At 43.9% G+C, this 72,089-nt stretch overlaps 1 long non-coding RNA gene across 2 annotated transcripts; it reads right to left on the minus strand.

The window, feature by feature from the left end:
* Window positions 1–2,142: 2,142 nt before the first annotated feature.
* On the minus strand, window positions 2,143–60,331 carry LOC127907978 (uncharacterized). 2 transcript variants are annotated; one of them, XR_008065789.1, is made up of 4 exons: window positions 60,199–60,331; window positions 57,476–57,644; window positions 2,587–2,688; window positions 2,143–2,223 (listed from the first exon to the last, which is right to left on the minus strand). It is a non-coding gene; the product is annotated as an uncharacterized LOC127907978 (long non-coding RNA). The 2 variants fall into 2 exon arrangements; XR_008065788.1 differs by lacking the exons at window positions 2,143–2,223; window positions 2,587–2,688 and adding an exon at window positions 17,527–17,716.
* Window positions 60,332–72,089: the final 11,758 nt, after the last annotated feature.

Genomic DNA, 72,089 nt, shown 5'->3' on the forward strand with positions numbered 1-72,089 from the left:
ATCCAGACAGACAGTACTGGTTGATAAAGACACCTCTACAAACTGGCCCACAGTAGAACCCTCCTATCCAGACAGACAGTACTGGTTGATAAAGACACCTCTACAAACTGGCCCACAGTAGAACCCTCCTATCCAGACAGACAGTACTGGTTGATAAAGACACCTCTACCAACTGGCCCACAGTAGAACCCTCCTATCCAGACAGACAGTACTGGTTGATAAAGACACCTCTACCAACTGACCCACAGTAGAACCCTCCTATCCAGACAGACAGTACTGGTTGATAAAGACACCTCTACCAACTGGCCCACAGTAGAACCCTCCTATCCAGACATACAGTACTGGTTGATAAAGACACCTCTACCAACTGGCCCACAGTAGAACCCTCCTATCCAGACAGACAGTACTAGTTGATAAAGATGAAAAGGCTGGTGGAACGTTGAGCTCAGAGTTGAACTTCAACGAGACATACTTGATTTATGAATGATGGGCATTTGGATTTGACTTTGACACTTCTAAAGGATTCATTCTTATTGCGTTCCACTAACTCATTGTGATTTTCATTGCATTATTTCACACAAAATGACTTAAGTGAAAACTAATTAAGCACAGGATTATATCCAGTGTTCAGGTCTGTATAAACATTTGTGTTTTTGATTGATCAACATATTTTATTTCTGTCAAATTGGACAACCAGGCTCTACTGGAGAATGTGAAAGAAATTACTGGGAATCATAGCAATATCCTTCTATTTTCAGTCAGTAAAACTCTTGTCTGTCTATAATACTTACATAATATCCTTTAAATCTTTAGTGCCAATGCAGGTTTGATTTCAGAGAACCTAGTCGTGCTATTGTAGATTTAAAGGCCCCTGGTCTTCACACAGAACCATTCAGTGTTAATCACACGTCTGGCCTCGCTATATTTTATCTGCAGATACAGTATCTACCTTGATCTCTGATCCATAGCTGATGCTGTGATTCAGCGAGCAGGAGAGCAGATCCATTACTTCTCATCACTCCTGCTCTCCACCGTAATGATATCTAACATTATATCACGCACACAATAAGGGGTGAAACGTTACTGCCGAGACGTTGCCTTTCGGTTGTATTTTTCAGGGGCTTCATCATCCCATCTTTCAGTTGCGGATTTTTTCCCAGATTTGCTTTCATAGAGGATTCTGTTCGGTGTTGTCTCTCCAGTCTATATCCTGTCAGAGAGTCATCACGGCGGTGCCGTCGGCCTTGGCCCCAGCTCCAACAGACAGAGAGCCCCACCACACCGTGGCCCTTCCAGGCCCCGGTCCACACTGTCAGACACTCATTTATTTACCTGGCTGAAAAATTCAACCAAGAGAGGAGTCCCACAACAAAGGAGAGGAGAAGGGAGTGAGAGAGCGCGATAGAGAGGTGAGTAGCAGGGTGGTGGTAGGGAGAGGACCAAACAACAAAAATCTATAGCCCAACTAAGTTTGGTTTTATTCTCTCTCTCTCCCCGTTTTTTTCTTTATCTCGTAAGCTGCCAAATATCACCAGTGAAACTTGCATCGAGGCAGCCGTTGCCAGAGGGTGAATCATAGCAATATTGATTTGATTATGTAAAAGCTCAGAGGAACCTCAAGCCAGATGCAGAAATAACTCCTCACCTAAGTCCACCGGGGTGACAGCACACTGGTTAGGAGAAGAAGAGAGGAGAGAGTGAGAGTTAAAAAAATATATATATATATATATATTGTCCCGGATAAAAGCATCATTACTTCCCTCACAGCAAAATACTGTGGAGACTTTTATTCATCTCTTTCTCTCTCTCCTGCCTTTCTCAGAGCGGGACTTACTTGGACGTAATTAACACTCTTATACTGTATTGAGGAGAGGGGGTTTGACCTGCAGGGAAGGCCTTTATGAGCTTTGGTTGAGGCTGGGGTAGGTACCCTGGCTGGCGCACTCCCTGGCTGGCGCAGCTGGCTGGCGCAGCTGGGCTGGGGTAGGTACCCACTCCTGGCTGGCGCAGCTGGGCTGGGGCTGGGGCCGGTGGGTGGAGGGTTCTGGGTGGGTTTCCAGAGAAGAGGAGGATGATGAACAGAACCAGGAAGAGGAAGGGAGGAAAGAAGGAAGGGTAAGAGGAACGCTGCGGTGTGCTCACATTTTGATCAGTGGCACCCTCTTCTGGTCCTCTTCTCTCTCTCTCACACAGCTGCTGCTGTTCCTCCAGCTAGACTCCTGCCTGACAACAAAGACCAGCACAGGAGCCGTATAATGAGACACAGAGAGGTCGTCTTTAACACAATGATACCGCAGGGCAAATGTGTAAGAAACAGGCTCCATAAAGATTTGATCTTATGATTGGGGAGCTAGAAAGGAAAATGAAATAGGAGAGATTTCGCTAAAAAGAAAAGCCATATCTTAGCTGAATTAGCCCAGGTAGGGATTTGGGCCGCTAATCACCCGTTGGAGCGAGTAAAGCCGGGTCGGACTTAACCGCTCGTGGGCAGGCACTAATTGGGCCACCTTTATAGCCGAGCATTATGGGAGAGCCAAGGAGTCGCTGCTACTCATCCAGGGTTCTGTCTTAACTGCCCATAATTACCATTCCATCTCACTGAGCCCCGTCAAATGACTGGAACATTCCGCCAGGCCCTGCTGCTCTCCTCTCTCCACTCAGACTCATGGTTAGATGGGGCGTGGTTATCTAATGTAAAAAAAAACTAAATCAGATCATAGGAATGATTGGCGGAGATAGCTAGACTCTTCAACAGGGCAGATAGAGGGTTTCAGTTGCTCTGACCGTGTGATTAGCTAGCCTGGCTGCGTAAACGGGGTGGAATAACAGATCTTGTAAAGGGGGAATGCTACTGCTTAGCTTCTTATTCCCTTCATGCCCATTTCCCTCTTCTGGACTTCCTGTGAATCTTAAGTGGGCGCTCTGCGTTTGTTGGTACTGTAATGCAAAGCAGATAGGCTTCCAATAACATAGCTAGGCTCTCTCTTCTTGTCTCACTGTAGCAGTATTATGAGGCTATATGATAGATAGATATTCTCCAACCCCGTTAAATGTTTCTTTCATTTTCCTTTGTCTGTTATATTTTATTAATTTTGGTTACATTTCAGATTGCAGTAATGGCACTTCTGTATAGTTAGTCGACAATATTGATTTGCTTCCCCTAAAATACAAACACAAATCTGATATGCCTAAATATTGGAAAACATGAATCTATGACATGGAACATACCCCTCTATAGAGGAATCTATGACATGGAACATAACCCTCTATAGAGGAATCTATGACATGGAACATAACCCTCTATAGAGGAATCTATGACATGGAACATAACCCTCTATAGAGGAATCTATGACATGGAACATAACCCTCTATAGAGGAATCTATGACATGGAACATAACCCTCTATAGAGGCATCTATGACATGGAACATAACCCTCTATAGAGGAATCTATGACATGGAACATAACCCTCTATAGAGGAATCTATGACATGGAACATAACATAACCCTCTATAGAGGAATCTATGACATGGAACATAACCCTCTATAGAGGAATCTATGACATGGAACATAACCCTCTATAGAGGAATCTATGACATGGAACATACCCCTCTATAGAGGAATCTATGACATGGAACATAACCCTATAGAGGAATCTATAGAGGAATCTATGACATGGAACATAACCCTCTATAGAGGAATCTATGACATGGAACATAACCCTCTATAGAGGAATCTATGACATGGAACATAACCCTCTATAGAGGAATCTATGACATGGAACATAACCCTCTATAGACATGGGAATCTATGACATGGAACATGAACATAACCTCTATAGAGGAATCTATGACATGGAACATAACCCTCTATAGAGGAATCTATGACATGGAACATAACCTATAGAGGAATCTATGACATGGAACATCTATAGAGGAATCTATGACATGGAACATAACCCTCTATAGAGGAATCTATGACATGGAACATAACCCTCTATAGAGGAATCTATGACATAGAGGAATCTATGACATAACCCTCTATAGAGGAATCTATGACATGGAACATGACCCTCTATAGAGGAATCTATGACATGGAACATAACCCTCTATAGAGGAATCTATGACATGGAACATGGAATATAACCCTCTATAGAGGAATCTATGACATGGAACATAACCCTCTATAGAGGAATCTAACCCTCTATAGAGGAATCTATGACATGGAACATAACCCTCTATAGAGGAATCTATGACATGGAACATAACCCTCTATAGAGGAATCTATGACATGGAACATAACCCTCTATAGAGGAATCTATGACATGGAACATAACCCTCTATAGAGGAATCTATGACATGGAAATGACATAACCCTCTATAGAGGAATCTATGACATGGAACATAGAGGAATCTATGACCTCTATAGAGGAATCTATGACATGGAACATAACCCTCTATAGAGGAATCTATGACATAGAGGAATCTATGACATGGAACCTCTATAGAGGAATCTATGACATGGAACATAACCCTCTATAGAGGAATCTATGACATGGAACATAACCCTCTATAGAGGAATCTATGACATGGAACATAACCCATAGAGGAATCTATGACATGGAACATAACCCTCTATAGAGGAATCTATGACATGGAACATAACCCTCTATAGAGGAATCTATGACATGGAACATAACCCTATAGAGGAATCTATAGAACATAACCCTCTATAGAGGAATCTATGACATGGAACATAACCCTCTAGAGGAATAGAGGAATCTATGACATGGAACATAACCCTCTATAGAGGAATCTATGACTATGGAACATGAACCCTCTATAGAGGAATCTATGACATGGAACATAACCCTCTATAGAGGAATCTATGACATGGAACATAACCCTCTATAGAGGAATCTATGACATGGAACATAACCCTATCTATAGAGGAATCTATGACATGGAACATAACCTCTATAGAGGAATCTATGACATGGAACATAACATAGAGGAACCTATGACATGGAACATAACCTCTATAGAGGAATATAGAGGAATCTATGACATGGAACATAACCCTCTATAGAGGAATCTATGACATGGAACATAACCTCTATAGAGGAATCTATGACATGACAGGAATCTATGTGTCCTTTGTATTTTGAATTGTGATTTCTGAACAATTAAAGGTGGGTATAGATTTAATGCCATCATTTTAAAAACAAAATATAATATGATATCAAACTAATACAAACTAAAATAAGGAAACTGTATTTTTCATTTTGTAAAGTACACAACGTTACCTATAACACCTTGTAATATCTCATTTTGTGCCTTAATAATTGTCACACACGTCTCTTAAATTGAAGCATAACTGCAGACATTTAGCCCCATATAAAATATCTGATTACAACAATTTTTTTTAAAAGTTTGTCACTAATAAAAATATCTTTCATCCTGCATTACTAGACTTTAATGTGATTTAGTGTGAAAGAATGCATGGTTTCATTTCTAAATTGAATCGACGACTTTGAGAGTAAACGTCAATTCCAGATGCAGATAATTATATTACTGGGACTAATGCAAATTGATCCCAAACCAAGTCAAACGGAAAAAAAGGTGACTTCCTGAACAAAAAGTATATGACCCTGGTAGCTAAGCAACAGCACACAGAATCTTGTACAAAAGATTGGTGGATAAAATGGATTGTTAAAAAAAGACAAATACACACTTGAGATATTTTGTCGAATATCAAAGGCCTACATTTGAGCAAACACACCCATCTCATTGTTCTTACTCTGTGTCTAAAAAAGACATTCTCCCCCATGTCAGACAACAGTTCTTCCCTAAGTTTCCTAATGACATTGAAGGTCTTAATTAGCTGCTCTTTCTCCCCTCGCCCCTCGCCTCTATAAGCCCTCTGTCTGAATAAAGATAATTCCTATTCATTCTAAGAATCTCTTAATGATCACTCCCACCACTGACTGGCTATAGAACCTTCCAGAATAATAGGCTCACACCCTTCTATATCAGCATATTCCGCAATCAATTCCGGAATGGATTTCCTTTGCGGCTGATTACTTTAATAACTTCCAACATATCAATGAGCAAAATGTGTGTGTGTGAATCTTTGAGATGATTATCATTTAAGTATGGAGATGGTAATTAAATTACGGGCCAAATATTGCTTTCCTCAATTATGGCCTTTGCAATACACGCCTCAATTTTATTATCTTAATGGTTATCCTTGGTTATTTTCATAGAGTTTAAATACTGCGCGGTTTGAAAATAAATCAGGGAAAGGAAATGAGTTGAATCCCGATGTCGCTTGAACTTCTTCTTTATAATGACTGTATTAGGCGTAGTCGTGTTTTCTCTGAGTGGATTATTTAATATGTCTGACACTAACTCCCTACAGAGGTAGCAGCCAGACGAAAGAGTGAAAGATTAAAAGTACTATCGCCCTCCCTCTCTCCAAAAGGTTGCCGGATCGAATCCCCGAGCTGACAAGGTAAACATCTGTCGTTCTGCCCCTGAGCAAGTCAGTTAACCCACTGTCCCCCTCTCTGATTCAGAGGGGTTGGGTTAAATGTGGAAGACACACCTCTCTGATTCAGAGGGGTTGGGTTAAATGTGGAAGACACACCTCTCTGATTCAGAGGGGTTGGGTTAAATGTGGAAGACACACCTCTGATTCAGAGGGTTGGGTTAAATTCACCTCTCTGATACAGAGGGGTTGGAAGTTTCAATGTGGAAGACACACCTCTCTGATTCAGAGGGGTTGGGTTAAATGTGGAAGACACACCTCTCTGATTCAGAGGGGTTGGGTTAAATGTGGAAGACACACCTCTCTGATTCAGAGGGGTTGGGTTAAATGTGGAAGACACACCTCTCTGATACAGAGGGGTTGGGTTAAATGTGGAAGACACACCTCTCTGATTCAGAGGGGTTGGGTTAAATGTGGAAGACACACCTCTCTGATACAGAGGGGTTGGGTTAAATGCGGAAAACACATTTCAGTTGAATGCATTCAGTTGTAGAACTGACTAGGTATCCCCTTTCAAATCTACACTCTTTCTCTTAATTGAAGCTCCTCTGATTCAGAGGGGTTGGGTTATATGTAGATGTACAACTGCTTATTATTGTTAGAATTACCAGTGCAACCTCTGATCATCTGAAAACGTGCATAAATGCAGACTTTTAGAAGTTCTGCTATTTGTTATAGTCTGATTCACTCAAGGGAACCACATGAAACGTTAAGTCTGCTAGCAATTAATGCAATTGCCTGCTTTTGGAAGCACACAAACGTGTTTTTATTCAACTCCTGTAGTATGATATTAGACACGGATACTACCACACAACTTTGAAGCTGAGTGATTTTTGCAAGAGTCATTGTTATGGTTGGTTACTAAACACATCCAACTGGCATAAAATCACTCCCTCACACACGCACAAGGTTCATTGTTCGTCATTCTCGATTCCGATAGAAGCAACAAGTGTCATAAAACTGCATTTGTCATGACACATTCTGATTTGTCAAGAGGCCATCATTCAGAGTTTCTCTCCCCCTCTCCCTCTCCGTCTCAATTCAATTCAAGGGGATTTATCGGCATGGGAAACATGAAGCCAGTGAAGTAGATAAACAAAAGTGAACTAAACAAAGCTAACAGTAAATATTACATTCACACAAGTTCCAAAAGAATAAAGACATATCAAATGTCATATTATTACATCTCACTCTTCTACTGTTACTGCTACTAATGTTACTACTACTACTGTTACTGCTACTACTACTACTACTGTTACTAATGCTACTACTGTTACTACCACTAATAATAACAGTAACAGTAGTAGTAGTAGCTTTTAACACGTAGTTTTAGTAACAGTAACATTAGTACGGATACTACTACTACTACTACTACTACTGTTACTACCACTAATAATAACAGTAACGGTAACAGTAGTAGTAGTAGTGTTACTGTTACTACTACTACTACTGTTACTACCACTAATAATAACAGTAACAGTAGTAGTAGAAACATGAAGCCAGTGAAGTAGTAACAGTGAACATTAGTACAAACTACTACTACTGTTACTACCACTAATAATAACAGTAAAATGTATATTATTACAACAGTTAGCTACTAATGTACTAATGTTACTGTTACTACTACTACTGTTACTACTACTGTTACTACCACTAATAATAAACAGTAGTAGTAGTAGTAGTAACAGTAGTAGTAGTAACAGTAACATTAGTACAACTACTACTACTGTTACTACCACTAATAATAACAGTAACAGTAGTAGTAGTAGTAACAGTAGTTGTACTAATGTTACTGTTATTAGTGGTAGTAACAGTAGTAGTAGTAGTAGTAACAGTAACATTAGTACAACTACTACTACTGTTACTACCACTAATAATAACAGTAACAGTAGTAGTAGTAGTAACAGTAGTTGTACTAATGTTACTGTTATTAGTGGTAGTAACAGTAGTAGTTGTAGTAACAGTAGCATTAGTACAACTACTGTTACTACTACTACTACTACTGTTACTACCACTAATAATAACAGTAACAGTAGTAGTAACAGTAGTTGTACTAATGTTACTGTTACTACTACTACCACTACTACTACTGTTAATACTACTGTTACTACTCCTACTGTTACTACTCCTACTGTTACTACTCCTACTGTTACTACTCCTACTGTTACTACTACTACTCCTACTGTTACTACTACTACTCCTACTGTTACTACTACTACTACTACTCCTACTGTTACTACTGCTACTACCAATACTACTACTGTTACTGTTACTACTACTGTTACTACTACTGTTCCTACTGTTACTACTACTGTTACTACCACTACTGTTACTACTACTGTTACTACTACTGTTACTACTACTACTACTCCTACTGTTACTACTCCTACTGTTACTACTACTACTACTGTTACTGTTACTACTACTACTGTTACTGTTACTACTACTACTGTTACTGTTACTACTACTACCGTTACTACTACTACTCCTACTGTTACTACTACTACTCCTACTGTTACTACTACTACTACTACTCCTACTATTACTACTGCTACTACCAATACTACTACTGTTACTGTTACTACTACTGTTCCTACTGTTACTACTACTGTTACTACCACTAATGTTACTACTACTGTTACTATTACTGTTACTACTACTACTACTGTTACTACTCCTACTGTTACTACTACTACTACTGTTACTACTCCTACTGTTACTACTACTACTACTGTTACTGTTACTACTACTACTGTTACTGTTACTACTACTACCGTTACTACTCCTACTACTACTCCTACTGTTACTACTCCTACTGTTACTACTACTACTCCTACTGTTACTACTACTACTACTCCTACTGTTACTCCTACTACTACTACTCCTACTACTACTACTGTTACTACTACTCCTACTGTTACTACTACTACTGTTACTACTACTACTACTACTACTGTTACTGTTACTACTACTACTACTACTACTACTACTGTTACTACTACTACTACTACTACTGTTACTACTACTGTTCCTACTGTTACTACTGTTACTACTACTGTTACTACCACTACTGTTACTACTACTGTTACTACCACTACTGTTACTACTACTACTACTCCTACTGTTACTATTACTACTACTACTACTGTTACTACTACTACTACTCCTACTGTTACTACTACTACTACTCCTACTGTTACTACTACTACTGTTACTACTACTACTGTTACTACTACTACTGTTACTGTTACTACTACTACTGTTACTGCTACTACTGTTACTGTTACTACTACTACTGTTACTACTACTACTGTTACTGTTAATTAAGTGTAGCCATCTGTTACTACTTCTACTACTGTTACTACTTCTACTACTGCTAATACTGTTACTGCTTACTGCTGCTACTACTAGTTACTGCTACTACTACTACTAGTAGTTACTACTGCTACTACTAGTTACTGCTGCTACTACTGCTACTACTACTACTACTGATACTACTAATGTTACTGTGACTACTACTTCTACTGTGACTACTACTTATGTTACTGTGACTACTACTTCTACTGTGACTACTACTTATGTTACTGCTGCTACTACTACTGTTACTGCTGCTACTACTGCTACTACTGTTGCTACTACTGTTACTACTACTGTTGCTACTACTACTACTGTTACACCTGCTACTACTACTACTGTTACTGCTGCTAACTACTGTTACTGCCACTACTACTACTGTTACTGCTGCTACTACTACTAACTGCTACTACTATTAGTTACTGCTTACAACTAGTGCTGCTACTACTACTACTACTACTACTACTAACTGTTGCTACTACTACTGTTACTAGTTACTGCTGCTACTACTACTACTACTACTACTACTGTTACTGCTGCTACTACTACTATTGTTACTGCTGCTACTACTACTACTGTCACTGCTGCTACTACTACTACTGTTACTAACTGCTACTACTGCTACTACTACTACTACTGTTGCTACTACTGTTACTACTACTACTACTACTACTACACCTACTACTACTACTACTGTTACTAACACTACTACTGTTACTACTACTACCGTTACTGCTGCTACTACTGTTACTACTACTACTGTTACTGCTGCTACTACTACTACTGTTACTGCTGCTGCTACTACTACTACTACGTTACTGCTGCTACTACTACTACTGTTACTGCTGCTACTACTACTACTACTACTGTTACTGCTGCTACTACTACTACTACTAATGTTACTGCTACTACTACTACTACTACTACTACTACTGTTACTAACTGCTACTACACTTACTACTAACTGCTGCTGTTACTACTACTGTTAACTGCTGCTACTACTAACTGCTGCTGCTACTACTAACTGCTGCTACTACTACTACTAACTGCTGCTACTACTACTGTTGCTGCTACTACTACTACTGTTGCTCACTACTACTACTACTACTACTACTACTGCTGGTTCACTACTACAGTTACAACTACTACTGTTATGCTACTACTACTGATGCTACTACTACTACCGTTACTACTGCCACTTACCACCGCTGCCACTACTACTACTATTACTACTACTGTTATTTCATGCTTTATTTAACCAGGTTTAACACTGCTACTACTACTATAAGTTACTACTACTACTACTAACTGCTGCTACCTGTTACTACAACCACTACTACTACAAAGCAGTTACTACTACTACTACTAACAACTACTACAGAGTTACTACTATGGAGTAAAACAAACATACAGTCAATAATACAGTATAAACAAGTGCTGCTATAACTGCTGCTGCTGCTACTACTACTAACTACTGTTACTACTTACTGCTGCAACTACTGTTACTGCTACTGTTACTACTACTGCTAACTAACTTACTACTACTACTACTACTACTGTTACTACTACTAACTACTACTAACTCGATGTTACTACTACTAACTGCTGCTGCTACTACTAACTACTAACTGCTACTACTACTACTACTACTACTACTGCTCAACTACCGCTGCTGCTACTACTACACTAACTGCTGCTACTACTACTACTACTACTACTACTACTACTACTACTACTACTACTACTACTACTACTACTACTACTAACTGCTGCTACTACTAACTGCTGCTACTACTATTACTAACTGCTGCTACTAATTACTACTACTACTAACTGCTGCTACTACTACTAACTGCTGCTACTACACTAACTGCTGCTGCTACTACTACTAACTGCTACTACTACTACTACTAACTGCTGCTGCTACTAACTACTAACTGCTGCTGCTACTACTAACTAATACTACTAACTGCTGCTGTTACTACTACTAACTGCCGCTAATACCGCGGCCGCTACTACTACTACTACTACTACTACTACTACTGCTTTTTCTACTACTACAGTTACAACTACTACTGTTACTACTACTACTGATGCTACTACTACTACTACTACTGTTACCACTACTGTACTACTACTACTATTACTTTTGATTTATTTCACCTTTATTTAACCAGGTTTGCAAGTTGAGAACAAGTTCTCATTTACAATTGCGACCTGGCCAAGATAAAGCAAAGCAGTTCGACACATACAACAACACAGAGTTACACATGGAGTAAAACAAACATACAGTCAATAATACAGTATAAACAAGTCTATATACGATGTTACTGTTACTACTACTACTACTGTTACTACTACTAACTACTGTTACATTTAGCTGACGCTACTACTACAGTCATGTTGCATACTACTACTACTGGTTACTACTACTACTACAGCGCCATGCTCTACCAACTGAGCCACAGAAGGACCACTACTACTGTTACTACTACTACTGTTATTACTACTACTACTACTACTGTTACTACTACTAATTATACTGATGTTACTACTACTGCTGCTGCTACTACTGCTGCATTACACTAGATACCCTCCATCTCCACTAATCAGCACCTTGGTCCAGAGAGAGGGCCTGTATTAGTCAGGTTATGGTCTCTCCAGTCCAGCTACTGGATTAACAAGTCCTCTTAGTGGGGCTTACCATATACACAACAAGGGGAGACCTAACCAATACAGTACAGTATGTACCAGTACAGTATGTACCAATACAGTACAGTATGTGTGTCTCTCAAATGGCACCCTATTCCATTTATAGTGCACTACTTTTGACCAGGGCCTATAGGGCTCTGTTAAAAGTAGTGCACTACATAGGCAAAATGGCGCCAGATGGGACATAGCCTGTGTCTTTTGTAAATCGAGTGGGCTTTTCTGGTGGGGTTCTTGCGCATAGATTTTTCCTATATCTGACCTGTGGTCTATGGTCTCAATGTGTTCCTAAATCTTGGACAGATGTAATTGTTGTAACGCTATTGAGCGTGGCCTGTTCTTGTACAGTATATGAGATGTGTCATATAACTGTACCACAGACCACCAGATACACAGTCATGTCTCTGAATCAAATGATTTGTTATTGTTAGCCAGCCATATTACTTCAGATCCTAAAACAAAATAGCTCATGAGATTAATGTCACTGATGCGATTCATCTTATCTGTGGCCATTGTTGAGAAATAAACATGCATTTTGAGGGGTTCCAAGGATGAAATACATTGACTGAAACTATGAATTTGTAGGACGAGAACACTCTCTTTTCTGTTACAGGTTTCTTTTTTAATACAAATGAGCCCCTTGTAAAGGCTCCAGACCTCGGGGAGAAAAGATTCAGAACTATCATTGGCAGCCAACACTAGTAATGAGCAGTGAATTTGAAAGGATTTTCCAAAAGTCTGATATTATTTGTCCTAAGACTGTTAGGAGAAAAACCCCATGGGGGAACTTTCGAGACTGGACCTGCGTTGATCTGTTGGAGAAAACTGTGAGGGTCAACCAAGGTATTGGGAACCGACCAGTTTTCCCCTTGACGCATACAAGCATTTTGAGAAATTAAGGCACTAAAAAGGGAAAACAAGTAATGTGTTTAAAAGCCAGTCCTATAAAGAAAATAAAAGCACTGTACGAAGAGTAGTAAACCTGAGATAATGACTGGGGATGCCAAAGCAATATTTTACCCCTTTAATTGTGCTTGTATTCGCCTCACCGTTGCCATGTTATAGCCGAAAGTTTTAAACTTTTCACAGCTGTGTGTGGAAGGGGACAGTGTCCTGAGGCAGCTGCAGGCCCCGGCTAAGGAGTCACCGTGCCAGCACCGAGGACTTGGATTCATTGCTGCTTTAGCAGTGCAAACATTACCTTAAATGGCGAGGCCATGTTCTGGCAAGGACTCTCTCACGCCTGTTTCAATTAAATGGGAATCAAACATTGCAGGGTATGCTATGTGCAGAGTGTCTTTATTGAAAGGGGGATGAGGGAGGATGGAAGGGGGGCGGGTGCAGAGCACTTGTGTTCCCCTCCCTTGAGAAAAAGCTAGGTTTGTTTCATTTATGCCGTTGTAAAAACAAAAGAAAGTGGCATTCTGGCAACCAGTTTTCATGTACAGTAATAATCCGGGTTTCTGTTTTTCAGAGCTGTGCTAACTACCAGATGCCTTGTTTTATGGAGGGTTCCTGACTTTGATTTTATGTGGCATGTCAGACTTCAGAAACAGTCTGAAGAGATTAGGGCTGTATTACATATGTCAGTCCCTGCCATGTATGTGTTTCATTATGGGACCAGGCCTGGTCCTGGTAGATCAGCCTCAGACATTCCTGGTTGTATGGTTCACAGCTCTAGTATCAGTGACTGTCTTCAGGTAGTGCCAAACACAAGGCTCTGTATCTTAGTAACACTGCATCTACAGAAGTAGGGTCTTAATTTGATCACTCTTTTCTTGCTGAGAAACTTGTAGTGTATTTAAGTTTTAAAAAGGTTTCTAAAGTTTGATACTTTGAAAAGTATCAACCTCTACAATCATTTCCATTTATTATAATTCACATAATAACCACAGTTCCTGTTAATGACAGGATTATTTCCATGCTGTAGAAAAACTGGCCCAAATTAAGATCCAACATCTGTATACCACTACAAATAAACAACCACACTGTGCCTACAGGCACTATCAGGAGGCAAGAAATATAACAAGTAGATGCTGATTGAAAAGGGGACTCTAATGACTCTAAAATGGCGGCAGGAGTAGATCCCTGTAATATATGAATAAATGCATTGACAGATATTCAGTCACAGTGGGACTATAATAACACAGCGTTGGTCCTCTTCCTACCTGCACTAGTGCCACTATCTTGCGTAATCACCAGAGCGGCGCGCTTCAGCCGATTCACCCCTGCACAGTCATCTCCCACTCTAACTAATACTCCACGACTGTGTTCATTTTATGTCGGTAAAGTGCAGCTTTGACACGGTGATGTAAAAGTTTATAGAGTGTCCCGTCAGCTTTTTAGCCACATCACTTATACCCGCCCTGCCTCGGCCGCCATCCCAACCAGGCATCCAAAATCAATACAATATTTTTCTCCCGATAAATAATGTAAAAAGGTCTAAATGAACGCGTCGACAGTTGGCTGCAATTAGTGGTGCAGCCGCGCGGGAGTTAGTGGTGACAGATGACAGTCCTCTCTCCTCCCTTACAGATCAGCACAAAATGAAGATGTGGAGGAGAGCACTTTGTCACCGCTAAGGGGTTGCAACCTGGTAATGGCTTATAATGGAAAAAGGGTTTTTCACACACACACTATCTGCTGCTTCAAGCACTTTCTCTGGGCCGAAGGGCGAGTCCGAATGGGTTCTCTATTTTCTTTATCTAAGCCTTTTAATATCCTCCTGGGCAGCGGACAGCGACCGCGCCGTGCTGAGGTCAGGCCGGCTGAACAGGCAGACAGACGGGGCTGCAGCAGAGAGAGATTGGGAGGCAGCAGAACATTCTATTGATCCTGGCCCCCATTTGGTGGAAGTGATAAAGGTAGTGTTGTGATCGCTAAACTACAGACAGATGGAAGGAGGGGAGAATTAAATAGAAAAACGGGGAATACTGATAGTAACTGTTGCCCCACAGGGGAGACTGTGTATTCTGGGTTTTCCAGACATTTTATCTGGCTCCTGTGGCTCCCAAACATATTGCCCATGAGGGATTTTTAAAACTCACCATTCAATGGCATTGGGAGATATTTGAGGAGGGAGATAAAAGTTATACCGAGCAGTCCCAGATTACGAGTGAGGAGGACTTGTAGCCCCATTCACGCAGCCAGCTGAATTCTAAAACAGTAGTATGACGACAGAGCTTAGTAAACAAGCTCTCTAACAGAGTTGGTGGGAACAGAGAAAGACGGTGGAATAGTGCCCCCTGTGAGTGTGTCACTGCAGAGTATCCCAGTGATGGAGAGGGCTCGGGGAAACATTTATATCCTCAAATCCACTTTATCGACCGCGCCCCTGTCAGCGAGGGTGGAGGGGATGAGTGCCCCCCCCGAGTGCCTCTTAGCTCAAACACTGACTGCTGGAGGAGAGGAGTCTTCCACTGAATGTGGAACCTCTTTATGGTGATTGTTTTATCAGCGTGTCTGTCCGTCCCCCTGGGAACAGCTCTGCTCCGGGGAGGAGAGAGGAGAGGAGGATGACCCTCATTTTCCGAAAGCAAAGTGTTCAGTATTGATCAGCGGGGATGTGCACGGCTGATGACACGGGTTAATTTACTAGACACAGGGAAAAGTTCATTGTTTCCTGTCACCCAAGACTCACTGTGATCTTTACAGCCCTGGTCACCCCCTCGAAATGTCTCCCTCCTCCGCCACACAGTTCTTCAGAGGAGAGAGAGCGAGAGAGAGACCAATCCCTTTATACGCCATCCAAAGGGGAAAAAGGACACCCTGTTTTTTTTCCCAAGCTTGTTTGACGGTGATCCACAGCACTTAGCTACAGGTACCAACAGACATAAGTAGAGACACAAAACAATCAAAGCTAATATGGCTAACAACAAAAACACCCATTAGCTACTGTGACACAGTGTAAATAATGATCTTCAACCTGGAATAGGTTGAACTAGTCCTACACATGAGGTAGACCTCACATGATCATTTACAACAGCATTATCAATTCATAAGTAGGAAGAGAGGCATAATTAACAGTTAGCTTAAATAATTAATAAAGGTTTGTAAATGAGATGAAACGTTGTATCATACATGGATGCTCAGCCAACGGTCTATACAAATGAACCTTTTCACCGCCTATCACAACAATATGTCGCCATGTAGTCTACTCAATCACAGTTGTGGAGAGTTGAACAGGGCTGTTTAACTGGCCTTATTCCAAACCAAAACACAATCAATACTAAATACATAACCGCTACTCACACTGCTGAAAATGACAGGGGCCGAGGTGCACGCCTGGGGGTGAAAAGTCAATTTAGTTACACCTAAAGGTCAAAGCCATCTTGTGAGCTCAATTATCCCGACTTATTAGGGGCACGGCCTAACAACCCAACTGTCACTTGCTTTGTGTCAGGAAAATCATAAACAAATGGTAAGAATTTGGCTAGTGATTTAATATGCATAAGTACATGTTTTTATAATTGTGGTTTGATCTTTGAGTAACAAAATACTTATGTATATTGAGAACAATAGGATGGAATCAGATGAATTTGTCTGATTTTTTTGTTAACAGTAAATACTTTTAATATAGCTACTAAAATTCTAGTTTTCTAGTGATTCATTTGAATATGTTGGACCTAGTTATTCATGCTAGATTGAGAGCAAGGTATATTTTATAATGCACATTCAAGTCACTTGTAATATTTTCCTAAAAAGAACATGTTTAATAAACATTCATACATAAAAGCCCAAATTCCAAACTTTCTAGTTTTGAAAATAAATTATGCAAAAGAATCATCTGTAATCTACACAGAAATTCAGAACAAAGGCAAACTAGTGTTAATCTTAATTTAAAGAGGTGTCACTTGGCACAGTGCGTGTCGGGTTGGCATTCCAAACATTTGCCATGTTTGTTTTAGATTGTTGGTTAGTCTTATTTATTTTGCCTGTTTTCTGGAGGTTTGGGGCTTCGTTGACGGCTTGCAGGGGGGCGGCTCGGCCTGGAAGATTCCGAGGTAATAAATCTGTGAGGTGTCATCTCTCTCCCCTCCCCTTTCCTCAGTGTCTCCGAGTAGCTACGCCACTTCTGATTAGCGGGGCCCTCCCCTCCTGGAAACCTAGCAGACAGGAACAAACTGATTACTGCCCATCTTGAGGGGATTGAAGACACCGAACAGGAGGATTAAATTAATATATTAACAGCAGCTCCCTCACATACACTCCTCTCACTATCAATTCCCTGTTTAGTTTTTTTTAATTTTGGGATGGAAAAAAAATATTTGATAATTTTTCAAAAATAAATAACGGTTAACGTTTCCCCCCGTCGTTTCACGAGGTGCGGTATCTGTCATCTGTCATCGGTGAAGAGGAGACGGGGAGCCTTTGAACTTCTCACACATAAAAGGCGCAAATAAACGCAAATGTATCCTTTCAGCTACTCACATGGAATTAGGGAAGGGGATGGAAGTTGGCCTCCACACAGCAGCCACACCCAATCACTCTGACTGCGGAAAAGAGTTCAGTGTCTCCGCTCTACTGGGACCGAAGTTAGGGCAGTAAGTGGGAAAGGAGGGAAAAGTCTTTCATCTGCCTCAGCTACTTCTCACCCGTTTTTTTTAACAATGCTGAAACAAAACAAAGACAAAACTGGCAAAGAGAGCGAGAGAAGTTTTGCCACCTTCGCGAATCGATACCACGGAACGGGAGAAGTTTTGCCACCTTCGCGAATCGATACCACGGAATGGGAGAAGTTTGAGGTTGTTCCGAAAAACTGGTGATGATGTCGACTGACTGGCTGTGCGATATCTTCACTGTACTAAATATATAATAGAATGATCCTATATGGATCAATTACAAGGGTAGGAGTAATGGTACTCCTATGAACCGCTGAACTGCCTCAACTCAGGGTAGAGAATCACACAGAGACAGTTATCAGAAGTGGTGGAGACAAGAGAGGCCCTATAGACCACACAGCATTATTTCAAGCGATGCTCTTCACTAAATGATCTCTAGCAGCCAAAAGAGATATAGAGGACATAGAGGTTCTGAAGAACCGGAGATTTAAAAATGAACGGTCGAAAGGAAAGGATTTGTCTTTCGTGTTCCTCCAACTTGTGAGCAGAGTGGAGCACTCTTACGTAAAGAGTTAAGGAGACAAATTGCTTTTAGGACAAAGTGTTGGTGAGAATGAAAAAACAACGGGTGAATATTTAATAGGTGGCCACAGTCTCCTCACAAACAAATCAATATGGTGATGCAGAATGAACGGTGGGAGGAAGGACTGACGCAGGCAGTAGTGGCATATAGAGGCAGGAGAGGAGGGGTACTAGTCAGCCGTACTCCTTCAGTTTAGGAACATCCTGACATTTGTGAAGGTTAAGGGATTGTAACTGTCTGTCTGTGTCAATCACCTGGCTCAAAGGTCACACCCAGTCTATTTTTCATTAATTATACCCTCAAAATGTCTCCAGGATGCAGTCTAGGTGGACACTGCTGTAACACACTCCTCCCCCCAGAGAGAAGGTTGAGGTCTCACAAGGTCTCACAAGCTAAATGGAAAGAGGATAAATCATATCGCCAATCTGTACTAATTTGTGACCATGGCATGAAAAGCATCCTCAAACAATGCATCTAAAATTGCTCAATTTGACCATGCTGCTGCTTGAGGTTGAGTAAGTCAAGAGGTGGCCTAAGAGGTTCGTTTGAGGTAGCCTAAGAGGTTCGTTTGAGGTAGCCTAAGAGGTTCGTTTGAGGTAGCCTAAGAGGTTCGTTTGAGGTAGCCTAAGAGGTTCGTTTGAGGTAGCCTAAGAGGTTCGTTTGAGGTAGCCTAAGAGGTTCGTTTGAGGTAGCCTAAGAGGTTCGTTTGAGGTAGCCTAAGAGGTTCGTTTGAGGTAGCCTCAGAGGTTCGTTTGAGGTAGCCTAAGAGGTTCGTTTGAGGTAGCCTAAGAGGTTCGTTTGAGGTAGCCTAATTGCCATGTTATTTTATTATTTGAGAAGAGGTCTTTGATGTCTTCAATGAGGACAGGAAACATTTGGCTTGTCCATTTCCCATGACGCTGACCTCTGACCTGTTCCAGAGTACTAAATGCTTTTCTTGTTACACCACTAGGAGAAACAAGACTTTACACAACAACAACGAGTCTCTTCTGCTCTGGGGCACGATCGCACGCACACGACTCGACCTGAAGTAGAACAATGGTGTGTCGGTGCACTCAGAGCAGCTCTCAAGGCACTCCCACAGCAGGATGCTGCTCCGCTGTGACAGACCCACCCGTAAAGTAGAGCAGTGGTCTCTTCTGAGGTCCATGAAATAGTAATACCATCCCACTTCAGTCTCCCTGCGAGATGGAGGGGAGGCGGGGGGTTCCATTGTCACCGTCCCCCAATATCTCAGAGACTCTAATGGGCAAGACAATAGGGCCGGGCCTAAAAAGGCTTCCCCATGAAAATTTTATCAGTGACTTTGTCTCTCTCTGTGTGTGTGACGCTGTGCGTGTTAAACGACTACAGGGACAAGTAGCCAGCAGCACTCAGAACCCATCTCCCATTCCCTCCCTTGTTATTCCTTTAGTTCCTTCCTTCTTTTCCCACATTTCTCATTCTTCGGAGAGTCCTTCCTCTTTCCCCAGGTGTCGCTCCCAACCTTCCACGGCACTACACAGGGAACTGGCTGGAAAATGTTCAGGGCAAATTGGATTAACACCGCAAGACCCCAGGATGGGGCACTTAACACACAGATGCACTTCGGGAGCTCAGTCAGCCCTCAGAATGATTTGTGACTGAACAAAGAACAGGAGAGAAAGGAGAGAAGAGTCTGGGCAAAGACCACAGAGGTGGTGTAATATGTTCTTTACCGGCAGAGCCATCACCACCAGCCCAAAGTTATCATACTGGAAAAGGCAAAGCGCCCTGAGCACTGGTAGTGTGTTTAGAAGTGTCCGGAAGTGCTTTTGTCTCTCGACTGTGGCTGGTGTTGGCAAATAATGTTTTTGCGTCCGGTCGGAAAAGCTTTCATGTGCTTGCTGATATAGTCTTGTCCGAATAAAATAATTGCCTTTGAATTTTAAAGTAATCTAAATATTTTTTGTCAAAAGGTATCTGTAATCTGATAACAATATTTCTGCTGATAAAGTAACTGATTTTTTAAAATCAGATTACATGCAATCAGTTACCCCTCAATCATGCATGTGATATACATGCGTTCATTCATACAGCATCAATGGAACCCATGTAATGCACTACCACTGCTCAAAGCCACTTCTTCCCTGACGTCTCCAAGGGAGAAAATGTGTGGTGTGACAGTTATTTATTGGTGAGCTGATTCACTTTACTGCCTCTCCCACCACAAGACTACATCAGCTGCAATACGGCATCTTAGACGGCATCGATTCAAATGAACATCAATGCCAGCTGGGATCTGAGGGCCACGGCGTGTGACGATACAGCAAACTAGGGTTACGTCCCAAGCGGCACCCCTTTCCCTAAATAGTGCACTACTTTTGACCCGGGCCCTAGGGCTCTGCTCAAAACTAGTGCAATAAATAGGGAATAAGGTGCAATTCAGGCCTCAGAGGTTTTCAAATGAGTATTAGGTCTGGGTGGTACATCTCTACATACTGCAGAAAGACCTGTGTTTATATTACTCAAATAAAATAATAAAATATCCAGCCCATCTGTTTGTTTTGGTTTTTGTTTTTGGGATCCTCTGATAATTACCCTGTAAAAAAGTTGTTGTTCTTGTCTACAACTTTCATATCTGCTATGATTTCCTTCTGGACCAGCGAGTGCCACAACAAATCGATTGGCGAGGTTAATATATTGGCATGAAACCACGTAGAGTTACAGCAGGAAAGCCTGACCCCAATAAACCTTGAATAAATTCCTATATTATGCAGCTGTGGCCTGCTGCAAATGGAGAGATTCCAGTGGGAGAGCTAGCTCATTATGAACCTGTGTGTGTGTGTGTGTGTGTGTGTGTGTGTGTGTGTGTGTGTGTGTGTGTGTGTGTGTGTGTGTGTGTGTGTGTGTGTGTGTGTGTGTGTGTGTGTGTGTGTGTGTGTGTGTGTGTGTATCATATATTCTGATTAGGTTTTTATTACTATTCTTAAAATGTTCAATAAAGTATAAAGAAATGCTTGCTGTGCCCACACGTCCTTGATCAGGATCATGTTATAAAATCTGGAAGGGCAAAGGGCCGAGGAAAGGTTTTTCAAAACTATAAGAAGTCGAATGATGATTTATAAGCGGAGGCTCAATGCACACCATTAATGAGGTACAGTGTAAATGTACGCACATAATATTTTAGCAAGAAGTTTAATTTAACCGCTCTCTTGTCCTCGGCACTATTTGAACTCCTCGTTTATTGCCCTTCTACTCAGTATTTGTCAGGAAATAAAACTCCCCAGTAAATGTTGTTATGACAGAGCCATATTGGTTTCATTTAGTTTCATTTGTTCATTTATTTCACAGCAGCAGCGATGTTCTGCCATTGATTACCCCTCTATTCACTTTTAATTGTTTCTTCAAGGTCCGTGTGGAATAACGTACGGAGGTGAGGTTCCATTTTATAGATCTCACGCTAATTAGGGACGGGCAATTATTCACGGGAGTATCACGCCTGACAGGTCGCAAACAATGACATTACGTTGGGAAAACGCTTCAGCCGATCGATACTGTAGAACAACCAAATGAAGTCAAAGGATCGGGGAAACAAAGTTTTCCCTCAACGCAGAGCTGGAGACAGAGTCTACTCTACAGAGGCCAGGTGTCAAGATAGACGACACACTCCGCACACTTAACAGGCCTGAGTTCCTCCTCCCTCTCTGGGGCTCTCATCACATGGAGGAGTGATATTCTGTAGGGGTGAAGGGGAGGGAAGGAACTCTGTACTGTTCCATAGGAATGGGTTTATGGAAATGGGGGTTAACCAGAGCGCCGGGAACGTCCTCTGATAGAGAATCTATGAGGCGCTGACATGGCGATGGTGAACCTGTGTTACATGAGAGGGGGTCACCGTGCGCCCTAATCACGGACGTGACATGACATGCTGTAGGTTGGCCCCTCCGTGTTAAATATTTATGTCAGCTCTGACTGCCAGTGCCGCTGCTGCCTTGATGGCTGTCAGATGATCTTGACACCTCTCTCTCCCCCTCTCTCTCTCTCCCCCTCTCTCTCTCCCCCAATGCTCACCATTAAAATGCAATAGAAATTCAAAGAGAGCAAAAGGACAGGTTTTATTTCTGACAACAAGCAGGTGCAGTGGTAGAGGAGTTGGGAGATTGACGTATTCCTATATGATGTACAGTAGGTTCTGTGTGTGTCAGCACAGATGTAGTTAGGGAATGCTGAATCTCATTCATACATTTAGCCTAAAGCAGGAGCAGTGTCTAGCCCTACGCAGTTCCCCCATCCATGCCATTAAAAATAGAGAGAGCGATCCCATCACTGCCATCTACATAAAACTAGGGTCACTCAGCAGTTTGATTTGGGGGCAATCAGGATCACCGGAGAGAGGAGACACATCCCCACCACCCACCGACTCTGACAAGTGACGACCCCCAATGATGGGTGTCAAAGATATTCTAATGAATGTCAGAATACATTTCAGAGGGCCGTGCTTCCGCCCCTGCACAAACCACTGGAGTGACCGTCCTTATGGGGCTGCCAAGCCCCCTATTCACCCCCCTCCAACCCCCCCACCATGTTCTAGCGGTTTAGAAGATTAATCAATGTCAATGTCGGCTCCCATTCCCCATTTGAAGCCAATAAAAGGTACTAGACTGTCTGGCCGTGCCCAACAGAAAATCACTTTGTTCAGTCGCACGGCCGCCTCGGCCCGCTTGTCAAAGCCAAGGGGGGTTGCCTTGCCTGGTCATAGCCTGAGTCGGAGACTGCCTTCCCTTCCGGATAGCAGCTCTCAGCTCCAGCTTCGCCCTGCTTGGACCTTGATATCGACCAGTCGGGTTGCAAGACACTTGCTCTTTCAGAGCTGAAATGTCACTGGGGCATCTTGTCAGCTCTCAGACACCTCGGCCTGACAAGCGATTTCTTCTTACTTCTGTGTGCCATAAGGTAGAAAATACAAGGCCATGGCCTGCACGGAGGCGCACACCAGACTGTCAGATGCGGTAGTCACATTACTGAGTTTCTAAAGACAAAGAGATGGCTGGACTGGGGCAGAAGTCCCAGTGCTAAGTCCCAGTGACTGATCATTATATTCAGTTAGATGAGCCACAACACAGACAGATGGGCTACGTGGTGGGATCATTGATAAGATGCTGAATATGGATACCACTGTACGATAGTGCCCATTCATGATGAGTGAGAAAGTGAAGATGACAAATATCATACCCAAGACATACTAACCTCTCACTCATCATTATTCATGATTCATTCAGGATTATCCGTAATCATGGTAGCATCCACATTAAATGTAGATGTGTTTAGAAACATATTCTATTCTTATTTACAATAAAAGTAACACCAAAATGACACAATACATTATTTACCATTAATTTCTATTGGGCACCAAATAATCTAATACACAACCAAAACATGCATCCAACAAGTTTGTACAGTCTCACACTTTACATAGTCATTGAGTGCTAGGAATATAGGACCAAATACTAAGCTTTTTACTACTTTAATACAGATCAGGTGAATTTGTCCCAATACTTTTGGTCTCCTACAGTTGAAGTCAGAAATTTGCATGCAGCCAAAATTCATTTAAACTCAGTTTTTCACAATTCTGACATTTAATCCGGTAAAAATGCCCTGTCTTAGGTCAGTTAGGATCACCACTTTATTTTAAGAATGTGAAATGTCAGAATAATAGTTCAGAGAATTATTTATTTCAGATTTTATTTCTTTCATCACATTCCCAGTGGATCAGAAGTTTACATACACTCAATTAGTATTTGTAGCATTACCTTTAAATTGTTTAATTTGGATCAAACGCATTCGTAGCCTTTCACAAGCTTCCCACAATAAGTTGGGTGAATTCTGTCCCATTCCTCCTGACAGAGCTGGTGTATCTGAGTCAGGTTTGTAGGCCTCTTCGCCACACACGCTTGTCAGTTCTGCCCACACATTTCTATAGGATTGAGGTCAGGCTTTGTGATGGCCACTCCCAATACCTGGACTTTGTTGTCCTTAAGCCATTTTGCCACAACTTTGTTAATATGCTTGGGGTCATTGTCCATTTGGAAGACCCATTTGTGACCAAGCTTTAACTTCCTGACTGATGTGTTGAGATGTTGCTTCAATATATCCACATAATTGTATTTCATGATGCCATCTAGTTTGTGAAGTGCACCAGCCCCTCCTGCAGCAAAGTACCCCCACAACATGATGCTGCCACCCCGTGCTTCACGGTTGGGATGGTGTTCTTCGGCTCGTGCCTCCCCCTTTTTCCTCCAAACATAACGATGGTCATTATGGCCAAACAGATCTATTTTTGTTTCATCAGACAAGAGGACATTTCTCCAAAAAAGTAAGGATCATTGTCCCCATGTGCAGTTGCAAACTGTAGTCTGACTTCTTTATGGCGGTTTTGGAGCAGTGGCTTCTTCCTTGCTGAGTGACCTTTCAGGTTATGTCGAAATAGGACTCGTTTTACTGTGGATATAGATACTTTTGTACCTGTTTCCTCCAGCATTCTTCACAAGGTCCTTTGCTGCTGTTCTGGGATTGATTTGCACTTTCGCATCAAAGTGTTCATCTCTAGGAGACAGAATCGTCTCCTTCCTGAGCGGTATGACGGATATGTGGTCCCATGGTGTTTATACTTGCATACTATTGTTTGTACAGATGAACGTGGTACCTTCAGGCGTTGGAAATTTCTCCCAAGGGATGAACCAGACTTGTGGAAGTCTACAATTTTTTTCTGAGGTCTTGGCTGATTTCTTTAGATTTTCCCATGATGTCAAGCAAAGAGGCACTGGGTTTGAGGTAGGCCTTGAAATACAACCACAGGTACACCTCCAATTGACTCAAATGATGTCAATTAGCCTATCAGAAGCTTCTAAAGCCATGACATAATTTTATGGAATTTTCCAAGCTGTTTAAAGGCACAGTCAACTTAGTGTATGTAAACTTCTGACCCACTGGAATTGTGATACAGTGAATGATAATTGAAAAATATGTCTGTAAACAATTGTTGGAAAAATTACTTGTGTAATGCACAAAGTAGATGTCCTTACCGACTTGCCAAAACTATAGTTTGTTAACAAGAAATTTATGGAGTGGTTGAAAAACGAGTTTTAATGACTCCAACCTAAGTGTATGTAAACTTCCCACTTCAACTGTATGTACAAAAGTGCTGCAATTTCTAAACGGTTCACCCGACATGGATGAAAATACCTCAAATGAAAGCTGAGAGTCTGCACTTTAATAGTCATGGTTTGATTTCAAATCCATACTTTTGAAGTATACATTCAAAAGAATTCAAATGCAGAGGGCACTGTATACTATATATAGGCATGCTGAAAACACCACCCTTCACAGTTTGGTAAATGGACATAGGCATGCTGAAAAAATCACACAGAAATCAACAGATAAATGGGACGGACTGTTATGACATTGGTTCAGGTCAACTGATAAAATGACTCCTTATCATTACTGATATTTATAACATAGAATCTGAGAACTACAGTACAGGTTCAAAGGTCAACAGATGACCCCTGATCTTTCTTCATACAATATCAACTTGTCTCCTGAGAAACAAGAGGGAACTCTCCTTCTCTTTTTGGTATCCTATTTATCTGAGCTTCCCCACACCTATCCAGCCCCATCCCTTATTTCTGGCCCTTCTTCCTCTAAAATCAGCATGTTCCCCCTGTTAAGAGTGGGGGGCAGACCAGACCCCTATTTGACCGCGAGTGACATTGGGGCAGCGGTGGGTAGCTAAGGGAGGGGGTCAGGGGAGGTGAAAGAAGCAGCAGTCACATCATTTGGGCTTGCGCGAGCGGCAACCTGCTCAAAGTTTGCAACTAAATGCTTGTCTTCAGTGGAGCTGACAAGGGAGAAGTGGGGAGCTCAGTGAACCATGGCCGGCCTGCCAGGGAAATGACAGGAATCATTGGCATACATTTCAAATCCAGCCTGGCGCTACCCTATTAAAGTGCCACGTCCCCGCTTTAAAACAGACAGGAGTGAATCCGCTTGATAGATAGAGACTAAAATGGCTTATTGATTTTTCTTACCCACTTCTTCTTCCCTTTTCTTTGTTAACAACTTTGGGGGAAATTACAACCGACCCCAAACGTATCAGTGTCTTTTTACAATTAAAAATATATGAGATTATTTACATAAAATCAGCAGATGTGTTTATTATTGGTCTTTGAACTGTAAATGAATGAGTAAAAAAGAATATCTCCGATTTAGTCATCCAGTACAACCAACAGGCACAGTAACTAAAGGCCTTTAATACAGCAAGTCATGGAGTACATAAAAAATTGATATTATTACTATAGGGGGTGGCATTTTCTGATCAATTATTTTGACGATTGCTTAAATAATATAACATACAAGGCTTTTCAAACAGTACCTATACCATAAATGTGAATTAAAAGTATTTCATTATTCCAGTTCTTTTTCAAGTTGCGGATTTCGTCCTCTGAAAAAACAGTGCTGATGGTGTTTTAAGTGTAACCATAATGGTTCAGGTGTGTGGTAATGGGCCTATAAGCAGTTTAGAGACCTACACCCAGAACAGGAGGAACGGCCTAAGTAGAGGAGCAGACAGGAAGCATCCTGACAATGAGAGAAATGCTGCAGGAATTTGATTTCACAGCTTTAGGTGATTGATTAACTTAAGGAGATGAATGTGAGTATAAAAAACTGATGAAATACTGATATGGTTGGAAGTAGAACTCACTGTACTGTAGGTGTCTAAAGATCCCATCGACTGCCCTAGCAGTCGGCTACAGCACATTCAACAAGCAATCTTCTTTAAAATGACAGTTTTATGGGTATTGCTGGAACTTTAAAATGATTAAATGAGATGCATTTGCTTGGTAAATATTGCATTGTTTGCAGAGATAATCATATTAATATAATTATATCTCAACATTGCCCAAGGCCAGTGCTTAATTCAGTGTCAAAGGGCCTGTGTCTCGCTGCAGGGCTGGTTTTTAATCAGACAAATCCTCATACTAGATCAGCCGCCTCAAATCGTGAAAAAAATACATCATGCATCCTGTCATTTTCAGCCCAATTTTTTCCTTAATGACTGAATAGCCCTGACTTAATCTCTACTAAAAATTAAAGCCAACTAAAGCTCAATTCAATGCGGTTGCCTACACCTCTTCTCAGCAGTACCAGCCTCCCAATCAAAGGAATTAGCCTAATCGGCGAGCGGAGCGTTGGCCTGGGCAAGGTCCTAACAACCCTGTCAAATGCTTTGTGCGACACAGAATAGAGACCCTGCTCTGGCCCATCAGTTTCATAAGGCTCCATTATAGAGCAGTTGAGTGTGTTGAGAAGCCTGTTGAAATGGGGGGTATGGGACTGCTGCCTGGGTCCATCTATCCCAACCAACCGCTTCCGTACAAATATCATATCACAACCCCAGTCAGACAAACGTGGTGTAAACACAATGATCTACTGTCCTGGATGGTTGGGATGGGTCCCATTTCTTCACTTCTCATCTATCATTCAATCCGATCTGATTAGGGTCTATTTTGTCGTTTGAGACAGGGGAGGAGAGGAGAGGAGAGAGGAGCTGAATATCACTTCTTCATACTATCACTTCTTCCTCTGAACGGTACAAAAGCGATTGTCTCATTTTCCTCTGTCAGCGGTGAGGCAGATTGGATGTGAGCTTTAGGAAGATAAATGGGCAGCGTCCCCGCCGGGCGGAGCACTCACACACTATCTGTGAAGGCACGGTATCCCTCCACCCTGGGGAATCTGTCATTTAAAGAGGGAACAAGTGGGTTCTATTTACATTGAATACGTCCTATTTAGGTAGGTCCGTATGTGTTAGGAATATAGCAGTACAGTGTGGAATATGTTCAAATAGGATTATTTGAAGTCTAACTAAAACTAGCCAAATCCTTTTTCAACACTTTTCTACATTGTTAATGGGTATTCTTGAAGCGTTGTTGATACTCTTATTTTTCTATTACGATTTTTATCATTCCTATATAATTTGTTTGCATGTAAAGCAGCACAGAAAATGAAGCCTCAAATCTAGGTGTATATAGCAACATCATGGAGTTTGGATTTGATTAAACTCAACACTTCACTAAATAACTATGAATCAGCATAGATCAACAAATGCCAGTAATTTATCAACAACAGTCCATTTTGATGTACATACACCATTTTTGAAAAACAACACCTTTAAAACCCAAGTCTAGAGGTATACGTTGTTGTTTTCCCCTTCCGTTAAGCATAGGTGATTTTCCTCTCCGAGTGTGATGGGGAATGCTGCATTTCATTTTGCGGTATGGGCAATTCTAGCCGTGCGTCAGACTCTGGGGCTGACGGAAAGGGAATGTGTTTGTGTGTGGCGTGGGGGCTCTTCTCTCACTAACAGCCCTGGCGGCTCCTACGGCAGACCTAGTGACAGCGTTCTGTCTCTCAGTCACACTCCACTGGGTCCTGCTGACACTCAACTGTCGCCGGCAGGCCTCAACCACGGCCCTAACATGCTCTACAGCTCCACCCATTAACTTGCTTTCACTTGACATCGTGGCAAAGAGCTTCATAATAGGTGGTCAAGGTGCAGCGTGTCCCGCGGCTCGCCCGACTGACTACTATCCTCCATCTCCTCTACACACAGAGACTTAACGCTCCCCTCTCTATGCCTTCCACCCTCCTCTCTCTCCTTTTCTCTCTCTCAATGTCTCCCCCTCTCTCAATGCCTTTGCATCTCCCCCCTTCTCTCCCTCTCTCTCAATGCCTTCCCTCCCCTTTCTCTCTCTCCCCCCTCTCTCTCAATGCCTTCCTCTCCCTCTCTCTCTCCCTCTGTTAATTCCTTCACTCTCCCTCCCTCTCAATGCCTTCCTCTCCCCCTTCTCTCTCCCCTCTCTCAATGCCTTCCCTCTCCCCCCCTTTCTCTCAATGCCTTCCCTCTCCCCTTTCTCTCCCCCCTCTCTTAATTCCTTCCCTCTCCCCTCTCTTAGTTCCTTCCCTCCCCCTTTCTCTCTCTCTCTTAATGCCTTCCCCTCTCCCTCCCTCTCTCTCAATTTAAAGGGGCTTTTTGACATGGGAAACATATGTTTATATTGCTAAAGCAAGTGAAATAGATAAACAAAAGTGAAATAAATATAAAATGTACAGTAAACCCTCTCCCTCCGTGGGTCTGGCAGGGCTCCTTTGGCTGCCTCAGCCAGCTGACTGCCCAATTGACAGCAGGAGAGCATTGATCCACAGTGGATGTGCTGGGGCACAAACACCCCTTATGTGGAACCTGTGTGCAATTCAGTAACTCTGTAAACTGTTCATTGCACAGAACTGAACCTCCCCACTATCATTCGCCTAACCTAAACCTGTGTTTTGTTGGGTGTTTTGTGTGTGTGTGTGTGTATAGGGGTCTGTGTGTGTCTTTGTGAGAACATGTGCACGCATGTGTGTGTTTAAGGCAATCCCTCCTCTGTTAGAGATTCAGTAAGTTGGAGACAAACACTGCCCACAGCCGAGGAGAGGAGAGATAGCTACTTGACCCCGACAGCGCGGCGGGCAGCCAGGGAGGAGTGTCTATGAAGCGTGTCAGCCTCCTCAGGCTCCACTTTTCCATGTCGTTTCCTATTTTTTCCCAGTGCCCGGCCCAAACTTTGAAAACATCCACCTTGCAACTCGGCGAGAGGCTGCTCGGCCATCGATCAAACTGTGATCCAGGTGTCAACCCAGCCCACTCCGACAGAAAGTCTCCAAACGAACACCTAGTATAGGCTACACTGGTAATGCTTCCTATTCCATCACCAGTAGCACATTCTCCCGATCGATGGAGCCGTCTCAGCCTCACTACATACAGTGTGTCTCCCTGGTCTGCCTGCTTGATTTCAGCTCAGAGAACACAGTGTTGGTAGTCCAGTGGCTTGTGCTTCAGTAATTGTCTTGTTCATTGCACGGAGAAGAAGTAAATATAATAGAATTGTGTCGTTGATTTACTACAGAAAATCTCAATGGGAACTGTGCCTTCATTGTGATGAAGGGTCTGTGCAGTGCGTGAACATGTGCACGCCTGTGTCTGTTTAAGGCAAATAGAACAGTAGGTGAGACAAACACTGCCCACAGCCGAGGAGAGAGAGAGATAACTTGACCTGACAGCGCGGCGGGCAGAATTGTCAGTGTGGTTTGGTTTCCTATTTTTCCCAGTGCCCGGCCCAAATACCTCTTCCCCAGAACTCAAATTGTGAGAACAGAAATCCAAACGAACACCTAGTATAGGATGATTCCCAAATAAGTTCCCTGCAACCTATACATACAGTCTTTCTCCCTGGCCGATTTCACTGCAAGACATTTGGTAGTGTGGTTTCACTAATTGTCCTGACCATTTATACAGCCGCGTGGGATGGAATAGAAGTAAATATAATAGAATTGTTGGGGGTTGATTTACTACAGACACTCAAACTAGATGAACAAAACATACAGAAATAATGGTCCTAACAGCAATGTCCCATGTAGATCTGACCCCACCAAATACCTCTTCCCCCAAGAAATTAATCCTAAATATCACATTCTCCTGGCATCACACTACAGCCGTTCTTCACCCGACAAGACATTCTCCCATCACACTACAGCCGCTCTTCACTCCGACAAGACATTCTCCCATCACACTACAGCCGCTCTTCACTCCGACAAGACATTCTCCCATCACACTACAGCCGCTCTTCACTCCGACAAGACTTTCTCTCCCATCACACTACAGCCGCTCTTCACTCCGACAAGACATTCTCCCATCACACTACAGCCGCTCTTCACCCCGACAAGACATTCTCCCATCACACTACAGCCGCTTCACTCCGACAAGACATTCTCCCATCACATCAGCCGCTCTTCACACAAGACATTCTCCCATCACACTACAGCCGCTCTTCACTCCGACAAGCCGCGTTCTTCACTCCGACAAGACATTCTCCCATCACACTACAGCCATCTCTTCACTCCGACAAGACATTCTCCCATCACACTACAGCTCTTCACTCCGACAAGACATTCTCCTATCACACTACAGCGCTCTTCACTCCGACAAGACATTCTCCCCATCACACTACAGCCGCTCTTCACTCCGACAAGACATTCTCCCATCACACTACAGCCGTTCTTCACCCGACAAACAGAATCACACTACAAAGACATTCTCCCATCACACTCTCTTCACTCCGACAATACATTCTCCCACCACACTACAGCCATTCTTCACTCCGACAAGACATTCTCCCATCACACTACAGCCGCTCTTCACCCGACAAGACATTCTCCCATCACACTACAGCCGTCCGACAAGACATTCTCCCATCACACTACAGCCGGACAAGACATTCTCCCATCACACTACAGCCGTCCGGACAAGACATTCTCCCATTACATTCCGACAAGATCACACTACAGCCGGACAAGACATTCTCCCATCACACTACAGCCGCTCTTCACTCCGATATTGCATTCTCCCATCACACTACAGCCGCTCTTCACCCGACAAAAGAATAATCAAATCCGTAGCTGTCAGTGCCTGTGGCGGCCAAAATGTGAACATTATTGATCTGGGAGGATATTGACCATTCGCCAGACGCAGCTTGCTACTTCATAAGCTATAGTAGTAGTGTGCTGTGGAGAAATAACATCTGCCCCTCTGATTAAACAAGGGCCTCCCCAATGATTTGGATAGGTAAGTCAGAAGGGAAAGGGTGAAATCTACTGTTGAGTGTAAGTTGATTAAAATGTGCACACAGTATGGCAGTAACTTCCATCAGCAATAACGACGATACAGTAAAATGAATGGTGGAATAAATAAGATGCATCTGTTTGATCACGTGACTCACTAAACATGTGAAAACATGACGTCTAATTGAAAGATTCAGTCATCGCCGGAAGAAAGGTTGCAAATAAATGCATTATATTACAAAATATCTAAATATTACGTGGTATTGATCAAAGTACATATACCGTATGAAAACTATTTATTTATTATCTACAGTACATGACGGTAACACAAAGCATCAAAGCTCTTTCAAAACACTATTTAATTGTCCAGTAAAAAAAACCTAACATATTTATGAAACTCTCCAGTATATTTCATTACAACAACAATGATCGAGTGAAACTGGCAGCCTCCCATTGATCGGCAGTACAACCACACTGAAAGGGTGTGAAAGAAAGACAAGGAAAAAAAAAAGCCTGTTAGAAGCTGACCTGCCGCTGACGGCCTTCTGTCTGATATTATTATGTTCAGGTTCCTGATCTCAGTGTTCAGTATTAATATGTAGCCCAGGCCGGATTAAAGAGGTTTAAAACTACTGCTCTCTGATGACTACTCAGAGACGGGACTTTGTCCCATAAATTTAAAATAACACGGCCCAGCCAGCTTTGGATAAGAGTCTCTTCAGCGCCCCCAGTCCATTTTCAGGGAAGGGAAAATAAAGAGGTACATTTCACAGGCAGTATGCCCAGGAGAGGGGGATGGAGGGTGGGGGCTATACCTACCCACCCTGCGTTTTGTAACAGCAGTAGGGAGTGAGTGTACTGGTGGTCCTGGACTGGTCTTGTCTGGGGTCCAGTCAGGGGCCCTGTTTTGGCCTGTGTATGTGTGGAGGGTAATGGCTGCCAGTCCAGGGCAGTTTGTCATTCAAATTGTATGAAATTATACCGTGAGGTGAGAGCTCTTAAAAAATCTACAGCCCTCCAGCTACACATTGCAGACTTCCAAAAGCACCAGTTATATATATATATATCTCCCTCTCTCCTTCCCTCTCTCTCCTTCTCTCTCCTTCTCTCTCCTTCTCTCTCCTTCTCTCTCCCTCTCTCCCTCTCTCCCTCCCTCTCTCCCCCCCTCTCTCCCCTTCCTCTCCCTCCCTCTCTCCCCTCTCTCTCTCCCTCTCTCCCTCACTCTCTCTCCCTCCTTCTCTCTCCCCTCCTCTCCCTCTCTCTCTCTCTCTCTCCCTGCCCTCCCTCTCCTAAGATGGCTACACTTGCCCCTCTAACCATGGCTGAGTCAACAAACCAGTCGACAGTCAGTCCTTTTGGAAGACGTCCCAGTGGTTTCCCATGCTGAAGCCAGCAGGGCCGGGTACACACGCAGACACACACACGTACAAACACCAACCAGCCCGCCCCAAGGACACTCATGCGGTTTCACAGCTAGTTGTCCACAGAAAGGAGCCATTTAGGTTCTAACAGTTCATTATAACATCAGCTCCAGAAACAGGAAAAATACTGACAAAATATTAATAACACTTAATCATTTCCTTTAACCCAAATGATTTCTTTATGGGTCTGTGGAAACAGTAACCAAAGTAATGAATCAGGTTAGGCACTGGCTGAGTGTCAGTACAGGCATCATCAGAGCATGCACACACCCCCACACACACACCCACACCCACAGAAATATGCCCAACCAGCTTTGGTTCGTTTTCGTGACTCTCAAACCTGAAATATGAGTGCATCCTCTTTAAAGTGTGCTGAATATAATAATGTGGCTATAAAGAGTAATGTTAGGTTTCTCTTAGTCCTCTCAAATATATCGCAGTTTCATATTTCAGGGTCAATTCTTTTGCCATGGCTTGTTTTGTTTTTTACAGTAAACTGTCCATTCTCAGGCGTGCCATTAGAAAGAGGTGTATTTTGTTTAAAGGGGGAAAAAATGTATTTTGAAATCAAGCCTTAGTTGTAATGGTAGATCTAGCCACAGAGACAGACAAGGCAAAGACTTGTTATTCATCTGAGGAGGTTGTGGTTGAGTAACGGTTAACGAAAAGTCATGTGTAGTTCATGTGTGTGTGGTCCAAAGTCTCACATTTTAAAACGTCTTTCAAGATCCTTATAAATAGCTCTGGTTCGTCCATTAAAGCAAAAATGTCATGTCCGCCCAGGTAAAGGCGTACGCCGAATAGACTTAACAATAACAGTACAGTTGTGTAACAGATTTTTAAATACAGTTAAAGTCATATGCGTTTGACGTAGACTGTTCAGAGCCACCGGCAGACAGGAAAGCAACAGCACGGCAGTCGTGGAAAAGGAATTAGGTCAAGAGAACGGAGAGAAACAAGAAAAAAAGGAGAAATGTGTATTTTAATGCCTCCTGTCACCACGTGATGTCCTCAGTAGGACAAAACGCTGACCCGGTAGAAACAGGAGACGACTTTTAGAAAATCCTCCCTGGCTGAAACAACCAGACAACCCTGGGACATATCCCTGGGTTATTCCAACTGAAACACATATAAATCTGTTGGGTTCCCGTCCAAGTCCCCGGCTCTGAACCCTTCCCAGACCACGGCTCCCCAGGGCCAGGGCCAGCGAGTACAGTACATTGTAACACACACCAGGGACAGCAGACAGGTCTAGGCCCTTGTCTAAATTAGCCCTAAATTAGCCAGGGCTAGTCTAAATTAGCCAGGGCTAGTCTAAATTAGCCAGGGCTGGTCTAAATTAGCCAGGGCTAGTCTAAATTAGCCAGGGCTGGTCTAAATTAGCCAGGCTAGTCTAAACTTGTAAGCGCTATGGTTGTAATAGATAAGGATAACAAAGGCTGTCCAAGCTGCTAGGCTAGGTGTCAGAGCTCGGCTGTGCTATCGTGTTACCGCTTTGCAGAGCTACATTAACAACATCAAATTCACTTGGCTACATTAAAAGGGGAACAGCAGCACATTTGGGAAATTTGTCAAAGTACCTAAACCTCTGACTCAGTGTTGGAGTGTCTGTCACAGTGCGCACCTCTTTCACTGAGGGAGAACGGAGGTCAAGCTACGCCACAGTCTCATTACAAGGGAATTCTCCATGAGTAATGTAACCTCCATGAGATGTAACCTCCATGAGTAATGTAACCTCCATGAGTAATGTAACCTCCATGAGTAATGTAACCTCCATGAGTAATGTAACCCATGTGTAATGTAATGTAACCTCCATGCAATGTAATGTAACCTCCATGAGCAATGTAATGTAACCTCCATGAGTAATGTAATGTAACCTCCATGAGTAATGTAACCTCCATGAGTAATGTAACCTCCATGAGTAATGTAACCTCCATGAGTAATGTAACCTCCATGAGTAATGTAACCCCATGAGTAATGTAATCTCCATGAGTAATGTAACCTCCATGTGTAATGTAACCTCCATGTGTAATGTAACCTCCATGAATAATGTAATGTAACCTCCATGAGTAATGTAATGTAACCTCCATGAATAATGTAATGTAACCCCATGGGTAATGTAACCTCCATGAGTAATGTAATGTAACCTCCATGAGTAATGTAACCTATGAGTAATGTAACCTCCATGAGTAATGTAACCTCCATGAGTAATGTAACCTCCATGTAATGTAACCTCCATGAGTAATGTAACTCCATGAGTAATGTAATGTAACCTGAGTAATGTAATGTAACCTCCATGAGTAATGTAACCTCCATGAGTAATGTAACCTCCATGAGTAATGTAACCTCCATGAGTAATGTATGTAACTCCATGAGTAATGTAACCTCCATGTGTAATGTAATGTAACCTCCATGAGTAATGTAATGTACCCTCCATGTGTAATGTAATGTAACCTCCATGGTAATGTAATGTAACCTCCATGAGTAATGTAATGTAAACTCCATGGGTAATGTAACCTCCATGAGTAATGTAATGTAACCTCCATGAGTAATGTAACCTCCATGAGTAATGTAACCTCCATGAGTAATGTAACCTCCATGAGTCATGTAACCTCCATGAGTAATGTAACCTCCATGAGTAACAACCTCCATGTGTAATGTAACCCCATGAGTAATGTAACCTCCATGAGTAATGTAATGAGTAATGTAACCTCCATGAGTAATGTAACCCCCATGAGTAATGTAAACTCCATGAGTAATGTAATGTAATCTCCATGGGTAATGTAATGTAACCTCCATAAGTAATGTAACCTCCATTAGTAATGTAACCTCCATGAGTAATGTAACCTCCATGAGTAATGTAACCTCCATGAGTAATGTAATGTAACCTCCATGAGTAATGTAATGTAACCTCCATGGTAATGTAATGTAACCTCCATGAGTAATGTAACCTCCATTATTAGTAATGTAACCTCCATGAGTAATGTAACCTCCATGAGTAATGTAACCTCCATGAGTAATGTAATGTAATCTCCATGGGTAATGTAACTCCATGATGTAATGTAACCTCCATGAGTAATGTAATGTAACCTCCATGAGTAATGTAACCTCCATGAGTAATGTAACCTCCATGAGTAATGTAACCTCCATGAGTAATGTAACCTCCATGAGTAATGTAACCTCCATGTGTAATGTAACCTCCATGTGTAATGTAACCTCCATGTGTAATGTAACCTCCATGAGTAATGTAACCTCCATGTGTAATGTAACCTCCATGTGTAATGTAACCTCCATGTGTAATGTAACCTCCATGAGTAATGGAACCTCCATGTGTAATGTAACCTCCATGAGTAATGTAACCTCCATGAGTAATGTAACCTCCATGTGTAATGTAACCTCCATGAGTAATGTAACCTCCATGAGTAATGTAACCTCCATGAGTAATGGAACCTCCATGTAATGTAACCTCCATGAGTAATGTAACCTCCATGAGTAATGTAACCTCCATGAGCAATGTAACCTCCATGAGTAATGTAACCTCCATGAGTAATGTAAACTCCATGTGTAATGTAACTCCATGAGTAATGTAACCTCCATGAGTAATGTAACCTCCATGAGTAATGTAACCTCCATGAGTAATGTAACCCCCATGAGTAATGTAACCTCCGTGAGTAATGTAATGTAATCTCCATGGGTAATGTAACCTCCATGAGTAATGTAACCTCCATGAGTAATGTAATGTAACCTCCATGAGTAATGTAACCTCCATGAGTAATGTAACCTCCATGAGTAATGTAACCTCCATGAGTAATGTAACCTCCATGAGTAATGTAATGTAACCTCCAAGAGTAATGTAACCTCCATGAGTAATGTAACCTCCGTAACCTCCATGAGTAATGTAACCTCCTTGTGTAATGTAACCTCCATGAGTAATGTAACCTCCATGAGTAATGTAACCCCCATGAGTAATGTAACCTCCATGAGTAATGTAATGTAATCTCCATGAGTAATGTAATCTTCCATGAGTAATGTAACCCATGAGTAATGTAACCTCCATGAGTAATGTAACCCCCCATGAGTAATGTAACCTCCATGAGTAATGTAATGTAATTCCATGGGTAATGTAACCTCCATGAGTAATGTAATAACCTCCATGAGTAATGTAATGTAAACTCCATGAGTAATGTAACTCCATGAGTAATGTAATGTAACCTCCATGAGCGAGTAATGTAACCTCCATGAATAATGTAATGTAACCCCATGAGTAATGTAACCTCCATGAGGTAATGTAACCTCCATGGGTAATGTAACCTCCATGAGTAATGTAATGTAACCTCCATGAGTAATGTAACCCTCCATGGTAATGTAACCTCCATGAGTAATGTAACCTCCATGAGTAATGTAACCTCCATGAGTAATGTAATGTAACCTCCATGAGTAATGTAACTCCATGTGAGTACGTAACCTCCATGAGAGTAAGTAATGTAACCTCCATGAGTAACGTAACCTCCATGTGTAAATGTAATGTAACCTCCATGAGTAATGTAATCTCCATGAGTAATGTAACCTCCATGAGTAATGTAACCCCATGAGTAATGTAACTCGTGAGTAATGTAATGTAATTCCATGGGTAATGTAACTCCATGAGTAATGTAATGTAACCTATGAGTAATGTAATGTAACCTCCATGAGTAATGTAATGTAACCTCCATGAGTAATGTAACCTCCATGAGTAATGCAACCTCCATGAGTAATGTAACCTATGTACGTAACCTCCATGAGCAATGTAACCTATGTGTAATGTAACCTCCATGAGTAATGTAACCTCCATGTGTAATGTAACCTCCATGAGTAATGTCTCCGGTAGCCTCTGGAACTGCCGATCTGCGGCCAACAAGGCAGAGTTCATCTCAGCCTATGCCTCCCTCCAGTCCCTCGACTTCTTGGCACTGACGGAAACATGGATCACCACAGATAACACTGCTACTCCTACTGCTCTCTCTTCGTCCGCCCACGTGTTCTCGCACACCCCGAGAGCTTCTGGTCAGCGGGGTGGTGGCACCGGGATCCTCATCTCTCCCAAGTGGTCATTCTCTCTTTCTCCCTTACCCATCTGTCTATCGCCTCCTTTGAATTTCATGCTGTCACAGTTACCAGCCCTTGCAAGCTTAACATCCTTATCATTTATCGCCCTCCAGGTCCCCTCGGAGAGTTCATCAATGAGCTTGATGCCTTGATAAGCTCCTTTCCTGAGGACGGCTCACCTCTCACAGTTCTGGGCGACATTAACCTCCCCACGTCTACCTTTGACTCATTCCTCTCTGCCTCCTTCTTTCCACTCCTCTCCTCTTTGACCTCACCCTCTCACCTTCCCCCCTACTCACAAGGCAGGCAATACGCTCGACCTCATCTTTACTAGATGCTGTTCTTCCACTAACCTCATTGCAACTCCCTCCAAGTCTCCGACCACTACCTTGTATCCTTTTCCCTCTCGCTCTCATCCAACACTTCCCACACTGCCCCTACTCGGATGGTATCGCGCCGTCCCAACCTTCGCTCTCTCTCCCCCGCTACTCTCTCCTCTTCCATCCTATCATCTCTTCCCTCTGCTCAAACCTTCTCCAACCTATCTCCTGATTCTGCCTCCTCAACCCTCCTCTCCTCCCTTTCTGCATCCTTTGACTCTCTATGTCCCCTATCCTCCAGGCCGGCTCGGTCCTCCCCTCCCGCTCCGTGGCTCAACGACTCATTGTGAGCTCACAGAACAGGGCTCCGGGCAGCCGAGCGGAAATGGAGGAAAACTCCGCCTCCCTGCGGACCTGGCATCCTTTCACTCCTTCCTCTCTACATTTTCCTCCTCTGTCTCTGCTGCTAAAGCCACTTTCTACCACTCTAAATTCCAAGCATCTGCCTCTAACCCTAGGAAGCTCTTTGCCACCTTCTCCTCCCTCCTGAATCCTCCTCCCCCTCCCTCCTCCCTCTCTGCAGATGACTTCGTCAACCATTTTGAAAAGAAGGTCGACGACATCCGATCCTCGTTTGCTAAGTCAAATGACACCGCTGGTTCTGCTCACACTGCCCTACCCTGTGCTCTGACCTCTTTCTCCCCTCTCTCTCCAGATGAAATCTCGCGTCTTGTGACGGCCAGCCGCCCAACAACCTGCCCGCTTGACCCTATCCCCTCCTCTCTTCTCCAGACCATTTCCGGAGAGCTTCTCCTTACCTCACCTCGCTCATCAACTCATCCCTGACCGCTGGCTACGTCCCTTCCGTCTTCAAGAGAGCGAGAGTTGCACCCCTTCTGAAAAAACCTACACTCGATCCCTCCGATGTCAACAACTACAGACCAGTATCCCTTCTTTCTTTTCTCTCCAAAACTCTTGAACGTGCCGTCCTTGGCCAGCTCTCCCACTATCTCTCTCAGAATGACCTTCTTGATCCAAATCAGTCAGGTTTCAAGACTAGTCATTCAACTGAGACTGCTCTTCTCTGTATCACGGAGGCGCTCCGCACTGCTAAAGCTAACTCTCTCTCCTCTGCTCTCATCCTTCTAGACCTATCGGCTGCCTTCGATACTGTGAACCATCAGATCCTCCTCTCCACCCTCTCCGAGTTGGGCATCTCCGGCGCGGCCCACGCTTGGATTGCGTCCTACCTGACAGGTCGCTCCTACCAGGTGGCGTGGCGAGAATCTGTCTCCTCACCACGCGCTCTCACCACTGGTGTCCCCCAGGGCTCTGTTCTAGGCCCTCTCCTATTCTCGCTATACACCAAGTCACTTGGCTCTGTCATAACCTCACATGGTCTCTACTATCATTGCTATGCAGACAACACACAATTAATCTTCTCCTTTCCCCCTTCTGATGACCAGGTGGCGAATCGCATCTCTGCATGTCTGGCAGACATATCAGTGTGGATGACGGATCACCACCTCAAGCTGAACCTCGGCAAGATGGAGCTGCTCTTCCTCCCGGGGAAGGACTGCCCGTTCCATGATCTCGCCATCACGGTTGACAACTCCATTGTGTCCTCCTCCCAGAGCGCTAAGAACCTTGGCGTGATCCTGGACAACACCCTGTCGTTCTCAACTAACATCAAGGCGGTGGCCCGTTCCTGTAGGTTCATGCTCTACAACATCTGCAGAGTACGACCCTGCCTCACACAGGAAGCGGCGCAGGTCCTAATCCAGGCACTTGTCATCTCCCGTCTGGATTACTGCAACTCGCTGTTGGCTGGGCTCCCTGCCTGTGCCATTAAACCCCTACAACTCATCCAGAACGCCGCAGCCCGTCTGGTGTTCAACCTTCCCAAGTTCTTTCACGTCACCCCGCTCCTCCGCTCTCTCCACTGGCTTCCAGTTGAAGCTCGCATCCGCTACAAGACCATGGTGCTTGCCTACGGAGCTGTGAGGGGAACGGCACCTCAGTACCTCCAGGCTCTGATCAGGCCCTACACCCAAACAAGGGCACTGCGTTCATCCACCTCTGGCCTGCTCGCCTCCCTACCACTGAGGAAGTACAGTTCCCGCTCAGCCCAGTCAAAACTGTTCGCTGCTCTGGCCCCCCAATGGTGGAACACACTCCCTCACGACGCCAGGACAGCGGAGTCAATCACCACCTTCCGGAGACACCTGAAACCCCACCTCTTTAAGGAATACCTAGGATAGGATAAAGTAATCCTTCTCACCCCCTTAAAATATTTAGATGCACTATTGTAAAGTGGCTGTTCCACTGGATGTCATAAGGTGAATGCACCAATTTGTAAGTCGCTCTGGATAAGAGCGTCTGCTAAATGACTTAAATGTAATGTAATGTAACCTCCATGTGTAATGTAACCTCCATGAGTAATGTAACCTCCATGAGTAATGTAACCTCCATGAGTAATGTAACCTCCATGAGTAATGTAACCTCCATGAGTAATGTAACCTCCATGAGTAATGTAACCTCCATGTGTAAGGTTGCTACGCTTTACCAAACATGGAGGTGTGTATGGGGCCATGTGTATGGGGCAGCAGGTAGCCTCGTGTTGGACTTGTAACCGAATGGTTGCAAGATCGAATCCCCGAGCTGACAAGGTACAACATCTGTTGTTCTGCCCGGGGACAGCGTGGGGACAGGTCTGACCCTGCCTGCAACTGGGTAACCTCCATGAGAAATGTAACTAGGAGGAGAGGTAATGAGTCTTTTACCTACTCTGAAAGCTGGGGTAATTTGTAGAAAAGGTGAACTGTAGAGGACTAAGATTACTGTGTGATCTTGTTTCAAACACTAGTTAATAACTGGACGACCGTGCCACAGTCAGAGAATCACTCTGCCATTGGCCTCCACTCACACACTGCATTCCAAACCACACCATGATTTGTTTTTCATTTACTTTCACTTCACACTGCTTACATTTTCTCTCCATTTTTCATCTCATTATTCTGTGTGTGTGTGTAGTGTGTGTGTGTGTGTGTGTGTGTGTGTGTGTGTGTGTGTGTGTGTGTGTGTGTGTAAATGAACGTGTGTGTGTGGACTTGCTGGTTTTGTTTGTTTTTTGTCAGTGAATCGCACGCTGGCGAGCTAAGCAGTAACTATCCGTTTTGTATAAACAGGCGAGAAACACCCGGTCTGAGGGAAGACGAGAGAGAGAGAAGGAAGGAGGTAGGAGAAGAGAGAGAGGGGAGGACAGGAGTTCTCCTGAAGCTCCTGCCAGGATTGGGGGTCATGGCGACAGGGAACACGGCCTCTGTTTCCCACCCGGAGCTTGTCGACAGGAATTTAATGTCGGCTCTAAAGTCTGAACTGGCTCAGCGGGGGTGGGGGGTTAGCCACCGTGGGAGGAAATACTTTCCCTCCATGTCAAAGCCCGGCCTGTTTGCGACTGCCCCCACCACGCCACCTAAGGGACATATTAACATCTTCTGTTCAACTCCAGTCCTCCACAATCCCTCACACTCCTCCACACTCTCACTCTCCCTCTCCTTTCCTCTCACCCAGTCCGCCTCCTGAGCTCACTCTGCCTCTTTGTTGTCTAGCGTCCCCGGCCGCCCCAGTTGCAGGCAGGGTCAGACTTGTCCCCACGCTGTTGCCACTTTGGTCCCAAGCCCAGTAAAAAAATCCCTTCCCCTCCTGATTAAATCAAGCTGGACATTTCTGTGGAGGTGGGCGGAGGGAGGAAGGAGGGAGGGAAGGAAGGAGGGAGGGAAGGAAGGAGGGAGGGAAGGGACTCGCTGCCAAACGTTGAAGCAGCGACACACTGTTCCAGTCAAGTCACACAAACTTATGTTCCCCCTGCCTCCCTCCTCTCCACTCCTAGAAAAAAAATATACAAAATTCGAAGAAACTAAATATCTGTGGAGCAGAGAGGAAGGGAAGGTGGAGGGGAGCAGAGAGGAAGGGAAGGTGGAGGGGAGCAGAGAGGAAGGGAAGGTGGAGGGGAGCAGAGAGGAAGGGAAGGTGGAGGGGAGCAGAGAGGAAGGGAAGGTGGAGGGGAGCAGAGAGGAAGGGAAGGTGGAGGGGAGCAGAGAGGAAGGGAAGGTGGAGGGGAGCAGAGAGGAAGGGAAGGTGGAGGGGAGCAGAGAGGAAGGGAAGGTGGAGGGGAGCAGAGAGGAAGGGAAGGTGGAGGGGAGCAGAGAGGAAGGGAAGGTGGAGGGGAGCAGAGAGGAAGGGAAGGTGGAGGGAGCAGAGAGGAAGGGAAGGTGGAGGGGAGCAGAGAGGAAGGGAAGGTGGAGGGGAGCAGAGAGGAAGGGAAGGTGGAGGGGAGCAGAGAGGAAGGGAAGGTGGAGGGGAGCAGAGAGGAAGGGAAGGTGGAGGGGAGCAGAGAGGAAGGGAAGGTGGAGGGGAGCAGAGAGGAAGGGAAGGTGGAGGGGAGCAGAGAGGAAGGGAAGGTGGAGGGGAGCAGAGAGGAAGGAGGCACAGTGGTGGAGAAAAACACAAATCTAAATGAGGCCTAAGGACATGCTGAGAGGATTCTGGCCCTGTTAACACGTTCATGGTCACATAACACCGCCGTGGCGATGCAGGGGTCAGGGAATGTGAAACGCCATCCGCCAGCTGACTACCGGTAGCCACGGTGTTTGGCCACGCTAACAAATCTGTTTTACTGACAAATGTATGCAGCCAGCCCAGAGAAATGAACCAGAGAAATAAATTAACATTATGGGTTAAAGATGTACTATCCAGAAATCGCTTTGCCATTTCATGATTGCTAAAATGTATATATTTCGCCTAATTTAATTTTATGTGATAAAACAAGCATTGTACCATCTAAACCGCTGTGAAATATATTTTCTATAACCAAATATATTGTATTTCCAGATGTTTGAAGCTGGTCTTCAAAACCGAAAGTAAAAGACACAAAACTAAACTTAAAACTGAGAAGATCTATAACGCGCATTTCTTTGAGAATTTTGTCAGGTTGCCCAAAAAGTGACATATTGCAGCTACAAGCTACATTGACAACAACACCATGTCAATTGCCTCAATGCAATCTTATCAGCACACTATACTTGTGATGAATACAAACTACTACACAGATGGTTTTTAAAAACCTAAAACCCAAAATACCATCCATGGATGCAATATGAAAAATCAAGCAAAACAACCCACCCAGTCTAGCTCCTGCATCAGGCTTCCCCACTCCTAACATTTAGTGTTCCAGATCAGCACAATGCTTGGAGGGTAGTGATGATTCAGAGAGGGAGAGATCAGGGCTGTGGCGGTGGGAGCCACATGCAGTAACAGCGGCGGTGGTTAGTTTGCGGGGACGTTTAGGAAACAGCAACGTACTGTACGTACCGACCGACCGACCGACCGAGGCCTGCGCTCCATTTGGAGCCCAAGTCCCACGATGATGACATCATGTGAGCATCCCAAATGGCACTCTATTCCCGACACAGGGCCACTACTTTTAACCAGGTCCCATAAAGCTCTGGTCAAAAGTAGTGGACTACATAGGGAATAGGGTGCAATTTGGGCTGCACCCCGTGACACAGTGAGTAGGAGGCGTTAGAGGAGAAGAGCAGAACAACATGAATTCCTCCCCTTCAACCTCACAGCTCTGCAGTTATTAGTACAGAGTCCATTGATCTTCCTAATCCACTAACTGACAGAGGCACACAGCCACGTTCAGGACGAAACCACTGAATAATAGCATTAACACACACGAGCGCCTAGGAACGTACACGAAGAACACATACGTACAGTGGGGAGAACAAGTATTTGATTCACTGCCGATTTTGCAGGTTTTCCTACTTACAAAGCATGTAGAGGTCTGTAATTTTTTATCGTGGGTACACTTCAACTGTGAGAGACAGAATTTAAAACAAAATCCAGAAAATCACATTGTATGATTTTTAAGTAATTAATTTGCATTTTATTGCATGACATAAGTATTTGATCACCTACCAAACAGTAAGAATTCCGACTCTCACAGACCTGTTAGTTTTTCTTTAAGAAGCCCTCCTGTTCTCCACTCATTACCTGTATTAACTGCACCTGTTTGAACTCGTTACCTGTATAAAAGACACCTGTCCACACACTCAATCAAACAGACTCCAACCTCTCCACAATGGCCAAGACCAGAGAGCTGTGTAAGCACATCAGGGATAACATTGTAGACCTGCACAAGGCTGGGATGGGCTACAGGACAATAGACAAGCAGCTTGGTGAGAAGGCAACAACTGTTGGTGCAATTATTAGAAAATGGAAGAAGTTCAAGATGACGGTCAATCACCCTCGGTCTGGGGCTCCATGCAAGATCTCACCTCGTGGGGCATCAATGATCACGAGGAAGGTGAGGGATCAGCCCAGAACTACACGGCAGGACCTGGTCAATGACCTGAAGAGAGCTGGGACCACAGTCTCAAAGAAAACCATTAGTAACACACTATGCCATCATGGATTAAAATCCTGCAGCGCACGCAAGGTCCCCCTGCTCAAGCCAGCGCATGTCCAGGCCCGTCTGAAGTTTGCCAATGACCATCTGGATGATCCAGAGGAGGAATGGGAGTCATGTGGTCTGATGAGACAAAAATAGAGCTTTTGGTCTAAACTCCACTCACCGTGTTTGGAAGAAGAAGAAGGATGAGTACAACACCCAGAACACCATCCCAACCGTGAAGCATGGAGGTGGAACATCATTCTTTGGGGATGCTTTTCTGTAAAGGGGACAGGACGTCTGCACCGTAATGAGGGGAGGATGGGTGGGGCCATGTATTGCGAGATCTTGGCCAACAACCTCCCTCAGTAAGAGCATTGAAGATGGGTCGTGACTGGGTCTTCCAGCATGACAACGACCCGAAACACACTGCCAGGGCAACTAAGGAGTGGCTCTGTAAGAAGCATCTCAAGGTCCTGGAGTGGCCTAGCCAGTCTCCAGATCTGAACCCAATAGAACATCTTTGGAGGAGGCTGAAAGTCCGTATTGCCCAGCGACAGCCCAGAAACCTGAAGGATCTGGAGAAGGTCTGTATGGAGGAGTTGGCCAATTTCCCAGCTGCAGTGTGTGCAAACCTGGTCAAGAACTACAGGAAACATATGATCTCTGTAATTGCAAACAAAGGTTTCTGTACAAAATAGTAAGTTCTGCTTTTCTGATGTATCAAATACTTATGTCATGCAATAAAATGCTAATTAATTACTTAAAAATCATACAATGTGATTTTCTGGATTTTTGTTTTAGATTGTCACTCACAGTTGAAGTGTACCTATGATAAAAATGACAGACATGCTTTGTAAGTAGGAAAACCTGCAAAATCAGCAGTGTATCAAATACTTGTTCTCCCCACTGTACGTCGCCACACACACACACACACACACACACACACACACACACACACACACACACACACACCCCCCACACACATGTAAAAGCTAATACCAACTAACAAAAGCTCTTCCAAACAAACATACTGTACACACACATACTGTACAGTTCAAACACCAAACTATTTCCCTTCTTAGTGCCGGTGACAGACAGTACTTGACCTGTCCATGTAAGTGCCTGTGAGTGTGTGAGAAAGTAGGAGGAGATACGATGAAACAACTAAACAGACCCCATTGTCTGGCCCCTTACTCAGGAGGCCTTCAAATCATTTACACACCAACTTCTTCCACCTCTTCACACAACCCATGATGTTTAAATTAAAGAGGGCCGGGGTTGGAGAGGAGGGGTTTTCCTGAACATAGTTGAAAATTATTTTCTCTGGACAGTTTTAAGAGTCTACATCCTGTGTTGGAGTTCTCTAATCATCACCAGCGCAATTTACAATCAGAACACACAGCAAGACAGCCGGTCCAGACCAGCTCATCTGTTGACATTGGCCCTGGCCCTCCTCCGTCTCGCTGTGCTGGGGCTATGCTGCAGCTGCCATTTGAGTGGGGGACACGGCACCGGGCCATGACAAGGGTGGGGCCCCACCTCTAAGGGCACCAAAGCAACCCACACACACACACACACACACACACACACACACACACACACACACACATGCAGAAGGATATGTGCGGACACACATGGAAATGCACTTATGCACACATAAGCCCAATGCATGATTGCTCACTTTATAAACACACACATGCAATGCACACTAATACAGCAAAGGCACACAATATCTCATACATAACTGCATAAACACTCAGTGTTACCACAAGAACACAAACACACAAGACCTGCTTCTTCTCAGCATCTGTGCTGTTTTAGTGTGGCCCTAGTTCAGATACTGTGTATGTGTGTGTGTGTCAGGATGCTCTCCCACCCACAGTTCCCAGCTGGCCACCATCCCAGTGCTGCTGCTGCGCCGCGGGCTGAACAGAGCTCACTGTGTGTGTGTGTGTGTGTGCTCCCTCACAGCCCCAGACTGTCCTGACCAATGTGCTTCTGATTAGGTGGCTTAATTACAGCTGTAAAAACAATGTTGAGATAAGCCTCAAAATTGCACAGTGTGTCAGATACTATTAGCCAACCTTGGACGGCAGCCATTGTTATCCAACTCTTCCAACGAACAACCCCCCCACCCCACCCAGAGGGGTTGAGTTTGTCTTGGTCTCCGCTACAGACAGGAAAGGCAGAGAGGAAACCTGGTGGAATGTTCACACGTCGAAGACGAGGGTGAGAAGAAGAGAAAAACGTCCCCTCTTCAGCTGGAGCAGGTGTGATTTACACTTCATTAGGATAAACGGCTCTTTAAACCTGGGCTGTTGTCTTTTGGGGAGTGGAACGGCCAGCGCCGGCTCCATGGGTAAGCTGATATTCTATTAGCAAACAGACTGGGAGAGAAGAGGAAAGGTTTCCAGGTCTGGGAGCCTGGAAGGTCAGCCTGTGTGGGTGGTGACATCAGACAGTGTTCAGGTCTTTGTGAGTCAGTGACAGTGACTAAAGTACAGGAGGAAAAGGTGTGCCAGAGGCCTCTTCATGGAGACCATGTTCAGAAAGAAATTACAAGAAGTAGAGAAAACCTCTTGCACACAAATCCTGGGTGGTCCCTAAAACTGTCGGACCCGTCCAAGAAAGAGCCAGTCCTTTTTCTTCCCCCCCTGTATCCCTGAGGTTCCTTCAGCCCCAGTGTTTTGGGGGAACCAGGTGTCACGGGTGAACGGGGACATTCATCAAGCTCACTTACAGCTCATCAGCTCGGCTCAGACGACCGACGGGGCCCGCTGGAGAAAGAGAGAGACAAACAGAGAGGGCGGGTTTCAATTTTGAATAAGCGGAGCTGGGACTGGGACGCGTACGGGCATGTTTCCAAACCTCGGCCAGGCCTACACCGTGGCCTCCACGGTGGCCTACACAGACACGGCAGTATGTCTCTCCACAAGGCTCACATGGCTGTCACAGTCCCACGCAAAGAGAGAGAGAGAGGGAGGGAGAGAGAGAGTGTGAGAGTGCGAAAGGAAGAGCGAGGGAGAACATGGGACCGAGAGAGAGAGAGGACAGAGAGCAAGTTACCACCGCCTATATTGATTACTGAGGTCTAGGCCGAGTTGGTCTCACTCTCTCCACTTCCCTTCCTCCTGAAAGCCCCTTTGCCGTGCGTCGCTATAGGTGGAGGCTATCTGCCATCGTTTGAATAATTGATGGCTGATTCAAGGCAATCAGGTCCTCACAAGACAATACACTCCTCCCCGGGGAAGAGAGAGGAGGGAGAAACGGGCCTCTGTGTGTCCTGGCACTGTGTTAAAGCTAAAAGCTTTTAGGAAGCTCAGAGAAGTCCAGCAGCAACTCTGGTGGAAGGGGAGGGCCCCTCTCGTTGCATAATGGGCCAGTCAGAGTGGCATTCCCATAAAGACAGAGGCAGAGAGAAAGAGAGAGATGTGCATGGTATCTGAAGTGTTTCAGAGAAAGACAGAAAGAGTGTGTGTGCATGCGTGCCTGTCTGTGTGAATTTGTGTGTGTGTGTGCTCGCACTCTGGTATGAGAGACCCTTCCACCAAACAGGAAACCTGTACAGTTAATAGCGCCACAACCCTTTTCCTCTTGTACAGTACAGGGTGACGGTGACAGTGAGAAAAGGAATCTAAGCCAATTGATCCCAAATCAGTCTATGTACACACAGAGCTGCATTTCGACAGGCAGCACCAATTCTGATCTTTTTTCCCTTTCACTAATCAGAAAAGATCTGATGAAAATATCTGATGGATTGGTCAAAAGACCACTAGTGGGGAAAAAGATCAGAATTGGGCTGCCTGTGTAAACGCAGCCAGAGAGAAACTGATCTAATTTCCACTGTAAAACACAAGGCAGCAACAGCAGTGAGGCCAGCCAGCCACATATGGAAACAATACTAGCCATCACCTCATTACTAATGGTCATGCTTTGCTATCTGAGAGGTTGTACTGAAGCACAAGGCAATAGAATAACATAGGAATTAGACACTCCTGGGTAGGAGGCCAATCTCGCTCAAGTTAAAAAATAGATAATTAACAAAAGTGAAAATAAACAATGAGAAATTAAGTCAACATTACAGTCAAAAGAATAGAGACATTTCAAACGTCATATTGAGTATAGTGTTGTAACAGTGTCTCCCTGGTCCCTCATCTCTACATCTCATGAGTGTTTCAGTTACTGGATGTTGTTGCTCTAGAGAATAAGAACGGCCGGGTCAACAGGTTGGGTTGGGAGCGCGCTGTTCCCTTGATGTGGGAGTTTCACTGGGGTTTACTAATGTCCTGTTATCACTTCCTTTAGTGGGCTTAGGAGTGTTGGCTGATCTCTGAGGACCACCAACATGGTGTCTTTGTCTGGGAAAACAGGCTGTTACTGACTGACTGGACTGCATATAGGGGCATGTATCTCTAGACTACAGAGAGTACACAAAGCTTTACCCACACAAACCACACGCACACTCCACCCAGTTAGAGAGCCATCTCTATGTTTGCTTTGCATGGTCCCGTGCCTGTCAGTCCACCCAGGTGCTCTCAGACTGACCTCATCATCACACACACTGAGGAACCTACAAACACCAGAAGTTCGATACAGGCCTAGACTGTATCTACAGGGGTGTTCAATGGCAAAAGACAGAATGAAGGTTCATTCAGGGGGAAACACAGCTTTGTCATTGTAACTTAAGCTTTTCTCAAATGAACAAAAAACACACAAAAGACAAGTGTTGACTTAAGTCACAACACATCCTAATCCATTTCTAAACGGTAAAAGACCTCTCAGTAATTGAATTAGATTCAAAGTGCATTAAGCTTTGTACCGTGTACGAAAGTTTGGGCTAATTTCAATATCAAAAGACATGCGTTTGTTAATTTGCATTATACGGAGGGGGGCAGTTGCAACAAGTCTGAAACCAAGTCCCCATCGTAGCTCAATCAAAATATTGACACAATGTAAAAAAGGAAGATGATATAATTGAGAAATGTTTAAATATTATATCATACATACTACCAAGATGAAAAGGAGTCAGTCCAATTAGATGCGTTAAAAAAAAACATTGTTACTTTCATTTTCACGTCATTATTTTGTTACAAAGCTGTACTGATTTACTATCTAGTGATGTAACCGACAAGGAACTTTTCCTTTTCTACTGGATCATTCTAAAACTGTTGAAATAAAATGAAACGACCTGAGAGTCATCATGAAATATGCTAAAATTGTCAACACCACCAACCTAAGATGGCAAAATTGCTTATTTTAACTTTCAGCAACATCAACCGGTTTTCCTTTGTTCCGGTGTAGTATGGAGATATGATATCTTGCATATTCATGGCCTGCCTGTTTTGAGGGCTTGTCACTGTGATTGCCGTCTCCGACCCTGCCTGCCTAGCGCTCAGGACGCCCAGCACCGCGGCGAAACACTCTCTGCCTCACACTTAACACAACCCAACTGACATAACGGAGCGCTTGAACTGACGGCAGATGGAGTCGGCCCCGCCGCCTCCCGGTGAATCAACGGGACATGATAAACCACTGACTCAGAGGTCACCATCACCTTCTGGGAGAGCCTCTGTCGCTGGCGGGAGCAACCAACACACACAAGCACAAGGAAATGTACGCACACACACACAGACCGGCGGTGACACATCTTCCTACTTCCTGACTTTGGCTGGGTTAAATACATCAAACCCCCCACAGCCTGGCGTTAGACCTGCCTCCCACCTCAGCAAAAGGGAAGAGACAGCCGGGGGGGGAGGAGGGAGCCCTATAGCTTCTCAGACAGAGAGCCAGTATGGATTTAGGACTTAAACTTGGGTAGTTATAAGGTCGATATAATATTGAAATGCATGGGAATAATTCAATTTTGCTGTGGACAGGTAGCTGGGTCAGTCTGAAGGATTAATAAAACAGCTAGCAGTATTTTGCTGTGATGAAAGTTCTCATTGAGCCTGTATCCCCCTGTAGCTCAGTGAAACAGAACAGGAGCTCAGTGATTGATTCATCAGCAAGGCCAATACGTACAGGAAGGTCGTGACCTCAACATGTATACAGTACAGTGGTGGGTTTAGACACTGCGAGGGCCGTTGTAAGGTGTGTGTGTGTGTGTGTGTGTGTGTGCGCATTCACTGCCTTCAGAAACTATTTCCGCCCCTTGACGTTTTCCCCCAAAAAATGTTACAGCCTGAATTTAATAAGTATTAAATGTAAATGTTGTGTCACTGGCCAACACACAATACCCAAAATGGAAAAAAAAAGTGGAATAAAAAAAATAAAGAAATAAATTGAATCCAAAATGAAATACTGAAATGTCTTGAGTCAGTAAGTATTCAACCCCTTGTTACGACAAGCCTAAATAAGTTCAGGAGTAAAAATGTGCTTAACAAGTCGCATGGACTCATGAAGACTCATGGATTTGAAATGACTACCTCATCTCTGTACACCACACATAGAATTATCTGTAAGGTCCTCAGTCGAGCAGTGAATTTCAAACACATATTCAACCACAAAGACCAGAGAGGTTTTCCAAAGCCTCACAAAGAAGGGCACCTATTGGTAGTTGGGTAAAATAAAATAAAAACGGACATTAAATATCCCTTTGAGCATGGTAAGGTTATTAATGACACTTTGGATGGTGTATCAATACATCCAGTCATTACAAAGATACAGGAGCGACAGGTAGCCTAGTGGTCAGAGCATTGGAACAGTTACCCAAAGTTAGCTAGATGGAATCCCCGAGCTGACAAGGTACAAATCTGTCATTCTGCCCCTGAACAGGCAGTTAACCCACTGTTCCTAGGCCGTCATTGTAAATAAGAATTTGTTCTTAACTGACTTGCCTAGTTAAATAAAGGTTAAATTAAAACTAAAATAAATACAGGCATTCTTCAGTTGCCGGAGAGGAAAGAAATGGCTCAGGATTTCACCATGAGGCCAATGGTGACTTTAAAACAGTTTAATGGCTGTGGTAGGAGAAACCTGAGGATGGATCAACAACGTTGTAGTTACTCCACACACGAACCTAAATGACAGAGTGAAAGAAGGAAGCCAGTACAGAATTAAAATATTCAAAAACATGCATCCTGTTTGCACCAAGGCACTAAAATAAAACTGCAAAAAAGTGGGAATGCACTTTGTATTCAGGACAAAAAGTTATGTTTGAGGCTAATCCAATATAACACATTACTGAGTACCACTCTCCATATGTCCAAGCACAGTGGTGGCTACATCATGTTATGGTATGCTTGTAATCGTTAATGACTGGGAAGGTTTTAAGGTTAAAGAAAAAAGAAACGGATGGAGCTGAACACAGGCAAAAACCTAGAGGAAAGCCTGGTTCAGTCTGCTTTCCACCAGACACTGGGAGATGAATTCACCTTTCAGCAAGATAATAACCTAAAACTCAGGCCAAATCAACACCGGAGTAGCTTACAGCGAGGACAGTGAATGTTCCTGTGGCCGAGTTACAGTTTTGACTTAAATCTACTTGAAAACAGTTGTCTAGCAATGACCAACAACCAGAACAGAACTTGAAGAATTTTCTAAAGAATATTGGGGAAATGTTGCACAACCCAGGTGTGGAAAGCTCTTAGAGACTTACCCCAGAAAAACTCACAGCTGTAATCTCTGCCAAAGGTGCTTCTACAAACTATTGACTCAAGTATGTGAATACTTAAGTCAATGAGACAGTTCCGTATTTCATTTTTAATAAATTAGCAACCATTTTTAAAAACATGTTTTCCCTTTGTCATTATGATGTATTGTGTAGATGGGGTGAGATTTAAAAAGGGGGCAGTGACAACAAAATATGGAATAAGTCAAGGGTATGAATACTTTCTGGAGGCACTGTAGACACGCCAGCGCACGCTCTGCTGCTCCAACCCTCTACACTACCAACAATACACTGTAGACACGCCAGCGCATCGCTCTGCTGCTCCAACCCTCTACACTACCAACAATACACTGTAGACACGCCAGCGCATCGCTCTGCTGCTCCAACCCTCTACACACTACCAACAGCGCACGCTCTACACTGTAGACACGCCAGCGCACGCTCTGCTGCTCCAACCCTCTACACTACCAACAATACACTGTAGACACGCCAGCGCACGCTCTGCTGCTCCAACCCTCTACACTACCAACAATACACTGTAGACACGCCAGCAGCGCATCGCTCTGCTGCTCCAACCCTCTACACTACCAACAATACACTGTAGACACGCCAGCGCATCGCTCTGCTGCTCCAACCCTCTACACTACCAACAATACACTGTAGACACGCCAGCGCACGTTCTGCTGCTCCAACCCTCTACACTACCAACAATACACTGTAGACACGCCAGCGCACGCTCTGCTGCTCCAACCTCTACACTACCAACAATACACTGTAGAGCGCACGTGCTCCAACCTCTACACTACACAACAATACACCAGACACGCATCGCACGTTCTGGCTGCTCCAACCCTCTACACTGTACACGCCAGCGCACGCTCTGCTGCTCCAACACACTACCAACACTGTAGACACGCCAGCGCACGCTCTGCTGCTCCAACCCTCTACACTACCAACAATACACTGTAGACACGCCAGGGCACGCTCTGCTGCTCCAACCTCTACACTACCAACAATACACTGTAGACACGCCAGCGCACGCTCTGCTGCTCCAACCTCTACACTACCAACAATACACTGTAGACACGCCAGCGCACGCTCTGCTGCTCCAACCCTACACTACCAACAATACACTGTAGACACGCCAGCGCATCGCTCTGCTGCTCCAACCTCTACACTACCAACAATACACTACAGGCACGCTTGGTGCCGATGTAGCTCACTATTCTGTGTGTGCATTCCCCATGGAATCTCCATGTCAGTACATTACCGTATAAGTGGCGGAACTGATCAGGGGACTTTCATACACATACATACAGTACAAACACAATTGATCTTCTAGCAGCATGCTCCTGAGAGGGAAGGCTTGCAGAGAGGAAAGATCTATACATTTACAAGTAATAGATCACAGGCACTCATACGGAAATACAACTCTGCATTGAAGGGACAAACACCTGTTTGATAAGGATGTGACATGGGGCCAATATCTCCCAGAACATTAGAATACAGTGTATCATATCAGCCATTGAACTGTAAAGATGTTTATAGTAAGTAATATATACTATTTTATGTGAACAGAGTACCATGTAACATTTTGATTCATTGTAGATTGGCCTTTTCTTTTGTATTTAGGCATTTATTTATTTTTCTTCACGGACACATTATCTCTTCGGGATGATCAAATGCTGAATATGTTGGAAAACATTTGTACCTCAATCAAATGGTGTTTATGTCAATCTTGTGTTTGTAGCAGTAGTTCACTGTGGACACGTTAGTGGAAAGGACGTTGTCATCTACTATAAACATGAAGGTTTCAGGAAGGATGGGGACACAGAATGATAATGCTAGGGTCACTCTTCACATTTTCTGTTAAATTAAATAAATAAACAGATATAGATGTATATTTTCAGCAGTACAGAGGCTGCATACTTCCTTGTTAGTAAAGGGAATTATTTACAAATTGGGTTTTTTTCAACATTAAAAAAAGATATATATATATATATATATTACTAATATTGGCTTTGCAGCTAATCGATTCTCCCCATGTATATTTCTGTTGTATAAGAGTGAGGGCATTAGTTACTTTAAAATAAACACTTTCTCTTAGATCTTGGTTGAGGCTGCTGTGCACTCAGACAGCAGTCAATGATATGTTTGAAATTAAAATAAATGGACTGAAGAGAGTTGATCTGTGTGTGTGTGTGTGTGTGTGTGTGTGTGTGTGGCATTGCGTTCGTGCGCGCTTGTCTGTGTAGTGAAGTGAGTTGCTCTGTGAGAGACTAATGAGAGTGATCACAGATGCTGAGAGACCAAACAGTCTGAAACAGAGAGGAGCTTGTTCTCTCCCACTGAAATAGAGGAGCCTTTAAAGAATATTATCTTTAAAGAAAGAAAACACAAAGGGTGATAACAGTTAAGAATAATGATGGAATTATATTACCTTTTTAAATGTAGAAACACCCTAAACTACTAGTACTGCAACTAATTCACCATTCAGCTATGAATTGGTTGCATTATATTGAGACCACTGCACATTTTACTGAATGCTTATCCTGTTTGTAATGTACAGAAATAACACTATGCATTGTGTTTGTGTGGTTTTGATCTCTACCCCATCTACAGTAAAAATGTTTGTAATGTACAGTAACAACACTATGCATTATGTTTGTGTGGTTTTGATCTCTACCCCATCTACAGTAAAAATGTTTGTAATGTACAGTAACAACACTATGCATTGTGTTTGTGTGGTTTTGATCTCTACCCCATCTACAGTAAAAATGTTTGTAATGTACAGTAACACTATGCATTATGTTTGTGTGGTTTTGATCTCTACCCCATCTACAGTAAAAATGTTTGTAATGTACAGTAACAACACTATGCATTGTGTTTGTGTGGTTTTGATCTCTACCCCATCTACAGTAAAAATGTTTGTAATGTACAGTAACAACACTATGCATTATGTTTGTGTGGTTTTGATCTCTACCCCATCTACAGTAAAAATGTTTGTAATGTACAGTAACAACACTATGCATTGTGTTTGTGTGGTTTTGATCTCTACCCCATCTACAGTAAAATGTTTGTAATGTACAGAAATAACACTATGCATTGTGTTTGTGTGGTTTGGATCACTACCCCATCTACAGTAAAAATGTTTGTAATGTACAGAAATAACACTATGCATTGTGTTTGTGTGGTTTTGATCTCTACCCCATCTACAGTAAAAATGTTTGTAATGTACAGTAACAACACTATGCATTGTGTTTGTGTGGTTTTGATCTCTACCCCATCTACAGTAAAAATGTGTGATGGAGAAGACGAGGTCAAAGTGCATACAGTATGTTGTTAATGTACAGTAAAGACAATAATATGGATGTTCAGCAAGTACTGTAGATAAATGAGAGAGAGAGAGACAGAGAGAGAGAAAACTAGTTGGTCTATTTAAACTCTTCCCCCGCAGGGTAGAGTATTTACAAGGAAACGGTTATCATTTAGTCTCTGTTGCGGATCAAGATGTCAGGCTCCACAGAGAATCTTCCCAGTGCTGTGAGGGGCAAAAGTGCATTTTAAGAGCCTCAGGATCTGAAGGGGAAAAAATTATTTGCAAATGTCCAAATATCTCTAATTGACCTGGACTATGGCCTGTGTGCAGGAACTGTTTGAAATCGATAGCGAGTGCGTTAATGCGCTTTTTCCTGAAGAAAAAGTACTGTTGCTGCTCAAAGGAAGAGGGTCATACAGCAAAAGCACAACAACATATCATTAAGTCACTGTGGACCTGATGATGAAGAAGCCTATAACTACCTCTCATAATGGAGGACTGGAGAAGTCTCAATTGCTTGTGTTGAATGAATTGCGATTCCTTTTCCCCACCAATCAGACAGGGAGTTACCTACTGCTACTCGAGTTGCCTATTCAGTGTTCAGTACTGTGTACACACTATACATGTCATTTATGATAGCGTACACAAACACATTAGTCCCCACTGAAATACCAGTAAGCTACCACAGAGTCAGGTGTATTTGTTTCTTTGTGTGTTTAGTGAGATAAATCAATGTACCGTATTGCAATGGATGATGGGATTCACAATTAGCCCCAGCACAGTGAATCCCTGAGTGTCCGTGGGTGGGTGGTGTGTGTGGATAATGACTTACAGTCAAGCTGACACTCCTTCACTCTTCCCCCTCTGGCCCTCCTGCCTGCGGGTCCCTCTCCTGTCCAGGTGCCTTGTGGGTAACGGCCAGCTAGGCGAGCTAGGCCAGGTGGGCGAGGAGAGCCCCTCCTGGTGGCGCTGGGGCGTGACAGCTCGACGCGCTCTTTGACCTGCAAGGAAGGCAAAACAACATCAATGGTAATTCCCCTTCAAACACATTAACTGGGAAGAACCAAGTCCCACCGAGCCCCTCTGAGTGGACTTGCATTGATCGCCCAGACTCCAGAAATCTATGAATAAATTGAGCACTAATTGATTTTTTTCTCAATTTTTATTTTCACAACAGAAAATAAATCTACTAATTCTCTGAATGGAAGCGATGAATGTCAAAGATGGGAAACTGCCTTTTCTTTACTTAAAATTTAGAGGGAAATACAATCTACGAGCAACAATAAATCCTACGAAATTCTGAATAGTAGTGGCCCAATGGCCAGTCCCTAGACCGGTTTATTTTTACTAGAGCTAGTAGTTTTATTATATTGAGACTTGACAAGAGTCAATAGAAAGTCTACCTTGAGCTTCTGTTGCCAAGTAAACAAACAAAGAGAATTCATTGTATCGGCTGCCGTGGCAACAACCCCAGAAATTAACCCATTAGGGTCTTAGGATTCAGCTACCTTTTAATTGCTTTCAAAGGGGATTGGAGAAGCCTGATGGTTAGAGGGGAAACAGTGTCACATCTGCATTACAAGGGTTTTCCATCCCCTTACACCCGCGAGTTGGAGGAGTGATATTGTCAATATTGGAAGAGAAACATTTTAAAAAGATCCAAAAGCTCAAGTGTACGGTTGTACATTCTGGCACCAAAGAGAGAATTGTTTTTTAAATAATGTTCAGAATCTTTAGAAATAGTATATTTCAACTTGATAAAGAAGCGATCGATTGAGAGAGCAATATTTTTTTTCCTGAAAATTACCTTGGCAAACAAAAATCCCTGGTCTCAAATACTCTCTCTCCTGTGATTTCATATTACATTAACAAAAATACAAACAATCAAATGGTTGTTGAAATGCAGCACACAACTGACAATTGGAGTCCCAGAAAAGAATACTAATTTCTGAAGACAGTTGACCAATATCAGAAAAATACAAGTGTACAGTAAATCAACTTTGGACATCATTGCAGCACCTCAGTGTGACATACTGTCTACATATGTAGTACCCAAGCCTTATATTGAGAATAAATTAAAATATGAGGCTTTGTATAGTGCTATAAAACTAGCAGAACATAATACCTGTTCCAGCCTTCTTCCAAGACCTACAAATAAACATTCAAACATGGATTGATGTTCTGAATGTAAATTACTACACTAAATAAAGACTGGACACATAAAGAGATTGCGGATGTGTGAATAAAAATATATCCTCACATTTAATTCTGATCTTCATTTTTACCCATTTAGGTATTCTGATGGTGAGGTTGTACTTTGCTGTGGTATATACTCGGCAATCACCAAATCAAAGAGACTGCTTCTTCTAAGACTGTAGGACTCATGGAGTTGAGCTGCAATACTGACCAGATTCAGGTATCATACTGCCACCAGTTGGTGACAAGGCAGAACAACAGGAGAAAAATGATATTTTTTTTGTTGCCTACAGTACAGAATGTATTAGGATACAACAACTGTGCTTATCATAAATAGCTGGTAAAACACTTTGAATTGCAGGAGACTACTATACTAATTTACAGCGGAAATATATCTTCACTGTAGGTAAACTGAGATCCCTGGGTCCCAAGCCCCACTGAATGAAACACGTGCTTCTGACAATGGTACCTTATTCCATGTATAGTGCATGGACCCAGGTCAAAGGTAGTGCACTACATATGGAATAGGGTCCCATTGTGGATGCACCCATGGGATACATGTGGGTATACTCTCATCATCAAGTGCAAAGAAAGAAATCTCCCTGATCGTTCCTCTATGTTTGATGGATGAGTTGTGCATATAATGACTGGACATTACCTCTGTAAATAAACAGGCTTCCACATCACAATGCCCCGACAAGCAGAACATCTGGGGGCGCCATGGAGACAGGATCAAAAGGCTTGTAGAATCTAGCGTCCTCCCCGGGTCTGACTGTACCGGACATGCATGGTGACATCATTCCCTTCAACAAGCAGCTGCAGTGTTTTCCTATCTAACTTACAAGTATGTCATCATCGACTTCATGCTAGTTTGTTAGTCATCAATGTCTTGTTTTTTTGGATCGCAATTTGTTCATATTGGTTGTCAGACTGTTTAGTGATGTTGTAGCTGCTGGGTTGAAGTGGTGCTGATATACACCATACTGGTCAAACTATGAGTTGAGTTCAACATTCCAACACTTGAGGACAGGTTCCCTTAGTGTGGGCTGGATAGGGGACACACAGTGCTGTACAGAGAGGCCAGAGGTTTGACATGGGCCTATTTATTCTCCTTTAATCCTGACAGAAAATGGCTGCAAGGATCCAAGAAGAAAAGCGAATGCTGCCGAATGTATGACCGATGCAATGACAACATACAGGCAGCTTACAAATTAAGGAAAAGTGGACCGAAGAGGAAATAATGCCAACTTTTCAACGGAGAAATACACACGATTATGCCGAAACGTTGCTGTAGCCAACACAGTAAAATGCTTAGATACGTATAATACAGCAACAGCACATACTGAGTGTTGTCCTCACCAGCACTTTCCAACTCAAATCCAATTGTCAAATCCAACTGACAAATCTCACCAAATAGCAAGCCGATGTTCTTCTGTACTGTTACAATGTGGGCCACAGAACTACACCACACATTACAGATGTAGGATCTTAATTTGAGCCAGTTTGCTACAGCAGGAAAAGAAACCTGTAGCAACAGGAAATTTGAATGATTTTGTGGATTATAATTCGTGGCTATTTTGTAGGGGTCGATACATTTTCCGTAAGGGAAAATCAAGTCTGAAATTTCAACGTGGAAATTAAAAACTTCAGAAGCCTTTTTAAACCTCAAATACACGACACATTTTAAAATGTCCCGCATTGCAGGGTGATCAAATTATGATCCGACATCTGTACTCTGGGTTGGTGTAGAACAAGTCGGACAAATGCTCTAAACCTTAATCAGTCAAGCTGTATTCACTCAAGTGATTACAGGGCCGTGTAAAGTGGTGAGCAAGAGCATCTGTCACTGGGGTTGAAATTATTTCCAAACCAAATAGATGTAGTCTACCTACCTATCTGTAGGCTTTTACTGGGATGCAGTATTACATAAAGAATTTACTAACAGATAACAAATAAAGTCACCATTTCAAAGCTCCATACCACACTTAAATCTAAATATTTATTGAATGACACATGTTTTACTACAGAAATGTGTTTAATCTGTCTTGTGTGTCAACTAAAGCAATACATAATCTTTCAAACAGTCTTTCAGATCAAACATAAACGTGGTGTAGTATGAATTGGGCTTAAATCATCTTTTCACAGAAAAAGTATTTTGAATTACTGCAATTTAGCATGTGTTGGGGAGAAGGAAGGACTAAATAAACCTAGTTCTGGGAGAGACCAGGCGTTGGGGGGAAGGAAGGACTAAATAAACCTAGTTCTGGGAGAGACCAGGCGTTGGAGGGGGAAGGACTAAATAAACCTAGTTCTGGGAGAGACCAGGCGTTGGGGGGAAGGAAGGACTAAATAAACCTAGTTCTGGGAGAGACCAGGCGTGGGGGGGAAGGGAGGACTAAATAAACCTACTTATGGGAGAGACCAGGCGTTGGGTGGAAGGAGGAACTAAATAAACCTAGTTCTGGGAGAGACCAGGCGTTGGGGGGGAAGGAAGGACTAAATAAACCTAGTTCTGGGAGAGACCAGGCGTTGGGGGGGAAGGAAGGACTAAATAAACCTAGTTCTGGGAGAGACCAGGCGTTGGGGGAAGGAAGGACTAAATAAACCTAGTTCTGGGAGAGACCAGGCGTTGGGGGAAGGAAGGACTAAATAAACCTAGTTCTGGGAGAGACCAGGCTTGGGGGAAGGAAGGACTAAATAAACCTAGTTCTGGGAGAGACCAGGCGTTGGGGGAAGGAAGGACTAAATAAACCTAGTTCTGGGAGAGACCAGGCGTTGGGAGGAAGGACGAAATAAACCTAGTTCTGGGAGAGACCAGGCGTTGGGGGAAAGGACTAAATAAACCTAGTTCTGGGAGAGACCAGGCGTTGGGGGAAGGAAGGACTAAATAAACCTAGTTCTGGGAGAGACCAGGCGTTGGGGGAAGGAAGGACTAAATAAACCTAGTTCTGGGAGAGACCAGGCGTTGGGGGGAAGGAAGGACTAAATAAACCTAGTTCTGGGAGAGACCAGGCGTTGGGAGGAAGGACGAAATAAACCTAGTTCTGGGAGAGACCAGGCGTTGGGGGAAGGACTAAATAAACCTAGTTCTGGGAGAGACCAGGCGTTGGGTCGAAGGAAGGACTAAATAAACCTAGTTCTGGGAGAGACCAGGCGTTGGGGGGGAAGGACTAAATAAACCTAGTTCTGGGAGAGACCAGGCGTTGGGGGGAAGGAAGGACTAAATAAACCTAGTTCTGGGAGAGACCAGGCGTTGGGGGGAAGGAAGGACTAAATAAACCTAGTTCTGGGAGAGACCAGGCGTTGGGGGAAAGGACTAAATAAACCTAGTTCTGGGAGAGACCAGGCGTTGGGGGAAGGAAGGACTAAATAAACCTAGTTCTAGTTCTAAACCTAGTTCTGGGAGAGACCAGGCGTTGGGGGAAGGAAGGACTAAATAAACCTAGTTCTGGGAGAGACCAGGCGTTGGGGGGAAGGAGGGACTAAATAAACCTAGTTCTGGGAGAGACCAGGCGTTGGGGGGAAGGAGGGACTAAATAAACCTAGTTCTGGGAGAGACCAGGCGTTGGGGGAAGGAAGGACTAAATAAACCTAGTTCTGGGAGAGACCAGGCGTTGGGGGAAGGAAGGACTAAATAAACCTAGTTCTGGGAGAGACCAGGCGTTGGGGGAAGGAAGGACTAAATAAACCTAGTTCTGGGAGAGACCAGGCGTGGGGGGAAGGAAGGACTAAATAAACCTAGTTCTGGGAGAGACCAGGCGTTGGGGGGAAGGAGGGACTAAATAAACCTAGTTCTGGGAGAGACCAGGCGTTGGGGGGAAGGAGGGACTAAATAAACCTAGTTCTGGGAGAGACCAGGCGTTGGGGGGAAGGAAGGACTAAATAAACCTAGTTCTGGGAGAGACCAGGCGTTGGGGGAAGGAGGGACTAAATAAACCTAGTTCTGGGAGAGACCAGGCGTTGGGGGAAGGAAGGACTAAATAAACCTAGTTCTGGGAGAGACCAGGCGTTGGGGGAAGGAGGACTAAATAAACCTAGTTCTGGGAGAGACCAGGCGTTGGGGGAAGGAAGGACTAAATAAACCTAGTTCTGGGAGAGACCAGGCATTGGGGGAAGGAAGGACTAAATAAACCTAGTTCTGGGAGAGACCAGGCGTTGGGGGAAGGAGGGACTAAATAAACCTAGTTCTGGGAGAGACCAGGCGTTGGGGGAAGGAAGGACTAAATAAACCTAGTTCTGGGAGAGACCAGGCGTTGGGGGAAGGAAGGACTAAATAAAAATTTAGATGCACTATTGTAAAGTGGCTGTTCCACTGGATGTCATAAGGTGAATGCACATTTGGCGTCTGGATAAGGGTCTGCTAAATGACTTAAATGTAAATGTAAATGTAAACCTAGTTCTGGGAGAGACCAGGCGTTGGGGGAAGGACTAAATAAACCTAGTTCTGGGAGAGACCAGGCGTTGGGGGAAGGACTAAATAAACCTAGTTCTGGGAGAGACCAGGCGTTGGGGGGAAGGACTAAATAAACCTAGTTCTGGGAGAGACCAGGCGTTGGTTGCCAGGTTCTTGAGTTTCATTGTGTTTGCCATCTCTAAATCTCCCCAAGGCTATGCATCTGGGGCGGTAGGAGGGGGCAGGATGTCACTTTGGTGAACTAACCGCGGAGGGAGAGAAGGGAAAATGACGGCATCATCAGAAAAGTGGTTTTGCGTGGCGTGGCGAAGCAATCCGGACTAATGAGGGCAGGTTGGGAGAGGAGGGAGGGAGTAGAGGGGGCGCCAGCGACGGCAGATGTGTCTCAGTGTCACTCCGCATCCTGAGCCGAATGAATCACCCAACAGATGTTTAACGTCAAGGCCGGGCTGTCACGCCAGCCAAAACACACACGGCCAAGCCACAAGTATCCATGCAGCAGTATACACACACGCAGCACAATTTACCACTACGATAGGGAGAGTGGCTCCGCGAGGGGACAGGTTAGGCCCGGGCACTTCACCTCTATGTGACTTTGACTGGGGACGCCCAAACTAACTCAAAACATATCACACTAGATAAAAGAAAAGAAGAGATACCGCAGCTAACCTTAAAAACAAACATGTAAGTCTTGGACTGCAGAACCATTCAAAGGGCTTATTATTAACAAACATGCCTTGAGCCGAGCAACAATGTAATCACAAAGAGAAAAGTCCTCTTCATCTTCTGCTTGTACCATGTGTCATCCTCTTTCAAAAACAAACAGTCAATATTCAAAGATATGAGTCTCTTTGATAACCTCACACCAAACCTCTTCACAATCTTGTGTCTTCTCCTTTCTGGTCTTCTTTTCCATTCTGGGACGTTTCATGTCAGAGGCAGTGTAATGATATTTTTGTCAATACCTATGGCCAACAAACTTCTGTAGCCCCCTTGCCCGTGTGATGTAATTTTCATCACCTCGCTCGTGTTCGCTGCTGCTGTCTTCTGCATTGCCACTGCCTTTAGAATCGGAAGAATACACTCTCCTCGGGAAGACGGCTTGAGAATGTGCAGCAGCTAAGGTAAAGCAGGGGTTTAAAAAGAGTTGCTGCGTGTTTGAGAATATTCTTGAGGCCCCTTTTCTCTCTGTTGGAGAAGCCCAGGCAGATAAAAGAAATCACTCGGGTGGATTAAAGTGCTCAGACTATATCAACATCAAACCACCAGAGTTTTTGCCCTCTCCATTTTTCAACCACAGTCAATAGATCTAAATATTTTACTGTGCCCCGGCCAATTTATTATTTGATGTTTTAAAAACTCGCGTGGAATGAAAGAAAATGTGTTAAAGCGGAGGGGGCCCCTGAACGAGGCCGTATGCGATCAGCTTTGAAAGTCGAGTTTAACTGGGATATTGATCATTCTCTTTCTTCTGTGACAAAGGCCACCAGGGAGACCGCCGGTGTCGGAGGATGAAGGCAGAGCTGCCAATAACCGCCAGACAACAATGTACACACCGTGTTGTAGGTGAGACTGGGAATAACTGATCCCACCGCTGACGCCAAAAGCTCCACGGAAGCCAATACTCTGGGAGAGGCCCGGGGAGAATGACTGACCAAACACACAGCAACACATACTTGACTCTTTGTTGTGTGGTCAAATGAAGATCAAGTACATGTACTACCTTGGATGCAATAAAGGACTCTTGGGGTTAACGTTTGAAATACAGCACGGAGGAAAGAGTTAGGTTTCCTAGGAACTCATTAGGTCGGTTTTGGACGCTTCTATAGCAAGAATGACACATTTGACTGATGGAGTGATTCAGTTATATTTTGGAGGTTTTAAAATGCTTTACTTTATATTACGGTATACATTTACAGTTATTTTACAAATATGACTGTTTCTATCACATTTCTATGAAATGGAGACTTTTCAATGTAAGACATTAATAATTCAAACAACACAACCTCTTACATTACAAAGCTCTTTTAATTTCCTATTATAGTGAATTGACAGTTAAAGTTTACGGAAAACTCTTAACCTAATGACTAGAGATGTAGCAGAAGGGGGAAAACTCTTAACCTAATGACTAGAGATGTAGAAAACTCTTAACCAAGGGGGGAAGCTACTTTCTGGACACATTCCTCACCAGCCAGGCATCAAAAACTCCAACACAAAGAAAACAATGGCTCTTAAGTGTTTCCCTGTTCAACAATAATGTTGTGTGCGGCTGGTGGGCATGAACCTAGAGCCCTGGGAATGAGTTACAATCATCAAAACAAAATGCCCAAAGTTTGTTTATTTGTAGGACTTCGTCTTCTGACATACTTTTGTAATGACCATGAAATGTAATGATTTCCATTCCATATTCATGAATCAACAACCAACTCACCAGATTTGTTTCTAGTGATATTAGAGAGAAGGCTAATTCAGTCGCTGGACTCCAGACATGCTGTTTGTTTCAACGTCTCCAGATGTTCTTTGCATTCTTGTTACTCACTGACAAATGCGTGTCTTTTCATGTTTGAAATATTAACCTCCATAAATAGTGAAAAGAAATACACTGTTTAAACCTGGAATACTGATCTTGTGTTTTGTATTATTTTACCTTTATTTTGTTTAAAAAACAGACTGAGATATTGGTGGGGCATTTCATTTTTAGGCTCTTGCGATTGTATTGACCAAAATGGCAGCAAAGAGGCAAAATCACTGACTCTCCTTCAGTCCAATACCCCTGTCCAGAGGCCTCTCCACTCTTCGCTCCCTGCCCTCTGTGCCCCCTGTCCTGGCCACTGCTCTGAGATATAATTACAACCCATGGCTGTTTCAGCAGCTTGGTGACCGATGCCGTGCATTAGCAGTGTGTCTCCCGTTGGCTGGGCGGCTGACGGCCCACTTGATGGCTAGATTGGCCTGGCTCCTGTCCCACACCGATCACCTCACCAAGCTCAGAGCAACGGAGCAGGAGCCTTTCTCGCTCTTCCTCCTCTCCCCCTTCTCTCCCTACACCGCCTTCCCAGCTCCCACAAGGTTATCAGGGGGAATTACCATTCAGCGGACTGACGGTCGGTAGGTCGAAAAGGAGGAGGCAGGAGGAACCGCTAGCTGGCCAGAGGTGAGAGACACTTCCATCGATGGATACGCAGGCAGGCAAGCAGACCAGGCAGACCTGCTGGGCCACCAATTCCCCCAGCCCAAATCAAACCTCTCACCCAGGGCAGAGTAGTGCTGGCTGGTTTCTTTCAGCTCCTCTCTTACTGTCAGTTCACCATGGCAGGTCTGGAGAGAACAGAGGGGTTGAATTAAAGAGGGTATGTGTGTGGATCCAGGACACGTAATGTGGTAGTGTGTTGTAGTGTAGTGCACCCTGGGTCATGTCATACTAGTCTGTTCAGAAGAGACTGACTGAACACCTCTCTGGTTAGCAGCACATTTGTACAGTGCAAGGCAAACTACATGAAATATGGTGTTGATTCACAAAAGGATGACCTATCATATGAAGTGGCTAGAGGTTTGGAGTGGGCCAGGACAGGATGATGTGGAAGAGAAGGCTACACATGAACAATGCTGGGAAAAATCAAGTCAAGCCTTCTTCCTGAATCATATGGTTCATGCATGCAATGTTTAGTTCATGACATTTCCTCTGGTTGGAGCAGGTCAGAGCAAATTCAATGTGCAATCTATTATTCTACTTATGGCTAAGCCATCATTTCTAACATTTTATAATACATTGTAAGACTCTTATCAAAAGTTTCATTGAGTATGTATAACATGTTTGGACTATCTAGCTAGGCTACATGTATCTGGCTGACCAGTCAAACTACAGATGATGACCTCTCCCGTTAGTTAAAATAATATGTTTTCAAGCTAGCGTGGATAGCTAGCTAATTGACTGAGCAAGTAGAATAGCGGTAGTAGGTATTGGCTGGCTAGCTAGCAAGCTTCAATGTGATGCTACTTTGTTACATGTTAAGTAACGGCGGCTAAAAACAACAACCGACCAACAGTATATGGTTCACTGTTACCTTAACTCCACCACAGGAGGCTGGAATTCGACATTACTTGCCACAAGCTGTTTCTGGTAACTTCTGCACTGTGCCAGTGCATCACCAGCATTAGCAGTGCCGCTGTCAGTCACTGGCAGCTTAGGTGGCGCTAATCAAGACTAATTTGCCACAATGGAGAGAAAATATCCGGGATCCTTGGTACGTCCTTACCCCATTGAAGTATACATTTAAAATGGTTAAGGTTAGCTTTAAAATTAGGGTTACGTAAGGGTTATGGTTAGGATTAGGGTAGGGGCTACGGTTAGGGTTTAGGGTAGGGACGTCCCAAGGATCCCAGATAGCACTGACCGAAGACTGTAGACCTATCTAGAAAATATATAGATTCTTTGCATTGCTGTGTATTTCAGTGTATGCCTCTCTATATGAAATGGTTTAATGTATTCATATTTTTAGTTCACACTTGAACTTTCTTTAACTGATATTTATATAATTGATCATGTAATATAATGATATAATGTGAGTTTTCAATGTCAGTTCTTTCAATGAGGGACAGTAACTGTATCATTGCTCTCAATATTGTCCTTTTTGCAGGAGCCGTCTTTCCGCCTGCATTCACCTCTCCTTTGAATAGACACAGCGGGAGGTGAGTCGTGTTCTGTTATTCTTTTATTGACTGACATGGCGATGAGAGAGCCCGTCCAGGTCTCTGGCAGGAGAGGGGGAGAGTGAGCTGAGCCGCTGAGGTGGTGCCTGGCCAGGAGTGAAGTGGGACGACACCGCACCGCCACGGCACCACGTCCGTCCTTCATAGATATTCTGTACGCGGCTTTACCCCCGGTTGCCCTGTCAAGGTCTCCGCCCCACGCTCACCCCGAGGGGGCTGAGACAGGGTCATAGATGACACAGAGCGGTTCGCTTGCCAGACGTGACGGCACAGCTGGTGGCTTAATGACAGAGGGGCCCTCCCCGGCACACACCTGCCCATCCCAGGCAGGGCAGGCAACCCCGTGAGCTGCCGTGCCACGTTGGACGGGCAGATGTTGGGTCAGAGAGAAAGAGACAGAGACAGACGCACTACAGGGACCCCTCTCCGGTTCTCTCCTCCCGCCTGTAATTGAAAATCATGTAAGAGGTCAATTGTGTTCAGCGAGCGCTCAGCTGTCCCTCTCTGGTCGTATCCTTCTAGAGAAAACATGACAAGAATAACGCTCTCCATCAAGCTCAATGCATGACAGCTTTTGCCTCAATTACTGCCCATTAAATATGGACGACCATATACCATAATGGCCATGTAATGAGAATATCTGTAAATATTCTGCGCGGCATAAATCTGCATAGTCGAGTAGGTGCAGCCCATCTGTTGGAGGCCATGGTTACGGGGTCCCAAAGAAAGCCCTAATCATTGGGTACATTACTGAGACGTTGTTATGACATTGGGTCTCCGGGTGGAGGATGACTGCATGCGAGGGCCTGGAAATGATAACAGTCTCAGGTGATTATAAAATGGAGGCCAACGCCAGACCAATACAACAGTAACCCTGTCCAAGCTAGTACAGTGTAGTGTGGACCAGACCAGCCATCACCTAACTGTCCTGAATGCTTTCGTCAGTCAGAGTGACCTTTGGGTCCGGGTCTCTCTCTGATGAGAAGTGGCAGGGTTCTGGGTTCTAACCCCCCCCAGGGCCTTTCTGTGTTCATGGTTCTTTTAAACAGAACCAGCAGTGGACCTGTCAGACACTATCAGCTTCTCCACATGTCAGGAGAGACAGTCTGGAGACGCCTGGAACTTCACTGGGTGCGGGAGGATCCAAACAGGCTATCAGGAATCATTCAGGAATACCAAGTTCGGTGATTTGAGGTAAACATTTGATTCGAGCCCACTTTGCGGTCTGTTCGAAATTTGAACGTGCACTTTGAAAAATATTGGAATTCTGACAGTATGTTTCAATAGGTTCTTTCTTTATTTCGCTCGGGTTGAAAGGCAAGGTTTCTTGGGAGTTGGATTCGCTGTAAAAAGGTTCAATATTTCTGAATACGAGTCTCCGAAAGAAATATGGTTTCAGGACAACACAGTCGAAACTATGTAAATTGAAGACATACCCCATCGACGGTGACATTTCATTCTGGTTTTATTTCAATAATTCATGAGGTTTGAAAAGACATTAGGCCAAACGAGGAACACATGAGGCTAACGCTCAAACATGTGGTTCGGGAGAGGGGGAATTTTTAGGACTTAACAAAAACAAGTGCTGTGACGCGAGCGCAGAGCGCAAACAGGAAGGAAACAACACACTCCATAAACTCTCCCCAAATGAGTCTGTTATCAATAACACTTGTGTCTGAGGAGAGACTAAATGTAGCCGCGTTCCACAACGTGTGTTTTAGGTTTGACTGCCGTAGCCTTTGCCAATAACAATGTTACCCGCAATCACTATCCAAACCGCACTGCCTTGGCACCGTCGTCTGTCACAAATTATGTTTTGGTTCTGACCGAATGCTACAGCTTCCTGTCTCGTTCTGTTTTCTCTTACCGTCTTTGTTATGAGCCTCAGCCAAAGACAGGCTTTTTCACTTTAGCAGGGAAGGAAATGCACATGGAAACAGTTGGCGCAATGACAAATGTGAAATATAGGTCTACATATCTTTTTATGTTGACTAAACAGGGCATGTGAATCAAGTCATTATGATATCTGATGACGTGCATGCTGGTGTATGATGGCCCATTGACCCGAACACCACTTAAACAATTGTAACAATTTACATCACTTACGTATTTATCCCTGGGCACAGACGTTAATTCACCGTCTAGTTTTGATTTACATTTGGTTGAGTTGTCAGCTAACCGTGAATTCAACGTGAAATCAACAAGAAATGTCACAAGGTCATTGGATTTAGGTTAAAACATTTTTTTAAATGACTAAATGCCTTTAGGTTGATGACTTTTTGCAAATCAAATCAGTTTTCCACGTCGATTCCATCATCAAATAGATTTGTCGGGGTTGAAATGACATGGAAACAACGTTGATACACACAGTTTTGCCCAGTGGGTTTCCACCTTCTGAAAAACAACAAGTACCTACAGTTTTAGGTTTGTCATATCTAAAAATCCCTTCTTCTGTAGCCATTTTCTCACTCTCTTTGTGACTGTGTCTGTGTGTGAGAGAAAGACAGTGTGTGTGTGTACCCGCTGGTGAGTGTGTGTGTGTGTGTTTCAAATGCGAGACAGCTCCTGGGCTTGCTGAACTTTGCTTGTTATCAGGAGCTGGGAGAGAGATGGAGAATTGATCTTTTGTCTGCTGGAGGTGCACTCCCCTGGGCCGGACCAGCTCTCTCTTCCTTCCTCTCTGTCTCCCTCCCTCTCTGTTGTTCTCTCCATCCCTCCCTCTCCCTCTTTTTCTCTCACTCCCTCTTCCTTTCTCTCATTTTCTATCCCTCTCTCTCTGTCTCTCTCTCCCTCTCCAACCCTCCATCTCTCTGTCTCTGCATGGCGGCTACCTCTCCTCCAGCTGACACTTGTCCTGCCGTTGCTGAGAGGAGAGATGTGCGCTGAGCGCCTGACACCAGGATTGATCTGATCTCGCTGTCTCCCCATAAGCTCCATCTCATCCCTCGCTCCCAGAGACTCCGGAGGAGAGCAGTGATGGAGGAGAGAGGAGAGGCTATTGTCAACCCTTATCCTAGCGTGTCAAATTAGAAATGTACTGTGGGCACAGAGTGAGGATTCCAGAACACACGGAAGTTAATGACAGGAGAGGGGTTGCAACACAAAGCTCATGAGACTGGGTTGCAAGAGATGGGAGTGACATTCAGACAATCCAAGTGGATGATTATTATGAAATCTTAAACATCACTTTATACCAGTGGCTTGGCACCTCTTAATCGTTCCCTGAATCCATCCAGAATGTATATTTCACTTCTCCCAACAAGTACTGTGAGTGAACCTCTGACCTCTTTTATTGAAGTGAACTAAGAACGGTATGTCAAATGTTATTTTATTGAGGTGAAGTGAGAATGTAAAAACCAATGAGTCCTATGTTTCTGTAAAAGACATGCCTACCCACAGTGAATAACAAATCCCAGACATTTTCTTGCCTGGGCAAGGATACCAGCTATGTATTTCTTCCATCGGGAGAAAAACTCCAAGCTACAGTGTGCTGGCCAGATGTTGGTGGGAGTGAGAATGTTTTACCGAAGCCCACTAAATGTTTGAGCCCACACACGCATGCACACGCACACGCACACACACACACACAGAGAGAGAGAGAGAGAGAGAGAGAGAGAGAGAGAGAGAGAGAGAGAGAGAGAGAGAGAGAGAGAGAGAGAGAGAGAGAGAGAGAAATCAAGACTTCACTCCAGGCCAGAAAACACAGCACAAGTAAACTGTATTCATCTGATAAAACTTTATTTTTCTATGGATTTGTACTGGAATCAACATAATATTTTCTGATGGAACAGAAAACACCAAGGAGAAGGGTGGGAAAAACCCTCTAAACACCAGATAATGTTGGAGGGCTGCAGAGTTGGAGTGAACGTTAGGGCAGCCTCCTATCCACTCTTGTTATTGTCCTTGTGTTTCTTCCTACTTTTGGTGTGAGTTTCTTGTCTTTGATTCAAACACTCTCACATATTTTTACATATGATTAGTGACATGGAACATACTTGTCAGGGTAGATTAGAAGAAAAGTACACTAAGCCAACTCTGACATGTAGCCCTCGCTCCCCCAACATACCTTGTTCAGAGTTTATTGTGTGCCTAGGGTATATTAGTTGCTATAGTAACTAATATACTA

This window comes from Oncorhynchus keta, chromosome 16 (genome assembly GCF_023373465.1).
Source record: "Oncorhynchus keta strain PuntledgeMale-10-30-2019 chromosome 16, Oket_V2, whole genome shotgun sequence".
In the NCBI taxonomy this organism is placed as follows: domain Eukaryota; kingdom Metazoa; phylum Chordata; class Actinopteri; order Salmoniformes; family Salmonidae; genus Oncorhynchus; species Oncorhynchus keta.